Below are 72,089 nucleotides of genomic sequence, written 5' to 3' on the forward strand. Positions count from 1 at the left end.
TTCTCCCTTTGATCTCACATCTCTCAGAAGCCTCTTTTATAAGAGTATCAATTCCATTCATGAGAGCTCTACTCTCATGATCTAAGCACCTCCCAAAGGTCCCACCTTCCAATGCCATCACCTTGAACATTAGGGTTTCAAAATAAACATTTTGTTATGGACATCAGACCATAACAATGCATTATTGTATACTCACATATTTAATTACTGATATATTTGGGTTATAGATAACATTCTTTTTTTGTATTTGTCTCATGTTCTCTGTTGTGTTTTTTGTCCTTTTTTGACCTTCATGAATAAAATATTTAAAAATTTTTAATTTTCCCTCTTATAATCAGTTTCCCTCTCAATGCTATTCTTTTAATGATTATTCTTAAGATTACCACAGATATCCTTGACTAAATAGATACACTAAAAATTGATGCTTTTACCTCTGTTCAGTTAGTAAAACGTCTGTAGAATACTTTATCCTATTTAACCTCTTTCTCTTTTGTGCTATGGTTATCATTATTTCTCCATATATTTTAAGCCTACATTATTATTGTTTTATAAAGTCAACAAACATTTGAATATAACCACATATTTACCTTCTCTTGCTTTACATTCTGTCCTGTATTTCTGTGCTTACATCTGGAATCTTGTACTTTTGCCTAAAGAACTCACTGGAATGTTTAGTGTGGATCTTTTGGAATAAAGTTTCAGAGTTCTTATTTGCCTGAAAATATCTTTTGAAATTAAAAGAATTTGAAGGATATTTTGCCAGGTATGTAGTACCAAACTGGAATTTATTTTCTTTCTGCACTTTAATTTCTTGGCTTCTTTTTTTCTGTTGACAACTCTTACTTGTTCTTTAAAGGAGGTGTGTCTGTCTTCTCTGGTTGCTTTTAAGATGTTCTCTTTGACTTTAGCTTTAAATAGCTTTGCTCAAATTACTTGTGACTTTTTGTGGCGGGGGAATATTTACCTCCTTGGGTTTAAATAGTTTCTTTAATCTGTGGCTTGAGATCTTTTGTCAGTTTTTGAAACTTCTCATTCAGTTTTAGAATCATTGTTTCCTACCAGTTCTCTGAAACTTCAATTATAGAGATATTAGCCATTTTACCACATCCTACATATCTCTTGTGCTCCTCTTGTATATTTCTTTTCCCCCCTCCATGTTCTAGTCTTTATGTTTTCTATTAACCTATCTTTCAGTTTCCTAATTTCTTCTTCTGTATCTAATATGCCTTTAACTCTGTTTACTAAATTCTTATTTTCAGCTATTGTATTTTATAGATTCTATTACCATGATGAAAGTCTCTATCTTGTCATTTATCTTTTATTGAAATTTTTAATTAAAATTATTTTAAAGTCTATGTCTGATAGCTCCAATATTTGGATCACCTTCTGGTCTACTGTCTATTTTCTGTTTGTTTTCCCCACTTTGGTTTTGGTCATTTTTTCTATACCTGGTATGCTAAATAGTTTTTTTTTAAAAAGGATGTATACATTATATAAAAAAATTGTAAAGGCTCTGGATTATCCTATTCCAAATATGAGTTATTTTTTCCTTTTTTTAAATGGAAGGTAGAATGGCCATCTTCATTCAGTCAGTAAGGAAGATGATTCAAGGCTGAATTTAAGTTTCTGTGAGAGCTGGTCTATTTTTTTGTTTTGCTTTACCACAAAGCATAGACTGGGGAGTCTGAACTGAAGCCCGAGGTATTTGTCAAGTCATCTCTTCTTTGGTGGAGCTCAAATTAAAATGTGTGTTTTCTTTTATTTCTGGCTGTACTAGTGTTCATTTCAGTTTGTGGGCTTAGTTGCCCCAAGGATATGAGATGTTAGTTCCCAGACCAGGGATTGAACCCCCAGACTCTACATTGGAAGGCAGATTCTTAACCACTGGATCATCAGGGAAGTCCCCTCGAATTTTTTTTCTCTTCAGCACCAAAAGACAGCCAGCAACTTAGGTCACTTGTAATTTAGGAATTAGCAAATTGGCAGAAAATTTTTAACTCACTTCTCTGTGATTCCTTTTTCTCCTGGATCCTGCTCCTTCTAATTCCTGGCTATCATAAGTGTCAATTTTTATATTCAACCCTATGTAATTGACACAATCTCTGAACCACTGTTTTCTTCTTGACTGCCTAGCCCTGAGGCTTTTAGGAAAGAAATGGTAATAGGAGGTGTCATGGTCACTCTAGTGCATCTGCTTTCTCTCAAGGATTAGCTCTCAAGTTCTGGCAGTCTTGATTGCTCTCCAGTGCCTTAGAAAATGACTTTTTTGGGTAGCTTATTGAGATTTTCTAGTTATTACTAGCATATGAGTGTTTGTCTTATATAAGCTACTCTGGTAGAAGTTTCTGATATCCTTTTTCAATTGTTCTTTTCTGTTGTGGATGATTTAAAGCTGTTTTAAAATGACACTTTGATTCATTACAATAGGTGGCAGACCTCTAACTGATTCATTGATAATAGTATATACATTAGAAAGAGTAAAACATATCAAAATGAGTAATGCTGTTGAAATTTAGTATGGTTAGATAAATATACCTGATTCTTGTGGTTAGACATTTAAATCACACTAGAATTACTTGTATTACTCCATTTCCCTGAAAAAAGGATGAAACTATCAATGGAAAACACACTTGTAGATTTTGTAATGTCCTTAAAACTCAGCAGTGAGGAAGATAAACTTGTAAGACATTTCTCCATTGATTTAACTTTTTTGGTCAGAGAATTATTAAAAAAAAAATTCCCTAACTTTTATTGCTCTGCTGGCTAATAGTTTCTTTATGTCCTGAATTTACTGAATAAAGAAAACCTTATCTAGGAATCAGGTCAGACTTTACCTATACTAAATACTCTCTATCCAATAACTATAATCTCACCAGTGTGAATTTTAAAAAATTACTAGACAATGTGACTTAGTGGAAAAGAACATAGACTAGGAGTTCAGATATGCAGTTTCTAGTTTATTGACTATGCCAAAGCCTTTTACTGTATGGATCACAATAAACTGTGGAAAATTCTGAAAGAGATGGGAATACCAGACCACCTGACCTGCCTCTTGAGAAATCTGTATGCAGGTCAGGAAGCAACAGTTAGAACTGGACATGGAACAACAGACTGGTTCCAAATAGGAAAAGGAGTACATCAAGGCTATATATTGTCACCATGCTTATTTAACTTATATGCAGAGTACATCATGAAAAACGCTGGGCTGGAGGAAGCACAAGCTGGAATCGAGATTGCTGGGAGAAATATCAATAACCTCAGATATGCAGATGACACCACCCTCATGGCAGAAAGTGAAGAAGAACTAAAGAGCCTCTTGATGCAAGTGAAAGGGGAGAGTGAAAAAATTGACTTAAAGCTTAACATTCAGAAAACTAAGATCATGGCATCCAGTCCCATCACTCCATGGCAAATAGATGGGGAAACAGTGGAAACAGTGTCAGACTTTATTTTTTTGGACTCCAAAATCCCTGCAGATGGTGACTGCAGCCATGAAATTAAAAAACTTAATCCTTAGAAGGAAGGTTATGTCCAACCTAGACAGCATATTAAAAAGACTACTGTGCCAACAAAGGTTTGTCTAGTCAAGGCTATGGTTTTTCCAGTAGTCATGTATGGATGTGAGAGTTGGACTACAAATAAAGCTGAGTGCTGAAGAATTGATGCTTTTGAACTGTGGTGTTGGAGAAGACTTTGAGAGTCCCTTGGACTGCAAGGAGATTCAACCAGTCCATCCTAAAGGAAATCAGTCCTTTGGATATTCATTGGAAGGATTGATACTGAAGTTGAAACTCTAACACTTTGGCCACCTGATGTGAAGAACTGACTCATTTGAAAAGACCCTGATGCTGGGAAAGTTTGAAGGCAGGAGGAGAAGCGGACAACAGAGGATGAGATGGCTGGATGGCATCACGAACTCAATGGACATGAGTTTGAGTAAACTCCGGGAGTTGGTGATGGACAGGGAGGCCTGGCATGCTGCGGTCCATGGGTCCCAAACAGTCAGACATGACTGAGCAACTGAACTGAACTGAAGGGTCTTGTTCTGCTAGTGACTGTGATTTGACTCCTATAGACTTCTTTGGGCCTCTGTTTCCTTATCTGGTGGCTCAGATGGTAAAGCGTCTGCCTACAGTGCGGGAGACCTGGGTTCGATGCCTGGGTGGGGAAGATCCCCTGGAGAAGGAAATGGCAACCCACTCCAGTACTCTTGCCTGGAAAATCCCATGGGAGGAGCCTGGTAGGCTACAGTCCATGGGGTCACAAAGAGTCAGACATGACTGAGCGACTTCACTTCACTTCACTTCCTTATCTGTAAAATAATAGTTAAAGTAGTCAGTGGCTGTAGCAGATTGTATTTTCCAAAGATGGCTTCACACATCATTATGCCTGATCGCACATATTCTTACAAAGTAACTGAAATTCTGCTTGTTGAGAGGTGAGGTCTTTGTTGTCCTTTCCCTACTCCCTCGCTTTAATCTGGGCAGGCACTTGTAACTGTTCCAACCAATAGGCTGTGGTAGAACTGAGGCTATGTTACTTCTGAGGCAAGGTCGTAAGAAGAAAGCGCTTCCACTTGACCTTTCTTTCTTGGGAGGTACTTGCTGCAACTTGGAACTCAACAACCTTGCTGTGAGGAAGCCTGAATCAGCCCTTAGAGACCAGATGGAGAGACATCCAAGTGCAAAGAAACTGTTTTTCCTCTTTCAGTTTCATCCTTTGGCCCGCCTTCAGAGGTAACTGATATCTCCAGTTCCTGGGTCTTCTGTTGAACTGACAGGCTGCTCATTGCCTTTCCTTACGGTAGGCACTTAGTTTTACTTTCTCTGGTCCTCTGGATTCAGGGTCATCCATCCTTCTCCTTCCAGATTCCAAAATTTTGTTTTTATCTCTCACTTGCTATTGTCTTCTCTCCTGTGTTTTTTTATTCTTGGGGCTTCATGACCATTTCTCTTATTTTAATAGTGTTGAGAAAGAAGCAGAGGTGAATGCTTGTATTCTACCCTCCATGTTTAATTGAAGTGTCCTCTTTCTTTTTCTAAATTTTCTAGTAAAACTCCATTTTCTTTTTTGACCTTTTGCATAATCTTTGAAAGTTCTCCATCACTTCATGGCAAATAGATGGGGAAACAGTGACTGACTTTATTTTTCTGCTCCCAAATCACTACAGATGGTGATTGCAGCCATGAAATTAAAAGACACTTACTCCTTGGAAGGAAAGTTATGACCGACCTAGACAGCATATTAAAAAGCAGAGACATTACTTTGCCAACAAAGGTCTATCTAGTCAAAGCTATGGTTTTTTCAGTAGTCATGTATGAATGTGAGAGTTGGACTATAAAGAAAGCTGAGCACCAAAGAATTGATGCTTTTGAACTGTGGTATTGGAGAAGACTCTTAAGAGTCCCTTGGACTGCAAGTAGATCCAACCAGTCCATCCTAAAGGAGATCAGTCCTGGGTGTTCATTGCAAGGACTGATGTTGAAGCTGAAACTCCAGTAATTTGGCCACCTGATGCGAAGAGCTGACTCATTTGAAAAGACCCTGATGCTGGGAAAGATTGGGGGCAGGAGGAGAAGGGGGAGACAGAGAATGAGATGGTTGGATGGCATCACCGACTCTATGGACATGGGTTTGACTAGACTCTGAGAGTTGGTGATGGACAGGGAGGCCTGGTGTGCTGTGGTTCACGTGGTCGCAAAGAGTCGGACACGACTGAGCAACTGAACTAAAAGTTTTGACTATAACAACTACTAAAACTTCCTGCAGGGTCAGGTATTTGCTGTAATGTTGCTAGTGAAATACATTATTGGGTTCTTTGTTTTAGTAACCCATGGAGAAAAGAGTGAGAATTAAAAGATAATCTCCCATACATACAATATCTGTTGATTTACTTTTACTTTAAAATAATTGAATATTTTAAAAAGTAGTTTCAGATTTACAGAAAAATTGAATGGAAAGATCAGTTTTGTTTTTGTTTTTTTTAAACAAAGGTGCAAAGGTAATGCAGTGGAGAAAGGATATTCTTTTCAACAAACCACACTGAAATAACTGGATACTGGTATACAAATAAGCAAAAACCAAAAATCCCTTCTATCCATACCTTGTACCATAAACAAATATGAATTCAAAATGGATCATAAACCTGAATATAAAACCTAATCTATAAGATGTGTCGAAGAAAATAGGTATGATCTTGGGTTAAACAGATTTCTTAGATAAAACACCAGAAATTAAAATTGGTAAGTTGGTCCTCATCAAAATTAAGAACTTCTGCTCTTCGAGAGATACTTTGCAGAGAATGAAAAGACAAGCCACAGACTGGGCAAAAATATTTGCAAACCACATATCTGATGAAGGACTTGTATTCAGAATATTCTAAGAGGTCTCAAAACGCAACAGTAAAGAAACAAAGAACTCAGTTTTTAAAAGTGGGTAAAATACCTAAACACATTTCATGGAAGAAGATATATGATGACAAAGAAGTACATGAAAAAATCCTCACCATCTTCAGTTGTTAGGGAAATGCAAATAAAAACTACAAAGGAATACTCCCACATATTTATTAGAATGCAAAACATTAAAATGACTGACCATACCAAGTGTTGGTGAGGATATGGAGGAAATTTTCACACGTTGCTGGTGGGAATGTAAAATGATATAAACATATTGGAAGCAGGTAAACATACATATACCCTATGTCACAATCATTCCATTCCTAGGTATTTATTTAATAAAAAACAAAAGCACATGTTCATACAAAAACTTATACACAAGTGTTCAGAGCAGCCTTATTTGCAGCAATCTTAAGCTTTGGTAAACAGTCCAAGTGTCCACTGTGAGGTGAACAGATGAACTGTTCACTGTTGTATGTCAAAACAATGGAATACTACTTAGCAATAAGCAGAAGTTAACTACTGTTACATGACCAACATGTGGCAGCTAGTTTTTTGAGGAACCTCCATAATCTTCTCCATAGTGGCTGTACCTACATCCCTTCTCACCAATAGTATAGGAGGATCCCTTTTCTCCACCCTGTCCAGCATTTGTTATTTGTAGACTTTAATGATGGTCATTCTGACTGGTGTGAGGTGGTACCTCAGTGTAGTTTTGATTTGCATTTCTCTGATAATTAGCAATGTTTAGCATATTTTCATGTGCCTGTTGGCCATTGGGGTGGATGTATCTTTTTGAACTAGTGTTTTCCTCAAATATTTAATGAGGAATGGAATTGCTGGTTCATATGGTTGTTCTATTTTTAGTTTTTTTTTTTTTTTTTAAAGAAATCTCCATACTATTTTCCACAGCGGCTGCATCAATCTACATTCCCACTAACAGTGTACAAGCATTTCCTTTTAGGGCTTTAAGGGGAAAAAAGTATGCAAAGTTAAATGAAAAATTCTGTCTCTGAGGAGTTAAAAGTTGTCATTAGAAAATGCTCCACTAACTTGAAGTGATTCTTGCCTGTTCTCATTTGGAAATATAGAATGATGACTAAAAACTACTCAATATGCATGCCAAATTGAAGTTGATTAACCTCTGACCTTTACACATCATTTAATAAGGCAGCATGCACGCTGGCATGAAGAAGGCTCTGTCAAAATGCTGAGTTTCAGTTAATTCCTTTTCTGGAGCTCTTTGTTTTGCTCCCAGCCCACCTAATTTGACTCTTGTCATGCTCCATACGAGGCTGGGGGCTTTATATGAATCCCAATCAGTCACAGTTATTGGCAGAAGCAGCATGGTGGGAAATGATAGTGTTGTGGAGTCTCATGTATAAAAAGATGTATGTGATCAACAGAAAATAAAATTTCCTTTTGTCTCTGGTGAGTCCAATTTAGCAATTATTATGGCATTTGAAGAAAATGTCAGTGTAGTCATTTTGTTTAGATTATTTCATGTCTTGATGAGCTACGGAAAGAGAATGAATGCTGAGATGGGTGGTGTGTGATAGAGAGCTGGCTGAATTTTCTGTGCTGTACACAAAGACTGAAAACAAATTGCTCACAGATTGAAATAATTTCCACGGGGTCACAAATGTCAACATCTTTCAGAATTGGTTTTCTTTTTAAAACTAGAAATTTCTTTCATGATGTTGTCCAGCTATGAAAATGAGCTTCGCGTGAAACACATTTAGAGTCTTTGGAGGACAACTTGAAGCTCTTGGTGATGTCATCCTTTTATATTATTTATTTCATCACTCTTATCCTCGTGATCATCAGTGTCATCGTTAAATATTTATTGATTGTCATGTGTATGGATTTTTAAAAAACCACCGAAACTATACATTTAAAACAATGTGAAAATGAAAGACTTCCTTTATATAGTTTCATTTGAATCATGTGACAGGTCTATGTATGATGAAATATCTGTAACTCTCACATAAACAATGGGAACATTTTTTTTTAATATTATTTTATTAGTTGGAGGCCAATCACTTCACAACATTTCAGTGGGTTTTGTCATACATTGACATGAATCAGCCATATAGTTACACGTATTCCCCATCCCGATCCCCCCTCCCACCTCCCTCCCCACCCGACTCCTCAGGGTCCTCCCAGTGCACCAGGCCCGAGCACCTGACTCATGCATCCCACCTGGGCTGGTGATCTTTTTCACCATAGATAATATACATGCTGTTCTTTCAAAACATCCCACCCTCACGTTCTCCCCCAGAGTTCAAAAGTCTGTTCTGTACTTCTGTGTCTCTTTTTCTGTTTTGCATATAGGGTTATCGTTACCATCTTTCTAAATTCCATATATATGTGTTAGTATGCTGTAATGTTCTTTATCTTTCTGGCTTACTTCACTCTGTATAATGGGCTCCAGTTTCATCCATCTCGTTAGAACTGATTCAAATGAATTCTTTTTAACGGCTGAGTAATATTCCATGGTGTATATGTACCACAGCTTCCTTATCCATTCATCTGCTGATGGGCATCTAGGTTGCTTCCATGTCCTGGCTATTTTAAACAGTGCTGCAATGAACACATGTCTCTTTCAGTTCTAGTTTCCTCGGTGTGTATGCCCAGGAGCGGGATTTCTGGGTCATATGGCAGTTCTGTTTCCAGTTTTTTAAGGAGTCTCCACACTGTTCTCCATAGTGGCTGTACTAGTTTGCATTCCCACCAACAGTGTAAGAGGGTTCCCTTTTCTCCACACCCTCTCCAGCACTTATTGCTTGTAGACTTCGGATAGCAGCCATTCTGACTGGTGTGTAATGGTACCTCATTGTGGTTTTGATTTGCATTTCTCTGATGATGAGTGATGTTGAGCATCCTTTCATGTGTTTGTTAGCCATCTGTATGTCTTCTTTGGAGAAATGTCTGTTTAGTTCTTTGGCCCATTTTTTGATTGGGTAATGGGAACATTTTTAAAAATTAGCTTTTAAAAGCAACTTCATGCTACAGTTAGTGTCTTTTGACTATTAGCATGAGGTTAAAGTAAATACTTCTAGAATCTTCCTATCTTTATTAAGTTGCCTAAGGGACTAGAAAGACTCTTCGAATGGAGGCAATAATTTGGGCCTTAGTTTCATAGAATACTACTTATTGTCTGGGAGAGGCTGGGATATCAGGTGATTTCCTTATTCATTCATATGACTGACATAAAAATATAAACCCTTAGAGGGAAAACACCAGTCTAACATGTCCTTCACATCTTTTAGCCTAGGTGCATTCATTTTTGGCATTTTTTGTCTTGTGCTCCGTCATTACTGACTCTTTGTAACCCCATTGACTGTGGCCCGCCAGGCTTTTCTGTCCATGGGATTCTCCAGGCAAGAATACTGGAATGGGTTGCTATGCCCTCCTCCAGGGGATCTTCCCAACCCAGGGATTGAACCCGCATGTTCTCTGTCTCCTGTGTTGCAGGTGGATTCTTTACCTGCTGAGCTGTTGGGGAATACTTACTGAGCAGTTACTATCTAGGAAAAGATACAGATAATAAGCAGTTAGTTTGGTGAGAACATGACAGTACAGATGTGTGATCTAGGTATTGTAAGAGGCACAGGCCAGGCTCCTCAGCTTCATGTTGGGGGTCCTGGTGGTGCTCAGAAAAGGCTTTCTGGAGCAAGTGATAAGCTCAACTCAGATCTAAAAGTTAGCAAAACAGAAGAAGTAAGGAGGTAGAGAGGGGTTGTGGAGAGGCCAGTACCCATGAACGCTCAGAGAGAGGGTGAGCTTGGGACGTTCTTAGAGTTGAATATGGTTCAGTCTAGCAGGAGTACGGAATGAATGGAGGAGTGGTAAGGCATGTGGCTGGGGAAGTGAGCAAGGGCCAGAGCAAGGCCTAGTATATAAGCCAGGGGACTAGAATACAAAGTACTGGGTGGGCCAAAAAGTTCATTCCAGTTTGTCTATAAATATAACATCTTAAGGGAAAACCCAAACAAACTTTTTGGCCAACCCAATAGTTTAAGTGGGAAATCTCACTTGTTTATAATTTCACTTTAGAAAAGACTTAATATATTTGATGAGAAGGAAAATACTTGAATTTGAAAGCAGATTATTATAAACTGTTATAGTGAATATTTGTTAAATATATGAATGTGACTAAATAGGCTTGTAATTTAGCCCTTTCTAGAAATATGTTTTGGGTAGTTTTTATTTCATTGTAATATGCCATAGTCGTATATGAATATATTATTTAGAATTTAAAGCCACACGTAGTAGCCTACTTCCCTTGGAAGTAGGGAGACAGAAACCACTTCCATTTCATTCAGTTAAATTCAGTTGCTCAGTCGTTTCCAACTCTTTGCAACCCCATGGACTGCAGCTTGCCAGGCTTCCCTGTCCATCACCAAGTCCTGGATCTTGCTCAAGCTCATGCCTGTCATGTTGGTGATGCCATCCAACCATCTCATTCTCTGTCGTCCCCTTCTCCTGCCTTCAATCTTTCCCAGCATCAGGGTCTTTTCAAAAAAGTCAGTCCTTCTCATCAGGTGGCCAAAGTATTCGATTTTCAGCTTCAGCATCAGTCCTTCCAATGAATATTCAGGGCTGATTTCCTATAGAATTGACTAGTTGGATCTCCTTGCAGTTCAAGGGATTCTCAAGAGTCTTCGCCAACACCACAGTTCAAAAGCATCAATTCTTTTGTGCTCAGCTTTCTTTATAGTCCAACTCTCACATCTGTACATGACTACTAGAAAAACCATAGCTTTGACTAGATGGACCTTTGTTGGCAAAGTAATGTCTCTGTTTTTTAGTATGCTCTCTAGGTTGGTCATAACTTTTCTTCCAAGGAGCAAGTGTCTTTTAATTCATGGCTGAAGTCACCATCTCTAGTGATTTTGGAGCCCAGAAAAATAGTCTCTCACTATTTCCATTGTTACTCCATCTATTTGCCATGAAGTGATGGGACCAGATGCCATGGTCTTAGTTTTCTGAATGTTGAGTTTTAAGCCAACTTTTTCATGCTCCTCTTTCACTTTCATTAAGAGACTCTTTAGTTCTTCTTCGCTTTCTGCCATAAGAGTGGTGTCATCTGTGTATCTGAGGTTATTGATATTTCTTCTGGCAATCTTGATTCCAGCTTGTGCTTCATCCAGCCCAGCATTTTGCATAATATGCTCTGCATATAAGTTAAATAAGTAGGGTGACAGTATACAGCCTTGACGTACTCCTTTCTCAATTTGGAATCATTTTATTGTTCCATGTCCAGGTCTAATTGTTGTTTCTTGACCTGCATACAGATTTCTCCAGAGGCAGGTCAGGTGGTCTGGTATTTCCATCTCTTGCAGAATTTTCCAGTTTGTTGTGATCCACACAGTCAAAGACTTTGATGTAGTCAATATCGCAGAAGCAGATGTTTTTCTGGAACTCTCTCGCTTTTTCAATGATCCAGCTGATGTTGACAATTTGAAACTGGTTCCTCTGCCTTTTCAAAATCCAGCTTGAACATCTGGAAGTTCACAGTTCACATACTGTTGAAACCTGGCTTGGAGAATTTTGAGCATTACTTTGCTAGCATGTGAGGTTAGTGCAATTATGCAGTATTTCATTAAACTGAGGGAAAAGAATTTTCATGCATCAAACATTTATAGTGTTCTCATGAACATAGGTTCCATGAAAACCAACTACAATGGAAATAGAAATGAGGACAGAATCCTGTAATATTTACTTATTCTGTGAGTTGGGTTTGTATTAATTAGGAACTTAATTAGGAAAACTTGATGCATTTGGGAAATGGAAATTAGAGCAAGAAATAGCTGCATTTTTAGATCAAGTTTTCTACATAGTTCTGGAAAACAAAGCTGTAACCGATGCATGAAAGTAGCATCAGAAGGTTGAGTGAACTCCCTGCCCTCGTGAAGCAAATGGTCAGTCTGACCAACTAGAAAGTGAGGTGTAGAGGTGATGGAGTGTGAAACTTCTCAATGCCTGAGGCAGTAGTGTGCCTCAGTAAAGGAGGGTGGTTTGGATACCTCTTGTCTAGTTTCTGAAGAATCCCTGGAAATTCTTGGATCTATTCCTATAGTCAGTGAGCTTCTAACTCTTACTTGATCATCAGCACTTTATCCTTTTATGACTTGGTTTCTTATATCAATTCCAGATTTTGAATATATATATATACATATATATATATATATGTATATATATATATATATATATATATATTTAACCCCTTCTAGCTAGGCATTTTGCTATAGAACCTCTCCACTCAGGTGGTAGGAGGGCTGACCCTGAAGTCTTAGACCACTGTAGGATCAGGGAAGAGGCAAGTAGGTGGAATCTGCCTGTCATGTAGGAAACCTGGGTTCAATCCCTGGATCGGGAAGATTCCCTGGAGAAGGGAATGGCAGAAACTCCAGTATTCTTGTCTGGAGAATTCCATGGACAAAGGAGCTTGGCAGGCTCTAGTCCATAGGGTCACAGAGTCAGAAACACTCACTTTTTTCATCCGGACCTCCACTGGAGCCAAAACGAACCCATTGAGGGCAAAGCTGCTTTTGAATCTAGAGTGTGCTAGACTGTACCCTTTGTTTCTCTTAAGGACCTATTTGTCTTCCTAGGGACATCACTACAGTGATTGAAGCCAGCAGCCTCCCTGTCCTACTTCTCAAACAACTGCTTTCAGCTCCTGTTGAAATGAAACATCACCTTCCTCTGCCATTTAACTTCACTGTAGTGGATTGTCCATCCACATTCTAATAACTGTCTTGGTTTTGGGGAGAACTCCATACTCAAATATGTCTGCTCTCTGCTCTCAGTCCTCTTTAGAAAATACCATAATCAGTAAAATAATGCCTAGATCCCCACTTATATTAGCATCCAGGTATGGCCATATGACAAATGCTTGCCAGTGGAATGTGAGTAGGTGGGGGCCACTTCTGAGTATGAGTCTTGAGACATTGGGCATGCGCTCTTACCTGTCCTTTTTTCCTTTCTGAGAGTTGGTACTTGGCGGCGCCTGTGACCCAGCTTTGATCAAACAGGCATGGACAACATGCTAGAGTTTTCCTATTCAGGATGTGGTCCACAGCCTGTCAGCCTGGCATCCTCTGGGAGCTTGTTGGAAAGGCAGACTTTCAGGGCATATCCCAGACTTGAAACCAGAATCTGCATTTTTAACAAGAGCCCCAGTAGTTTCATTATACATATTAAAACCTGGTAAACCAAAAACATAGAAATATCTTGGCTCTCTGGGTGATCACATGGAGTGTGGCTGCCCTGATAACTGGCGAGAAAATAAGCATCTCTGGTAGCCCACCGGAGTTTGAAGTCTCTTTGTTGTAATGGCTTCCTCCTAAGTAATTCAGTGTTGTTCAGTCACTCAGCCATGTCTGACTCTTTGCGACCTCATGCATTGTAGCACGCCAGGCTTCCCTGTCCTTCACCATCTCCCAGAGCTTGCTCAAACTCTTGTCCATTGAGTCGGTGATGCCATCCAACCATCTCATCCTCTGTCATCCCCTTCTCCTCCTGCCTTCAATCTTTCCCAGCATGAGGGGTTTTGTAATGAGTCAATTCTTCGCATCAGGTGGCCAAAGTATTGGAGTCACTGAATAATGAATATTCAGGATTGATTTCCTTTAGGACTACATTGTTACTATAACTGATTTTAAGACGGAGGAAACTTGAGATTTGGAAACTGTATCCTGAAGGCCTCATAGGAGATAGGATCCAACTTGAATGTTTGGAATAAAGAGATTTTAATAATGGGAGGTGTGGGCAGGGTTAAGCATGCATGGCTACTGTGGGGTCCTCTTTTAAGAAGTTTGGGAGAAAAGTAAAGGAAACCAACTGGCAGCTAGAAGTTACAGTTTTGGAATCAAGCCTTGAATCTATTTGGGACTGTGAAGAAGGGGCTAGTGAAAGGGAGGAGATGGAGCTAAGAGGAGATGGAGCTAAATGGAGATGGCTCATGGGGTCCTAAAGGAGGCAGGGGGCTTCCCTCATAGCTCAGTTGGTAAAGAATCTGCCTGCATTGCAGGAGACCCTGGTTCAATTCCTGGGTCGGAAAGATTCGCTGGAGAAGGCACAGGCTACCCACTCCAGTACACTTGGGCTTCCCCTTTTGGCTCAGCTGGTAAGGAATCTGCCTGCAATGCGGGAGACCTGGGTTCAGTCCCTGGGTTGGGAAGATCCCCTGGAGAAGGGAAAGGCTACCCACTCCAGTATTCTGGCCTGGAGAATTCCACGGACTGTATAGTCCATGGGGTCGCAGAGAGTTGGACATGACTGAGTGACTTTCACTTTCAAAGGAGGCAGCAGGGCTGGGGGAAGAAGGATGGTTATTTCTCTGGGATAGGAGGGAAGGGTGGAGTGACGTGTGAGTGTGACTTTGCTGAGGGAACCCATGCCTTCTCTGAGACAGAAGGCATCATTTCCCACACAGGTTGTGGAGACCTTGTATGAATCAGGTGGAGGAAGGTGGCGAATATATGTGGAGAGGGCTGTGTCTAGTTTGAAAATCTCTCCTGTTGTAAGTCTTCTGCTTTGCTCCAGGGCGCCAAGTAGTCCATTGGAGAGCTACGCTGTCCCTGTAGAAAGTCATGCTTTTGATGAAGGGTCCCCTGTGTTAGAAGCAGTTAGGTAGAGAAGTGCCTCAGAGTGGAACCTGGACCATTGGTAGCACATCCTGAACCACCATGTAACTCTGGAGCAGTAACATTTCATTGTTCTTTCCTCGTCCTTTGGTGTATCCAGTGCTCTGGATCTGGGGCTTGACCCCAGGTGCTTACCTGGTTGCTTGAAGAGAATGGATTAATGCATAATAGAGCAGCTGCTTCAGTGTCATTCATTCAAGCCTCTGTTCAGAATTCATAGGTGGGAAAATTGCTTGGAAAATGCTACGACCAGAGTCGGCTGCCAGCAGTCTTGTGTATTATGAGCCAGAAAGCTTGGAAAGATGGATACCGGCCCAGTGGACTCAAGTTCCCACTACCTACTCTGTAGAATCTGGTTGGGGGTGCTTGGGCCACAGGGATGCTAGCATTGTGTAATATCTCTGTGTTAGCCAGCTTTACCGGCCAGACCATCAGGACAGCTGGTGGCTTCTATTTGGCCGCTGTTTAAGAAAAGGATTTCTTTTATAGAGACAATGGATTTTTTCATCCATGTTTGGGTGGATTTGGGCCTCTCTTCCACTGTTGAATTTTGTCCAGTTAAAAAAAAAAAACAGTGAACAAGAACATATAATTCTCCATCTCTCTGTAACTTCTGATTCTAAGTCTATAGGGTAAAAGTGATCCACTTTGTACCTGCTGGATATAACCATTTCTGAATAATTTTTTATGTTGAAAGGTCCTGTTGTAAATAGGGAGGGGATAGTTTAGAAGCATTGGTTAATGTTTTCACAAGATTCATGTCACAAAAGGTTTATACCAGTATAAAACACTATAATACAAAGTTTGAATTATAGGACACCTAGTCATACAATATTTTTTGACATGAATATAGTAAATAATTATAAATTCTTGGCCTTTTAAAAAATTCCAGGAACAAAATAACTGGACACTTTTGGGAGATTTTCTTCTGTTGCTAATGGGAGATTTTTTTTCCCCTAACACTGTCAAGGTAAACTTGATTATCTGATTGTTTATGAAACAGAAAAAAGCAAATTCAAACTTAGTTGACGGGATGATTCACTGCTTTATGTTTTCCTTGCATTTCTGGCTAAATAGTGCTTATGAAAAATTTATCTTCTAGTTGTAGGCAGACTTATCTAAAAATAACCATGCATGAAAAAGGTTCATAGATGTCGTTAAATGGAAAAAGCAAGTTATATTATGTGTAGTATGACTCCCAAACCTATAAAAAGAAAAATTAGCATAGGCATACACAAATACAGAGATTCATTTGTACATGTGTAACGTGTAAAAAATAATTGGAAGGCATTGAGTTTTAATTTCATTTTTTATTGACTTTTTTTTTCATTTACTGTTTTCCTAAATGGAGGTACTTCTTGTGTGTGGGCAGGTGACAGTAGACTCCTAAGAACATGCTGCTTCTCAAGTGAGGCTGGGGGCTGAAGCCTCCCAATGAAGTAAGTGCTGAGAGGTGTCATGTTATTTCCAGGGTGGGCACAATGCTGGAGAATTGGAAGCCTGAAGTAATTGAACCTGATTGTTTCTATAAAAATGTAAAATGCTGTACATTTATTTATTCCCAATTGTTTTACTGTCAGCATTCTGTATTTGAGGTTTGGACAAAAGTTTACTTAATCAGAAAAAATTGATTAAAAATGGAATTTTGAAGTGATAAACAGAAACAGCAGTTTGTTAACCTGTGGAAAATGTACTTGACTTTTAAAAATTTGTTTATTTCTTAATTGAAGGACAATTGCTTTACAAAATTCTGTTGGTTCGTGCCAAACATCAACATAGTGTACTAGATTCTGAGTCAAAGGAATCACACTCACTGTATTAACATGTATTCTACTAAGATGGGGAGAAGGCAATGGCACCTCACTCCAGTACTCTTGCCTGGAGAATCCCATGGACGGAGGAGCCTGGTAGGCTGCAGTCCATGGGGTTGTGAAGAGTCGGACATGACTGACGCGACTTAGCAGCAGCAGCTGCTAAGATGGTGGTTTAGGAAAGAAAAATGGAGAACGCCCAAGAAAGAACAACTACACGAGGCATACTGTCCCTGTGTATCCTGGCTCATCTTATACCCATCACAGACAGGCATGTTTTGGGGTTTGTTAAATTATTACAGAAGAGATGCCAAGTGCTGAACAGATTTATAAATATAATAATTGTTATAGCAAAGACATTTTATTGCAGCATAGAAGCCAATATTGTCTGATTGCTGAAGACTTAAAAGACACCTACAACTTAAAGTAGGCCTCAGGGAAGCTTGTGGTGAGCTATCCAGCCCAAGGCAATTTATTGGCAGAATTAAATTCTGGCTAATTTCCTTAGTGCCTGTGCGTCCATCGCTCTCATTAACTGCACTAGTTACCAGTGGAAAACACATCTTTTAGTGCAGGGCACTTTGCTGAAGTGGAGCCAGCCTCCTGCAAAGTGCCTGGAAGATTGGTTTGGAGTATTGTGAAGTGGCTTGGGGGTCCCCAGAGACCCCCAGGCACGGTGCAGTGACTCTGTTAGGGGCTCCTTCGGCCTCAGTGGAAGGTTCTAAAGTGAGACTGTACTGACAGCAGGCACTGTTGCTAAGACAACTTGTGAGTGTCGTTGTGTGGGGGAGGGGCTCAGCTCTGCAGCTCACCTCCCATCGCAATGAGAGGGATGTGAAGGGAGAGGAGGATGTGGAGTGAAGGGAGCGCAGAGGCTCAAGACAAGTTTGATAAAGACACCTGGGTACAGTCACTTACAGGGCAGAAGAGGTTGGAGTCAGGGGTAATGGCATCAGTGGAGTGAGTTCAGACATCTTAGGAGAGGATGTGGAAGTGAGGGAACCTGGAGATGAGGTAGAGATGTGAGGTTTGCTGCAGTGACCTCAGTGTAAGGGCAGACTGGGGTGAAATGAGTCAGGGTAACATCAAAATACCTGTGGATTTACAGAGGTGGGTAGGCCACACACTAGTTTCTGGAATTTTCTCTGTGATGACTTCTGAATTTTTACTCAACATAGTCCCATTATGCTCTGTGTGTTTTCTTTGCCAGTGCAATGCACAAGGTGGAGGAGTGTGCATGTCATGTGTTCATGAGTGTTCATGAGTGACAGTCAGGTAAAGGAATGATTATGTTTATCTGTGGTCTTTAAACTGGCCAACATCCCAATGCTATGGGATGGGGCAGAGAGCAGGAGTTGCAGGAAGATGACTTTGGTCAGACTGGAGAACATGGTGCTGCAGAGAGGTGGGTAATGTGCCCATGGCAAAGGACCTGGCAAGAATACTTGGGATTGACTCTGGAATAGTTTCTCTTCTCGTTTCAAGGAAGGGGAGACTAGTTTGTGGCATTGAGGTTTTGTCATCCTGGGATACGGGGAGCTCTGAGATGAAAGTACAGGGTGCATTGAGATCAGGCTTGTCTTTGGAGTCAACAAAAGAGAATGTGATTAGAATTCTAAGACTGCAACTGAAAGCCACAAGGATAAAAGGAAGAAAGGAAAAGTCAAAGATTCGCCTAAGGATTGTAGTGCACTCTATCAAATTGAACAAGTTGGAGTAGCCTTATTGACAGGTGTCTGGAAGAACCAACTAGAATAATTTACTTCATATGCGTAAGCTGCAGAAAATCAATAAAGGGACTCATGAGGAATCAGGATAGAATAGGGAGGCATTTTCAAAGGATCTTCCAAGTCCATGAGGTATCAGAGGAAGCTATTACTTCTGACAGATTTTGTATTTTACAGTGAGAAATTCCACCCTTAGTGAATATAGTGTATACTGAGCTAGGAACAGCAAGTCTGTAAAATTTCAGTGATTGTGTACTATTATTTCCATATGCTCTGTGGTTAAAGTGAAGGGGCTCATATTTTCACTCACTGTTTGTTTTATGATTATTTGGTATCAATAATACTGTATGTATTAGAATGAAATATGTTTAAGGTACCAGCATCCTTGTCCTCCTGGTGAGCCTCCATAGCATGTAGGAAAGAAAAGGAACTATTATGGCTATAGTTTAGTTTAAAGCCTTTGGAGAGCATAAATAACAGTTTAGGCAAAGGATTCTTAGAGAATTTTTTCAGTAGTTTCTACTTTATAGACTTAAAAATAATAAGTAATTTTCTAAATGAAGTTCCATTATATACTTCTGTATATAATTATATTCTACTCTACATATTTCTTTATCTACATTGCTATGAAAACAACTTTACTTTACCATAAGTTTAAAGTTATTAATAGCTCTTGCTTCCTAGTTTTTATGGCTATAGGGCAATACCAACATCTTAATTTTAGGGCATACTTTTTTTTTTTAACCTCACTTCTATTAATGGCTTAATAATATGTTTCACAATCATCTTCATTTATTTTATTTTTTTTAAATTTTTTTCCCCAATTATTTTTATTAGTTGGAGGTTAATTACTTGACAATATTGTAGTTGTTTTTAGGGCATACTTTTAAAGGTAAAATTTGAAAAACTTTAGATAGTGGAATGTCTAGGATTGTTTTTGTTTTTTGGTTTTTCTTTTTGGCTTCTAGTATCTGAATCCCTGTCCTATGTTATTGGGGTTTCTAAAATTTAAAAATGATTGATACTTAATTTCCCAGCTAATTGGGTATGCAGTTATCGTATAGACATGTGACTGAGACTTGGCCAGTCAGCTGCATCTACCAAGGACTTTAGCAGAGAAGCAGGACAAGTGGGGAGTCTTTCCTGGTATCAGGAAAGATACCAGGACAGCAACAGCCACTTCATGGGGGCAGCAGTGGCAGTGGGTAGGGCATTGCCTGCCTAGTTCTGTGTCACTGGTGAGTTCTGGGCGGCAAATTTGTTTAGCAGTAATTCTGGCTGTCTGATCTTTTTCATTCCTGCTCACTTTCTGATCTTGGTCTTTTAATCTTTCCTGTGACTTTGTAAGTGTAAGTGCTAGTTGCCCAGTTGTGCCCGACTCTTTGCGACCACATGGACTGCAGCCCACCAGGCTCTTCTGTCCATGAGATTTTCCAGGCAAGGATACTGGAGTGGGTTGCCATTTCCTTCTCCATTTATATGCAATATATGTATGCAAAAATGTGTGTGTGTGTATATATATATTTTAAAAGTGTACAGACATAGAATACTGTAGATCTGACCACTATTTAGTCTCCATTAACATATTTTGTGTCTTGGAAGGAAAAAACAAATACTGTAGTGTATGAACCTATATCACATAAGAAGCTGTAAAAATTTAGTTACATTGACTAAGTAGTCTTTGGGAACATCAATACTATTATCAAAAACAACTAGGAAAATAATTCAGATGTGATTGCACTTACCCTCATTTCTTTATTTTGATAAATTATTACTGGTAAAAAGAGCAAGACACTTTATGCTAAGACTAAAACTTATACAGCTATTTTAAATATAAAGTGTTTCTGAACTTATATTTCCATTTTGAAGTGAAAAGATTTTGTTTTTGGATGAAACCTATTAACTCAATATACAGAAAAAATACGATGCTACAATGAATCATCTAACCTTTAGTAAATGATCTTTTTACACAGTGGTAAGTTGATTAAAAGAAAAAGAAGTTAAAAAACATTAAAGGGAAGTTGCCATCAAAAGCCCAGCCCAACAGGTAAAGTCATACAATTCTTTAAAGGCTTTTAATCCATCACCTCAATGCTTAATTCTCTTGAGAGGAAAAGAAGGATGCAAAAATTCAAAACAAAAATGAAGCTTGCTGCAACATCTGTGTATGTGCCAAGGTATTGTTACAGAAATGATCTGAATATAACGAAATAGAGAAGATCACAGTGAGAAATTACAAGAGACGAGAAAAAAATTCAGTGACAAAAATACTGATACTGTGACCAGCAACACTTGAGTGCATATCTTCAATAAATATTGTAAAAATCCAACAGGATACATAAATTTGGCTCTAAAACTCCTTTGGTTACAGAGATATAATTATTTTGCATTTTAAATAAATATACTAAAACACAGCACATTTAGGGACTGTAAGATCACACCACTATAACATATATATATAACATATAACATATATATGAACTAACAGTAAAGAATGGTGCACAGATAAAATGGTTAACCGTGCCCTATGCTGGATTCTCTTGGGAACTGGTTCTTCATAAGTATTTTATATTTATCTTTATACTTGGTGTCAGCAAAACTAAAGTATTTCTGTTTTGGGCGCTACCCAAAGTCATCCTAGTAAATCTCACTTTTACCGAAATCAGCTAGTCATTTTCTGTTACTTGCTATTGCATTTTATATTTGTAGGTTTACCACACTGAATTGAGAGGAACCCGGGTTTTTCTTTCGTTCCTATCTGAGCCGCCAGGGAAGACTTCTGTGGTTGAATGCAACCATAGAATACCCCAGGACTTCCCTCATGGCTCAGACAGTAGAGAATCTGCCTGCAATGTTGGAGACCTGGGTTCGACCCCTGGGTTGGGAAGATCCCCTGGAGAAGGAAATGGTAACCCACTCCAGTATTCTTGCCTGGAGAATGCCATGGACGGAGGAACCTGCCGGGCTACAGTCCATGGGGTTGCAAAGAGTTGGACATGACGGAGCGCCTACCACTTTCACTTTTTCTTTCTAATCTGTGACTAGATTAAAGGGGGATCAACAGTCCCAGTTTGCCCAGGACTGAGGGGTTCCTGGGACACATAACTTATGGATGTGTATCTATGTTGAGTTGGTCAACCCTATTCAGTAGCCATGTGGCCTTAGACATATTTCAAACTTGCTGTAACTGTTTCTTCATCTGTAAAATAGAGGCTCACCTGTTGTTATGAAATTCAAATCAGACAGTTAATATGAAAGTGCTTCGTAACACATTGTCTACCGGGGCTCCCCTGGTAGCTCAGACAGTCAAGAATCTGCCTGCAATGCAGGAGACCCATACAAAGGGCTGCATGAAAGCACAGTGGCATTAATGTTGAGTGGTTCTAGACCAGAGTTCTCAGCATGACCCCTTAGTGCCAGAGCATGGTCCCAGGACCATCTGTATGAGAAGAACCTGTTACAATACATAATAAATATTCAAATGCATCTTAAAAATGAAAATTCCTGGGTTCCCCTCCAGACCTACTGATCAAGCATTCCTGGGAGTGAACTCCCAATAATCTGAGTTTTAAAAAATTTAAACTGAAAAAAGTTAAAGCAGAACTTTAAAAAGTTTTCAGATTATTGTAATTCACACTAGAATCAGAAGATCCTGTCTTAGGAGGAGAGAGAGGATTGTTGACCCTGCTTGCCCTTCTTACTGACTAGAGTCCTCTGTTCTGGAGACCCCGTTTTATATCGTTGTTGCTCAAAGTGTGGACTGTGGACCAGCAACGGTGGCATCACCCAGGCACTTGTTTGAACCATAGACTCTGAAGACCTGTCCCAGTCCTACTGAGTCAGAATCTGTAGTTTTAACAAAATTCAAGATCTCCAGGTGATTGGCATGTACTTTAAAGTCTATAAAGCACTGATACATGTTAAGTGAATGTCAAAGAGCAGGGGAAGTATTGACTTGTCAGGTATAAGGTGTTGGGCCCAGTAGATAACCCTCTCTTTCCCCCCAACTTCTCTACCAGCTGAGAGTCAGGCCAACGGATCAGATAGATGGGGATCAGAAAGCCAACATTTCTACTGAGAAAAGCTGTGTTGGGGCATGTGATTTTTGTGTGGAGTCAAGTTTGCCTATTACCTCATTCCTGAACTGAACAGCAGACAGAATCAAAGGAGAGAAAGGACTCAGCCAGGATGCTAAGTGTCCACTTCCCAGCCCTCCGGCCAGTTCCCATATCTCCTTGCTGGGAGGAAGGTCACCGTGCTCCACCTTGGTGCTCCTTCTAACATCGGGATGTAAAAAGCGGCCCAGAGAGCTTTTGTTGTCCTTTAGGAGACCATGAATCAATGTTGGGCAGTCAGCCCAGGTGCTTCTGAGTCACGGTGACACAGGGTCTTGATGCCACCCCGTGGAGTCTGGGTGTCCAGACCGTTTTCCCTCCTCAGCTGTCTCTTCTGTCTCCTCATTTTGCACTGGTTACACAGCTGCCAAGGCCAGGGAACCCATGGAAACCCAGGTGTTGGCTACATCTGCAGATGAACTTTGGAGGCGGGAGCTGGTTAGTGAGCTGTATGTACATTTTGGAGAAGAGAGGACTGCATTTTATCTCTTGCTGAGATCAGGTCACCTTGGATTCTTCCTTTAGTCTCCAAAGGACTTTTCTTCCACGTGTAGGTTTTTCACCTCCCTGACTCTGAAGTCAGGCTGATCGCCTTAATGCCTAACAGTGTGTTAGTGATATGCAAAACCAGCCATTGAACCCCAGCCTGTCTAGCATCGTCTAATCGTTTAATTGACCATAATGATTTTATTATCTGGGTTTAAAACAGGACAATCGGCAGTTTTTTCAGAGTGCTTCCAGGTTGATTACATATGGAAAAGGGAGGAGGTATGTAGTATCTCTATACCCAGTAACTGCTTTTTCAAATTACATTCATTCCTCTTTATTTTATTTGAAAGTGTAGGGAGTTCAATATAGTTCAAGGAAAGCATTGTGGTAAACAGCCAGCTTAAATGTGAGCAGTGTAAAGAGCAGCAGCTTGCAGAAATATTGCTATAGATACTAAGACCGTATCCTGCCTTGGTACAGACGGCACATAATTGAATCATGTTCAATAGAAAGCCATTACAAAACCGAACTTATTTGCAATGCTAATGTGGGGAAGACAGCTGTCACAGGGAATTAAATATGATCATTCAGAGCTTGAATAAATGAGGTGTCCATTATCTTCTGGCTGTGTTGCAGGCTGCTTGAAGAACACAAATAAATGGTACTGTTGCAGTAACCAGCCCATGGTTTTGTTTTTTAGTCATAGAAATATGAGAGTGTTGGAGGCGGGGGTGGGGAGATAGTGAGACAGAAAGGAAGCTTGGCAGATAAATACAGGTAAGTGGGCAAAGAGTTTATTTCCCTCTTCCCCTTCAGAAACCATGGATGCAAGGACATAATCAAAATTCTAATTTTTGATGCCTGAAACAGATTTTAATTCTATTAAAGATTTTTTTTTTCTTAATCAAGATTCATCCCTTCTTAAGACTCAAATCACAGCCAACTTACAAAGGAGGCTGAATGTGAAAGGGTAGAGTGGGGAGTAAACAAAGCTAATCCTTTTGTCCCTTTCCCAAGGCCTTCCTTCTCATCCAAATAGGATAATACAGATAACAGAACTTCTTCTTGGATAATCAATCTGCCAGTGAGCATAAAGGATAGTTGGATCAGTGTTAGTTTAAAAAAATGCCATTAATTATCCAATTAACAGAAAGGGAGGCTTCCTTTGATTGGATCTGACCAAGTTATCTACAAATGAGTTTTCTTATGTTAATCACGTGGAGATAGTAAACTATCATCTTTTTGACACATTAAAGGTTAGAAACAATTGTTAAAAAAGCACTTTTAAGACCATTTTCAGCTAGAATATCTTATGCAGGTAATTCTGGAACGTGGGTTATCAGTCTGAAATTACATGATACTGGTTGAGAGGGAAAAGCCAGCATCCAGGGAACTGTGACTGGTGAGACCAGTTGGGCTTTCCTTATGACAGCTACTGGTCCAAAATGACCCCTTGGAAGTAAACAAGGTTTAGGAAAAAGAGTCCAGTTCTTGGTTTCTGGTCTTTTCTATAAACTATCAGTGATGTTAACAGTCATTAAAAAAAAAAAAGGTAGTAAAAGAAGTTAAAATGATTGTGTGGGTTCATATTTGTTTTATATAGCTAAGAAACCTAGCATTGGCTCTTTCGTGTCTCATGGTATGTGGATTGTTTATGCAGCATATAAATTCAGTTCAAGAAAGGAGTGCTTTGCTCTGTTAATTCCGACAGGTTGGGAAATTTCAGGCATTGGAAAATATTTTAGAAATGGAATATGAATACTAACTGGACTGCTATGTAGCTTCCCTCATAGCTCAGTTGGTAAAGAATCCGCCTGCATTGCAGGAGACCCCGGTTCGATTCCTGGGTTGGGAAGATCCCCTAGAGAAGGGCTAGGCTACCCACTCCAGTATTCTTGGGCTTCCCTTGTGGCTCAGCTGGTAAAGAATCCGCCTGCGATGCGGAGACCTGGGTTTGATCCCTGGGTTGGGAAGATCCCCTGGAGAAGGGAAATGCTACCCACTCCAGTATTCTGGCCTGGAGAATTCCATGGGGTCCCAAAGAGTTGGACATGACTGAAGGAATTTCACTCACTCATGCATTTGAAGTGTGGCAGGGCTGTAAATAAGGATTATTTCCCCAAACTCACAATCTTAAGTCTTTTCTTACCAGGGCTTGTATATTTTGAGGTGGTTAAAAATCTATTCCTTTTGAGAGAAGACTGTCAGTGGAACATTTGTTTTGATGGGCAGAGGAAAAGAATGTGGCCTTGAGATTCGAAAAGAATTCTCTAGAACTTTGACTTGGTACGAACTTTATGGGCTCATGACATCTTAATGCCTATGCTGGAAGAGCGTCTTCTACTGAATACAGAATTCATCCTATGTTCAGCATTTCTTACTTATCAGGTGCCTGAATAACTTAGCATGGGACTAAGTAGGTGTTCCAGCTGGATCCTTCAACTTTTATTTCTGAAAAAAAATTTTCTGATTGCAAATATCACACATGTTTATAATAAAAAATTTCAAGCAGTAGAGAAATGTATGCTGTAGTAAATGAAAGTCCACCTAAGTCCAGCCTTCCAGAGATAACTATGGACAGTCTCATGCATATCGTTTCAGCATTTTTTTCCTGTGTATATACAAATCTTTATTCCTATGTTTCTGAAAGTTGTGTGTATAGTATAATTCCACATGTTTTATTCACTTGATTGTTATGTCATAGCTGTTTTTTCATATCTGCAATATGGATCTACTTAATTTAAAAAACTGAATAATTTTGTGTTATATTTAATCATATTTATTGTAATTTAATCCAGAGGTTGGCAAACTATGACCCACAGGCCAAATCTTTACCCCCTCCACTCTGTTCATGTTTAATTGGAACATCGCCATCCTCATTTGTTTGTGTATTATCTGTGGCTACTTTACCCCTAAAAAGGCAGAGTTGTGTGCCTGCATATGAGATTGTATTGCTAAAAATCTGGAAGTATTTCCTATGCAGACCTTCACAGAAAAGGTTTGCTAACGTGTGATTTAACCAATCATCTGTTAGTTGGATGTATAGATTGTTTCTCATTTTGTGCTGTAAAAAATAATGCTATAAAAAATATATTTGTAAAGCATGCATGAGTCAAGTGCTCGGGCCTGGTGCACTGGGAGGACCCTGAGGAGTCGGGTGGAGGGGGGATCGGGATGGGGAATACGTGTAACTATATGGCTGATTCATGTCAATGTATGACAAAACCCACTGAAATGTTGTGAAGTGATTGGCCTCCAACTAATAAAATAATATTAAAAAAAAAAAAAAAGAAAAGAAAAGATCTACAAAAAAAAAAAAATATATATATATATATATTTGTAAATCTATCTTCATGTATTCACTCTTTTCTTTAGGGTGAATTCTAATAAGAAGGACTGCAGAGTTATGCCTTAAATTTTATAAATTAATGATTGGGATCTAGTTAACAAGTTCTTATCCTAAGTGATGCCCTGTAAAAATGAATTAATTAATTTTTATTGCAGTATAGTTGCTTTACAATGTTGTGTTGGCTCCTGCTGCAGAGCAAAATGTACCAACTGTACTTATACATATATTCCCTGCCCCCCACCCCCACCCCTGTCATTTAGGACACCACAGTATAAAACCCAATATCAAAAAAAAAAAAAAAAACAAACCCAATTCTTAGAGACGTAGTTGTTACAATCTAGCAGACCCGAATATGCATTTGGGTTTTATAATTAGTAGTTGTGTGATTGCATAATTCTTGTTCTTTTTTTAGTATATATGTGGAACTTTAAAAAAAAGTATTTTTTTTAATTGAAGGATAATTGCTTTACAGAATTTTGTTGTTTTCTGTCAAACATCAACATGAGCACAAACAATAGAAATCAATTCTAGCTAATTGAAGCAAAGAGATTTATTGGCTGTTGTACAGTGCAAGGTTAGCTCAGTAGAGCCAGGATGCTGAAGTTTCGCTCCTTTCAATACAGATCTGTCTTCAGAAGGGCTGCCCTTGACTGGCTCCTGAAAGATAACTACTCTGAGTCCTTGGAAGATCCTGCCTGAAAAGAGTATTTTTGTATTTCTGAGGCCTTGGGTCACGCTGTATCAGTTCAACCGGATAGTTAATGCCAACAATGTGACTTAGTGAATACCATTTCTGTTTGCCTGAAGACTTGGGCTGCATTGTATTACTTTGACCCTCTGTGAGTAGCTCAGGTCAGGTGTTGCACGCCTATATGACTGACCCTTGTAAAAACTCTAGACACCAATGCCAATTTCCTTGGTGACCTTCCCTGGCTGGTACTGTCACCTGCACTGGTAGGAGAATTAAGCATTGTCCATGCAACTCAACTGTGAGAAATTAAGGAGAGCTTGCCACTGGTTTCCCCTGGACTCCGCTCTGTGGGCCTCTTTCCCTTGCTGATTTTATTTAATCGATATCCTTTGCTGTAATAAACCATAACCATGACTATAACAGGTTTTCTGAGTTCTGTGAGTGCTTCTGGCAAATCCTTAAAACTGGGGAGGGGGGTGGCCTTGGGGGCCCCTGACTTGGATACATGTAATGAGTAGCTCATGTGTGTATCATGTGTGTAATGAGAAGACTAGAGAGGGAGGCTTAGTGTTAAGACAGAACCTGCACAAAAAACATGGTTCACTATACTTGTCAGGCCAGGACCATTGGAATGATCAGTTCAGTTCAGTCGCTCATGGGGTCCGACTCTTTGTGACCCCATGAAACACAGCACGCCAGGCCTCACTGTCCATCACCAACTCTCAGAGTCTAGTCAAACCCATGTCCATTGAGTCGGTGATGCCATCCAACCATCTAATTCTCTGTCGTCCCCTGCTGCTCCTGCCCTCAATCTTTCCCAGCATCACAGTCTTTTCAAATGAATCAGCTCTTAGCATCAGGTTGCCAAAGTATTGGAGTTTCAGCTTCAGCATCAGTCCTTCCAATGAACACCCAGGACTGATCTCCTTTATGATGGACTGGTTGGATTTCCATGCAGTCCAAGGGACTCTCAAGAGTCTTCTCCAACACCACAGTTCAAAAGCATCAATTCTTCTGCGCTCAGCTTTCTTTATAGTCCAACTCTCACATCCATACATGACTACTGGAAAAACCATAGCCCTGACTAGATGGACCTTTGTTGGCAAAGTAATGTCTCTGCTTTTTACTTTTTTTTTCCATTTATTTTTATTAGTTGGAGGCTAATTACTTTACAATATTGTAGTGGTTTTTGCCATACATTGACATGAATCAGTCATGGATTTACATGTGTTCCCCATCCCGATCCCCCCTCCTGCCTCCCTCTCCATCCCATCCCTCTGGGTCTTCCCAGTGCACCAGCCCTGAGCACTTGTCTCATGCATCCAGCCTGGGCTGGTGATATGGTGTTAGAAAGTGCTCTAGTTTCATTCTTTTACAAGTGGTTGACCAGTTTTCCCAGCACCACTTGTTAAAGAGGTTGTCTTTTTCCATTGTATATTCTTGCCTCCTTTGTTGAAGATAAGGTGTCCGTAGGTACGTGGATTTATCTCTGGGCTTTCTATTTTGTTCCATTGATCTATATTTCTGTCTTTGTGCCAGTACCATACTGTCTTGATGACTGTGGCATTGTAGTAGAGCCTGAAGTCAGGTAGGTTGATTCCTCCAGTTCCATTCTTCTTTCTCAAGATTGCTTTGGCTAGTTGAGTGTCTCTGCTTTTTAATATACGGTCTAGGTTGGTCATAACTTTCCTTCCAAGGAGTAAGCATCTTTTAATTTCATGGCTGCAATCACCATCTGCAGTGATTTTGGAGCCCAGAAAAATAAAGTTAGCCACGGTTTCCCCATCTATTTGCCATGAAGTGATGGGACCAGATGCCATGATCTTAGTTTTCTGAATATTGAGCTCTAAGCCAACTTTTCCACTGTCCTCTTTCACTTTCATCAAGAGGCTGTTTAGTTCTTCTCTTTCTGCCATAAGGGTGGTCTGCATATCTGAGGTTATTGATATTTCTCCTGGAAATCTTGATTCCAGCTTGTGCTTCCTCCAGCCCAGCATTTCTCATGAGGTACCCTGCATATAAGTTAAATAAGCAGGTGACAATATACAGCCTTGACATACTCCTTTTCCTATTTGCAACCAGTCTGTTCCATGTCCAGTTCTAACTGTTGCTTCCTGACCTGCATACAGGTTTCTTAAGAGGCAGGTCAGGTGGTCTGGTATTCCCATCTCTTTCAGAATTTTCCACAGTTTATTGTGATCCACAATAATGGATCAGGGAATCCATTGGAATGGTCAGGGTCTACCATTTCTGTGTTTTTGGCACCCTACTAAAGAGTAATGTTCCAGGAGAATTCTAGCTTAGGGCATGTACTGCCCGTCCTGTCTTGCTGTACTGGTGATGTGAGGAAGGATCTGAGTTTGTAAAAGTCTTAAGACTTTGACTGCTGTTGTGGGAAAACAGTGTACACATCTAAGTCAGCAAACCCTTATTATTTATTATCTAATGTTCTAGGCACTGGGAATATGTTGAAGAACAAGAAAATGTCCTTGCCCTCAGGGTGCTTACATTCTGCAAAAGGTAAGTCTTCAAAACGGTATTGATGTGTATTTATGAAGCAGTCATGGATGCCGGATAGCCAAAAAAAATAGCAACTGTCCATGTCAGTGTTTAGATGACTCAACCTTTCTAAGTTTGTTTTCTGTAAAATGGGTATAAGAATGTTTAGACTGTTGTAGCAATCCTATGGGATGATCTTTATGCTTGGCACACAGAAAACACTCAATATGTGGTTTTAAAAAAATTATTAATTTTTGGTTGTGTTGGGCCTTCATTGCTGCACGTGGGCTTTCTCTGGTTGCAGAGAATAGGGGCTGCTCTCTAGATGTGGTGCGTGGGCTTCTTATTGAGGTGGCTTCTCATTGCAGAGCATAGGCTCTAGGGTACATGGGCTCAGTGGTTTTGGCACACAAGCTCAGTAGTTGTGGCTTGCGGACCCTACTAGATAGCGCTTGGGCTTAGTAGTTGTGGCACGCGGGCTTAATTGCTCCTTGGCATGTGTAATCTTCCCGGACCAGTGATAGAACCCATATCCCCTGCACTGGCAGATGGATTCTTATTCCCTGTACCACCAGGGATGTCCTGAATGGTGCTTATTGTTGTGTCTAAGAGTGGGAGTTTTGAATTTTGAAGTCAAGCTGCCAGGGTTCAAATTCCACCTGCTCATTAGTTCTTGATCTTACGCAAGTTACTGAATTTCTTTGAGTAGTAAGTCTTCATATATGTGCAATCTAGCAGATGCATGGGGCTTGCACTTGGTTTAGTACCCTACTCTGCTGCCTTGAAATTATTATTTTTGAACACAGGGTCCTGCGTTTTCATTTCGCACAGGGCCCTGCAATTATCTAGTTGGTCCTATTGGTGAACTTTGATGTCCTCATGCAAAATGGAGATAATAATACATACCATGTTATTTCTCAACAGTCTCATTTTAAACTCTTGGTTTCAAAGTTTTTATCCTTTACATTTGTCTCCTTTTCAGATATAATATTATCACATTGTGCTCATATGAGTCCATTTCATTTGTTTTATAGAAAGAAAGCCAACTCAATTTCCTACGGGAAAGTGAAATCTTAGTAAGTTCAAAGCATACACAGTCTCACGCTTTGCAATGACGACTCATGCACTGAATGTTTCAACATCTTTCATAGATGACCCAGCGTTTTTATATGAGGATATTGTTGCATTTAAAACTGAAGATATTAGAAAATGTAGAATGATTCACTAACTTGTATAATAGGAATATAGTCAGCCCTTGAAGATTGGTACTTTGATGTAGAGCGGGTATGAAAGCGCAAACTTCAGTCCTGTTAAATGCCCTCTTAGAACTAATTCTTGCAATTTAGGTGCCTGTGGTCTAGGACAGAGAGAAATGAATAACCTGTCCCACTGTACTGGAGAAAGTAAATTTGAATAAAAGATTGGAAAGGAATAAACCATTTCTGAGTGCTTCAAGCACAATAGCATAGTTGTCTTTTTAAACAGAGTACTTGTATTTAATTTTCACCCATCAACAAGTAGGAAGAGAAGTGAAGAAAAGTGAAAATAGCTTTATGGATCAACAGAGGCCTATTGAGGCAGTAAGAGGTTTGACGTAAGCGTATGTTCAAATTCTAGCAATTTAAAAATTTTCATATTTGGATTTCTATCCTCAACACTAGAAAATTAAGTGTTGGGTGTGAAATTCAATACCATTTGGAGTCTCAGCCAAATGACTCTAAAAGCTTAGAGGCATCTAATACGCCACTAAGGGCGGGGTTGTGTGTGATGTGTGTGTGCATCTGTGTGTGCATGTGGTGTGTGCGTTTAGGTAGTGCTTGAGAATGCCTCAGCATGAGGGAAAGCACACTTCGGATTTGCTTCTCTTGGTGTTTCTGTGAAGGCCTTTGTGCAAATGGACCAGGAGATCACAATTTGGCAAACAGGGTCTGTTTCACTTCAGAGAGAAACTGAATTTGAAACTTGGAAAAAAAAAAACTTCAAAAAAACTCATTTAAAAACTACCAGTGGAAGCATAGTCTGTAAATAAATAAATAAATGAAAACATTGAGTTAAAAAATGAAATGACTAAAATTCATTGGATGATAAAGTATTCCTCCTACCTTGATGACTGTGTGACTAGGGATGAAGACAGAGAACACACACGCCCAACATAGGCAGGCTCCCCGTGCCAGGGAGTGAGGGGGTAGTGAGTGTGAAAATGGTGAATCTTTCTTCAATGAAGGGCTTTTAATTTTGCAGTTAATAGAATGTCTGCTTTATTTTGCACCCAATTTAAGCTCAGAATGCTCCCCTTACTTGAACAAATAAGAGGAAACGAGCAGTTGGCATGGGGTTCAGGGATGGGAGTGTGAGAAGAACTTGAGGTTTTAAAATTCATTGTTCGTTAGTTCATGTTTGTGGGCTAAAAGCTTCTCTTTGGACCTCAAAGGTCAACGGTGTATTAATGCTCTATTATCATAATTATTATAAATAGTTATGTTTTGCCACTTTGACTATGCCACTTTGTAAAATTACTTCTGAAAATAGTTTTTCTTCTGTATCTCCACCCCCACTGTGACCCCCTGCCCCTTGCCAGAATGGCAGAAGGGAACTAATGGTGTTGAATCATGAAGGGAACCAGGAGGTTACAATGGAGGGTACAGTGGAGGGTGGGGACACAGGCCACACACACCGCATGTAGTGGGGAAGGGTTGAGCCAAGAGTTAGACAGTATCAGTGGTTTCATTTCCTGCCATGGGAAAGTTATTGAATTTCAATTTGGAAGGTTGAATCTGAGATTCAGTTGTTCTGCTATGGAATGTGAGTGGCAGAACTTTTTTGTGTGTTCATGTAAGGTACGTATATGTTAGATTTTTTTTTCAAGGGTTCCAGAGATAACGATGTAACTTGAATCTGTGCTTTGGAGTCGGTCAGTGTTAGAAAGAATTCCAGCTGGATTCTACAGCTTATAGAGGGACTCAGGCTGGTAGAATAGTGTTTGTTGTTCATTTACCAAGTCGTGTGCTTTTTAACTGTGGTGCTGGAGAAGACTCTTGAGAGTCCCTTGAACTGCAAGGAGATCCAACCAGTCCATCCTAAAGGAGAACAGTCCTGGGTGTTCCTTGGAAGGACTGATGTTGAAACTGAAACTCCAATACTTTGGCCGCCTGATGCGAAGAGTTGACTCATTGGAAAAGACCCTGATGCTGGGAGGGATTAGGGGCAGGAGGAGAAGAGGACGACAGAGGATGAGATGGCTGGATGGCATCACTGACTCAATGGAGATGAGTTTGAGTAGACTCTGGGAGTTGGTGATGGACAGGGAGGCATAGTGTGCTGTGGTCCATGGGGTCTCAAAGAGTCGGACATGACTGAGCAACTGAACTGAACTGTCTGACTCTTTGTGACCCCATCGACTGTAGCATGCCAGGCCAGGGAGAATAGTCTAGATTTTAGATTCAACAACTTTTGTATTTTTTTTATTAAGTTCAAGAGAGGGATGAAGGGCTGATGGTAAGAGTGAGAGACCTTGGCAAAACAACTTCTTTAGATGTTGCTAAAGAGGAAGATGTTAATGACCTTATAATTGGCAGATTTGGGGGAAAATCATAGACTTGAGGATGGAATCTAAAAATAAAATGCCTCCTACAGTACAGAAAGAGGGATTTTATATTTTTCATGTTAATGAAATATTCTTGCATAAGAATGTAACTTCTGTTGTAATTAGGCAAATAGGCTGCTTACTTCGCATATTTTATTCCAGGCATTTTTCTGGCCATGCCAGAATTTTTCCTATTTGGTTTGGCATTGGATGAGCAGAGATGTCTTTACACTCAATGTTTCAAACCTGATGGTGTCATCCAAGTGTGAACTAAGACATACTATCATAGTTGGCTAATTTATACTGTTACCCATAAGGACAGTCTCCCACCCATAGAGATTTAGGTGTTCGAAAGTCATGCAATGACATTTATGTGTATGCTGTATGCTTAGTTGCTCAGTCATGTCCAACTCTTTGCAACCTAATGGACTGTAGCTCACTAGACTCCTCTGTCCATGGAATTTCCCAGGCAAGAATACTGGAGTGGGTTGTCATTTCCTTCTCCAGGGGAATCTTCCTGACCCAGGGACTAAACCCATATGTCCTGGGTCTTCTGCATTGGCAAGCTGAATCACCTGATACCACTGAATCACCTAGGAAGCCCCCTTAATGACCTTGATCATCAAAATGAAATCATTTCAACCATCTTTTCCTTCTCACTGCTGGTCTTTGATTCTCACCAATACCGAAATTTTTCTTTTTATCTTGTCTCTATCCTTGATAGATTGGGTATTATTTTGACTTTTGAAGGAGGAAGACACAGCGCATTCCAAGCAGATGAAAAGCACCAGCAAAAGCACATAGGGAAGGAGATGTGGGGGCTGGGCGAGTTACCCAGGGTGTCTGGAGATGTGACATTTTAGTGGGGAATAAGGAGGTGAGAGGTGAGGTTAGAAAGAGAACATTGTAAGATGGAAGCACAAGATAGATTGAGGTCAGATTGCATGGACCATTAAAGGCCCGTGATCTGTGATTTCAAAAAGTGAGTCTGGTGGCAATGTGGAAGCAGCTTATTAAAGAGGATGAAGTACAGTAAGGTCAGAAAACCAATTATGGTGTTGCCTGATGAAAGAGGATGAGGCCAACTCGGCCCGTGTCAGTAGGAAGAGGAGGAGGTGAGAAAGTTATTTCCTTGATAGAGTTGAAAGGATTTGGTGTAAGATGGATGAGAAGGGGAAGGGGAAAGAATGAGTCAAAGGTGACCCCAACCCAGGTAGCTGGGAAGATGACCTCATGGTTTATTACTGAAATGGGGAACTTGCTGAGTCGGGGTGCTCAGGGTGGGTTGTTAGTTTCCTAGGACTGATATAACACTATGGAGTGGGTGGCCTAACCTACAGAAAATTATGTCTCACAGTGCTGGAGGTGAGACGTCCAGGATCAAAGTGTTCCAGTGTCCTTTTGAAGCCCTAGGCCTGTTCTAGACCTCTCTTTCAGCTTTTGGAAGTTCCTTGCGTGCATGTTAAGTCACTTCAGTCATATCTGACTCTTTGTGACCCTATGGGCTGCAGCCCACTAGGCTCTTCTGTCCATGGGATTCTCCAGGCAAGAATACTGGAGTGGGCTGCCGTGTCCTCCTCCGAGGGATACTCCTGACCCAGGGATCGAACCTGTGTCTTTCATGTCTCCTGCATTGGTGGGCATGTTCTTTACCACTGGTGCCACCTTTTGGAAGTTCCTTGGCTTGTGGCATCATTAGTCTAGTCTTCAGCTGGTGGTGTTCCTTTGTGCATATCTGTGTCTAGACTTCCACTTTTTATAAGGACACTGGTGATACTGGATTAGGGTCTTGTACCATGGCAGTATGACCTCACCTTAACTAATTCCATCTGTAGTGACCCTGTTTCTCAATAATGTCACATTAGAGGTACTGGGGGTTTGGACTTCAGAGGAATTTTCAGAGGAACACAAATCAATTCACAAAAGTAGAGTAGGGGAGGCAAGAATGACTAGCATTAGGTTCCTGTGGGTCCAATGTCAGCAGGTTGGTAGAAATTGGGATATGAGCTGACCTCATAGAGTTTAGTCATCACTCCCTATAGGGAGGGCTTCCCAGGTGGCTCAGTGGTAAAGAATCTGCCTGTCAATACAGGAGATGCAGGAGATGCCAGTTCTATCCCTGGTTGGGATGAAATGGCAACCCACTCCAGTATTCTTGCTTGGAAAACCTCACGGACAGAGGAGCCTGACTGGCTCCAGTCCATAGGACTGCAAAGAGTTGGATATGACTGAGCACATATGCATGCTACACTTATAGGGAATACTCATGTATTGGAGAATTTTCTACAGTGTTTTCTAGCTACAGGAGTGAAAGCATTTGCTTGGAGGAGAAGAAAAAGAGGAGGAATATAATTTCTCTGCATCCTTCCTTATGAGCCAGGCTTTCTGCCCAGTGTGTAGAGAGCTGCTCTCATTTAATCCTCAAGTGGACCCAGTGAGGGAAGAGTTGAGTGGAAACTGAAGCCACAGTCACACAAAAGGAGGATGGCAAGGCTAAGATCTGCACCCAGGTTTATTTGATGTTAGGGCTTCCCTGGTGGCTCAGATGGTAAAGAATCTACCTGCAGTGCAGGAGACCCGATTTCCATCCCTGAGTCAGGAAGATCCCCTGGAGAAGGGAATGGCTAGTCACTCCAGTATTCTTGCCTGGAGAATTCCATGGACAGAGGAGCCTGGAGGGCTACAGTCCATGGAGTTGCAAAGAGTCAGACACAACTGAGCAACTCACACTTTTGCTTACTTACTACTTTACTTTATTTGGTGTCACTAAAAGATGCTGAGTGCTCCTGGGGAGAGAGTCTTAGGTCAAGGAACTCAGAGGAACAAGTAAGGGCAGCAGTGGGAGCCAGTGAAGGGGAAGGAAGAGAGCTATCGAGAGTTAGGAAAGAAAACCACTGGGAATTCAAACTAGAGTGTGAAGGATCAAGGAGAGGCACTGTGTTGACTGTCTTTGGGCAGGCTAAGGACCTAGAAGTATCTCTCTGGTTTAGTGCCTCTCTGCTCTTTGAACGGCCATTTGATTAAGAAGTGAAATTAGAACAAATTTTCATCCACAATGATTACAGGCAACAAATTCACTGTAAAAAAAAGGAATTGCTGTCAGTTTCATTCTAAGTTCGCCAGTCAATGCGCTGTTGGGGGAGAAATACCAGTTCTGATAAATTGCTCTCGATGTGTATACATCTACCTCGTGATGGCTTTGGAGGCTAATTTTATTCTGAAGTTCTGAACCTTGGGATCTGGCACTAAGGTTGGGGGTGGCTACATGCTTTTCCTATGTCTGTGCCTCTGTTATGGCTGCTAAGAAATGCTTTTTGGTTATACCAACCTGTGGAGGGATCTAATGAGAACATTTTTAGAGGCTAGAAGGAGGCATTTTAGGACATGTGAGGCTATTAGGTGAAAAATAAGCACTTTCTGGCTTGTTGCCCATACCTGCTTTATATTCACTTCAAAGAAAAAAAATTTTCATTAAAAACAAAGCAGTTAAAATGTCAAGGTGCCCATTCTCTCTTTTCAGGCTCTCCGTTTTATATTACAAAACAAGTGGATTGAGTGAAGCAGAAACTGCTGCTAAATAAAGCCTTTTCTTGGCATTCCTTGGAGAAATCAAATCCAAGACCAGTGGTGAAAGGTGATTGTACTATATCCACTACACAGACTATTTCTTCTAATTATTAGCATGAATGTAATTACTTACAAGCATCTCAGGCTCCTATGATCATGTCCCTCAGAGCATTTCATCTTTAATGATTTTTCTTGATAGAAAGCCAGTTGGAAGCATTTGTTGCATAACATTGCTCAACCAGAAAGAAAAATACGTACTTCTCAGAAGAAAGATCTGTATGCTTTCTTCTCAATGGTACTTATATTCTGCCGGAATTTGATTAGGAGCTATCCTGGCACAAAGATTGCTAATGACCGAGTCAAATAACTTACACAGATTAAACAATTTCTTGGAAAAAAAAATACAATGTAGTATGACATTCCTTTTCCAAGAATCTTGAAGTTCAGAATGGTAAGCACTTAATGGTGAATTGTTAAATCCTTTAACTTCTGAGGATAGAGAATACAGCAGGGACAGGTTCCTTGAGGGAGTCTGTAAAGTCTTAAGTGAGATAGTTTTAAGGGAAGAAATTTCTGGTCTAGGGGTGAGACTAAAGTGTAAACTCATAAAATAGTTTAAGGTTTTTAAAGCTGTCAGTGACATTAGAGCTTACCTAATCCCCCTCCTTCTGTAAACGAGCGAACTACCCAGATAAATTACAGTCCAAGTGCTTGGCAACTTTCTCCCGGTCACAGCCTATTGGTATCACACTAGTTGCTGGGCCTCAAATTCCTTCCCAGTATTCTTTCCACTGTCCGTTCTTACTATAGGATTAGAAAGAAGTGACAAAAGATTTCATTTATCTGTCATTGCTGAAAATTTTTGTCTTATATTTTTCTGGGTATGTTTATTTCTTATGCATCACTTAAAAGCGTTTTATGGAAATGGTCATCTTAAGGGGCTTCCTTGGTGGCTCAGGCAGTAAAGAATCCACTTGCAGTGTGGGAGAACCAAGGGATGTGAGATTTTCCTGAGTCGGGAAGACTCCATGGAGAAGGGCATGGTAAGCCACTCCAGTATTCTTGCCTGGAGAATCCCATGGACAGAGCCTGGCGGGCTACAGTCCACAGGGTCGCAAAGAGTCGGACAGGTCAACTTAAAGAGCGTGCTGAATACAACTTAGCCTTTCCTTGAGGAAGTGGTGTCATCATCACAGGCATTAATTATTTTACCATGGCTGAGTCAAACCCATGGTTGCCCTCTAGAGTAGCGGTCCCCAACCTTTTTGGTACCAGGGACTGATCTCATAGAAGTCAATTTTTCCATGAACTGGGGTTACGGGGGGTGGTTTCAGGGTGATTCAAGGACATTACGTTTGTTGTGCACTTTATTTCTAATCAAATGCTGCTGCTGATCTGATGGGCCAGAGATCTGGACCAGTCTGTGGCCCAGAGATCAGGGACCCTTGCTCTAGAGGAAGTGGGAACGATCGATGTCATAATTGGATGGGCTAGTTGATAGTACTGATTGAAAGGACTACTATTCTGTGGCAGTGACTCAGTTGCCTCCACTGACCCTTACATCCATGTCTTTGTCCCCATGTTGCCATTTAGTACACATGTCCACTTGCCAACATGTTCTCCTAGGCTGCTGGTGCTCCTTGCACCTGAAGCCTCTCCTGCAGAACAAAATGCAACATTATGTGATCATTATATGGTTAAAGATTTTAGGTTTCATTTTTTGCCTAAAAACTGATCCAATAAAATTAAACACAGTTCATAACACCTATAATCTTGTACATTCTTTGGGGCTGTTGTCTGGTGATTTAAGAAAGTGATATTTGATGTTTTCACCAAACACAGTCTTAGTAGAAGGATTTAATTGTTGAAAACAATGTACTTACACAGGGGCCCATTGTTTCTGTAAGTAAATTCTGATTTCTGGTTCAGTATCTCTCCCTCTTTCTTGCCTCCAGATTGGAGGGAAGCTTTAGGCTTCGATGCCGTTTTTATTTTCCTCTCCAGTTTTATTGAGAAATAATTGACATACATCACAGTGTAAGTTTAAGGTGTACGGCACGATGGTTTGATTTGCATATATTGTGGAATGATTATAATCAGTGGTTCTTCAGCTTCAGCATATCCAGGTTCACCTGGAGGTCTCTATAGACCAGATCATTGAGGTTCCACTCCTAGAGTCAGATAAGGAAGACCTGGGGTGGACTCCGAGGCTCTGCAGTATCAACAAGGTATAGGGGATGCTCTGGCTTCCAGTCTGAGAACCACACTTTCACAGCCACTGAGGAAGTCATCATTCTCCAGAAAGATCTATTTTCTGATCAAGGGGATTGATCAAGAGTAACTCCATGGCTGATTCATGTCAGTATATGACAAAACCCAGTGCAATGTTGTGAAGTAATTAGCCTCCAACTAATGAAAATAAATTAAAAAGAAAAAGAGGATTTGAGGATTCTCTGATCAAGAGGATCTATTCTGTAATCAAGAGACTAGATCAAGAGGATTTGAGAGTCTCTGTGACATTGTCCAGAGCTGCCTTTGTGTTCCTGGGATCTGTCACGTTGACACTCTGGTCAATGACTTCCAATATCAGAGAATAGCATCAGCTTTCCTACCCGTTGGTTGTTGTTCAGTCACTCAGTTGGCTCTGAGACCCCAGGGACTGCAGCACACCAGGCTTCTCTGTCCTTCACCATCTCCCAGAGCTTGCTCAAACTCATGTCCGTTGAATTAGTGAATCATCTTGTGCTCTGTCATCCCCTTCTCCTACTGCCCTCAATCTTTCTCAGCATCAGGGTCTTTTCCAGTGAGTGAACTCTTTGCATCAGGTGGCCAAAATGTTGGAGCTTCAGCATCAGTACTTCCAATGAGTTTTTAGGGTTGATTTCCTTTAGGATTGACTGGTTTGATCTCTCTTGGCTTGAGAATATTTAAAATACACACTTTTGTTGATGTCTTCAGTAGCAAATGGGCTTTATTCTTGCTTACCTCTTCCACAATATGTATTATTTATTAATAGTTGGAGTTTTTATATATACCCCTCTGGAATTTCTTGAGTAACTTTCAAAACCGAAGCATAATACACCCCTGATATTCACTTTTCTATACTCAGTCATGGAGAACCTGAGTACCTAGCTCACAGATCCCATTTCAACTCTAGCAGTGCTAATATCTGTTTGTCTATGTGTCTCTCTTTTGCCTCACTTACACTTGTGTATAAATGTGTATATGTGTACACTTAGATGCAGACACACACACACACGGGCTCTGCATAGGAATTTAGGCTGATACTACCTAATGACATCATCCTTGGAAACTTCAGCATCTGCATTATCAACTCTGCCAACCCTTTGAGTTCAGCACACCTTATGGAAGCCCCGGCCCTCTTGACCACAGTGAGAGTTCTTAACTGTGGACAGTGGTACTTGTCTCTCCATCTCCCCACTCCCAACCTGCCCTCTGACTTCCCCTCACTCTTTTGTTTACTCGTGCTGAGCCTGTCCTAGCAGGATGTGTGGCAAAATAGAAAGGATGCTGGCTTTGGAGTGAGATGCACACAGGTTGAAATCCTTTCCAGCTGTGTAACCTTGGGTCTTTACATCTGTTGTGTGGGGCTGATACCTACATTACAGGGTTGTTGAGAGGGTTAAATTTGATGATGTGTGTAAACACTTAGCCCGTCTGCACATGGCTGATGATTAGCTCCGGAGAACTCATTACTGTAGATACTTCATATGCTAACAAGGTGAGTCACTCCTCAGTCTTACCTGTCACTCAGATTTGCACTGCCACTAAGGCTTCAATCTGAAGCTCTCTTCAGAAGAACCACCATGTATCGTGGGGAGGCAGGATGGTCTGGGGATGCTGGAATCACAATAGTGGGAAGAGAGAAGAGGATGGCAGAGTCCTAAGTCGCTGAGAGCTCATCCCTGCATCTCACCGCTTTGTAAAAATCAAAGAGTCAGTGCCCCTGCAGCCCCAGTGTCCTTAGAATTGTGCATTCTGTTCCTCTCTTGCTCTTCAATCCCAACCAAATCTTTTCATTGCTATCCTTGTGACCTTTGCTCCTCTGTATTTTCACAGTTCACTAGATCTCTTCTTGGCAAATTTGCATTCCTTCACTCTCTTCCTTCAATCTTATCTTCTCTATTTTTCTACGTTCCAGCCAAACTGAGCCATCCACCACTTCCTGGTTTGTTATCTTTTTTCATAGCGTACATTTCTTTCTCATCTAATATGTTATTTATTTTGTTTTTCTTGTGTATCCCTTACCAGGATATAAGCTCCTTGAAGTCAGAGATGTTTGTTCGTTGACCCACCCTTGCACTTAGGCTAGTGCCTGGCTGTAGAATGTGTTCAATAAATATTTGTTGAGTGAATTCCTGCCTTTCCTTCATGCTTCTTTACACAGTGGCTCCTTAGGGTCAACCCAATTTCCGATTAATTATGACAAGAGGTAGAGGTAAATCAGAAACTTGATAGCATTGTCTTCGGGTCTAAGCTTTGATCTCCTGGGATGAGGACCAAAGAATCACAGGGATCACTCTGCCGGCAAGAGTCTGGCTGACTAGGCAGCTCTCCCTTGGGTGTGACCTGCCTCATATGAGGGGGTGCTCTCAGCTGTTGGTGCTGGTCTGTGTGTGCCCCTGGGTGAGAGGTATTGGACTGCTGGCCACCTTACTGGGGCTTTGTCCCATTAAGACACTGTCTGTTTCTTCTCATTGGGCTTGTGGCTGCGATGCCTCAGGCCCTGGCACATTTCCTGTTCTAACAACATGAAGTTTTCTTCAGGGCAGACCAACTGGTTTCAGGATGGAAAGGCTGCTGCTACTGCTGAGTCACTTCAGTTGTGTCCGACTCTGTGTGACCCCATCCCTGGGATTCTCCAGGCAAGAACACTGGAGTGGGTTGCCATTTCCTTCTCCAATGCATAAAAGTGAAAAGTGAAAGTGAAGTCGCTCAGTCATGTCCGACTCTTCGCAAGCCCATGGACTGCAGCCTACCAGGCTCCTCTGTCCATGGGATTTTCCAGGCAAGAGTATTGGAGTGGGGTGCCGTTGCCTTCTCCGATGGAAAGGCTAGGGAGGTAGAAATCAGAAAGCGAGAGTCCCAGTTCCAGCTGCATGTCTGGCACTTCAGACAAATCAATTACTTCAAAAACTGTTTTCGAAGAGCTTATAATGTACAGATGGGGTATATAGAAACTCTAAAGATGGTTTCTGTTCTCTAAGAGGTTCTGATCTAGTTGGAAAGACAAGATGCACACACATTCATTTTACCTTCAAAATATTTCTCCAATGTGTTCACCTCTTCCTATCCTCACAATCTGCACCCTCATTCTCTCCATAACCACACTCTGCACCCGATTTTAGGTATCATCTGCTCTTGCCTGAATAACTACAACTTTCCACCTGTTCCCACCAACTCTAATCTTGTCCCTTCTGACTATTCTCTCGCAGAATAGTTACCCTTTAAAAATCTAATATCTCAATCAAACCATGACGCTCTCTTACTTAGAGATTTTTACCAGACACCTTACCTTGACTTATTTGGACTTGCTGGTCTTCTGCCCACCTCTCCTTCCTCATCTCATGATCCTCTCTTCTTACCAACCGTAAAATAACTTCTTCTGATCTCCTGGACCTGAGATATCTTTCCCACTTTGGGGCCTGTGCACGTGTCATTGGTCTTCCTGGAATTCTCTGTGTCCCCACCATCCACCAGGTTCTGGTCTTCACATGGCCAGCTCCTTCTCGTCTCTGAAGTTTCAGCTAAAAAGGGATCACCTTACAGGCCTTCTCTGAATCAAATTTCGCTCGTCATCCCATTGCAGGGCATTTTCTGTTTCCTTCAAAGACCTCATCTCAGACTGCAATGATTGCTTATTTATTCGTCTCTATCACTGGATTGTATGCTCCCTGAAGTCAGGGATGATGCCTTCTTCAATGTTCTTCTGTCCTTATAAACCTCAATACCTGCTCAGCACAGTTCCAGATATGCTGCAAGCCTTCAATAAACATTTTTACATGGAACAAGTAGTGGCTAATAGCTGAGCATGCTGCCCCATAGGATGGCACTATAACTATATGAACTGTTGAATCAGTGAAAGATTGTATTAATATGGTAATTGTGCTCTGTGCCAGTTATCTTCAGGATACTTTTATATAATTAAATACATTGAAAGATCATTAGAAAACTTAAAACTATGCACCATCCTAAAATCAGTTTAAGTTGTGTATTTGCCATGTTGGATATATTTAGGTTAGTCAGGCTGGTGGTATAGATCAAGAACTCATAAATAATGTCTTCGCACACTTGCTTCATTTAAAATCATTATTGAAACTGTGATCTCCTTGTCCTGAGAAACATCTTTGAAAAAGACAATTGCACTTGGAGGGAGATGACCCTCCTTTCCTAAGGGCCCTGCAGAGAGCTGTTCCGCTGCATCCTTTTCAGATAACCTGAGAGTTCTGTTATAAGTCCTTCTCTGTTAAGCATCAGATTGTAGCAGTCTTGGTGGGTGGCTGCAAGAGGCAGCTTTCTCTGTTGTGTCCACTCGCAAAAGGCAGTTATTCTAAAACAGATCCAGTGGACTGCTTAATAAAGTACCTGCCTTATGTGGCTGTAAGTCGTCTTACAAACATGCCATGTGTAGTACCGAGCAAAGTGTACATTTCTGAGAGCAGCTGTTTCTCGTTTCATCTGACCTGATATTGATTCACCATCCTTGCTGGATTCAGTGATTTGCTCAGTGGCATCGGAACATGGGCTCGATGCCTGTTGGCAGCTCCTGCCGTCTGGGTGCCTTTCAGTTTCATCCCTTTGATTGTAGAGCAGTTTTGCATTATTGATAAATTACAGGTATGGTACTCAGAGGGAGGAAAGGGGCAGCTCAGAGTGAATGGCGATGCCCTTGGGTATGACACTCACTTGGACTCATCCATTAGACAATCCTATGTAGTAAAAGGTGTGTTTATGGGATTAGTTATTAATCACAAAACAGGATAGGAGTTACTTGACTGCTAATTATAACACTGAATGAGCACATAAAATCATCATAATAAACAATATCATCCCTGTAGGACCCTTCACATGAAATCAGTCCAGCCAGACAAATAGTTATTTACATAACATGGAATCTTTAAAAAAAAACAAAAAAGATCCTAAAAAACTAGCAACAATCAAATAAGCAAAATGTGTGTATAGAGCTAATAAAAATTAGTACCTTAAAAAAAATCACTGCAAGCTATGTTTTCTGTAATTACACCAAACCCTAGAGTTTTAACCATGTAATAGTAATTTTTTCGTGTTTTTGCAGTTATTGTCCTTTTGATTTACTTAACTATGTCTAACTTGAACAAACAATGTTAAGTGGGGAAACAGATGCGATTAAATAGCCTGTAATTATGTTTTTAGTCAACTGCTACCATCACAGACTCCTCCTGCTACTCGGACCAGAAAAAAAGTGACCTAACTGATTTTACCAACTGCTTTGCCAGGCCCTGATGCAGAATAGATGGCCTTATTAAGCAATCAAAAAATCAGCCATTACAGAGGAATAGTAATCAACAGTGTTTATACAGCTCACACACTAGCCCCACAATACACAATCAGGACCATGAATTCTGCTAATTGGGTACCTTCTGCGTCCAGAGGTGCCTGCAAAGGGAAACAAAAGGGACTTGAAAATTAGTGTTTGTAGCAATTAGTTTCCGTCTAAAGGCTTAACCCAGTTCACGGAAACCATGATTCAAACAAGGATTATTATAGCAACTCTGGTATTTAAATGTCTTCTGCCATTATTTGAGGTAGGATTTAGCTTGGCAAAAGTAATGCAGACACATCCTCTTTTTTTAAAATTTACTTTAAATGATTTTTGTTTCAAACTTTTCAAAAATCAAAAACCATTAAGCCATCTGCTGCTTTAAATTTTCTGGCATTCAGTGGTTTTTTTTCTTTTTTTTTCTCTTTTTTAAAACCTATGATCTTGCTCAAGACCAGTTGAAAAGACTGTTAAATACATGTATTGTTGAGGAGCTTTGCTCAGAGGGATAATACAGTTGAGTTTGTTGTGCCATTATTTCTCTCAGAATGATTCATAGTTTAGTAGGAAAACATAGGGTATGATTCTTGGTGGAGGAAAAAAGGACAACAAGTGTTTTATTTATAAGTGTCTGTACAAGTTTACATTCTAAGTAATACTGCTAAAATAGTCCAGAAGGAGAATGTAAGGTCTCTGTGTATTTTATCTGAGTAGTGTAGCAAGGCATTTCCAAATGGGCTCCACTGAAAGCCAATGGGTTTTATAAAGTTCATTCCAAAAAGCCTTTTGCCCTCTTCTTCCCTTTTCGCCTTTAGCATTTCTGATGTAATAATCAGACAAATCTCTGTGCTTTGCTTCTGCCTTTATGACTCCCTGCTGTAGACACTCAAAGGGCAAATTAATAGTAGCACAATTTGAGGGACCTCTTAAAATCCCATGGAAAGCATCAGCTGCAGGTTCTTGCTTTCCTGAAGCTCTCCACATGGCGACAGAAGGATCCGAACAACAGCAACATCAGAAAGATTAGGAAGAGGAAAGGAAAACCTTATGATTCAGAAGGAAACAAAAGAAATAATCGATGTTTCATTTGCTGTGATTTAAAGGCTACATAACCAAATGACAGTTTGTCTTTTTAAATTTATTAATAACCCGCTCTCTTGAATTACTTAAATGGTTAATCAATGTGTCAATAAGTATGATAAAATTTTTTATTATTAACAGCAAATTTGACATTATTAAGACAGAAATTCTAGAAGGGATATTGGTACTTTGAAGACAATCAGAATGATAAGTGTGATGGTTTTAGAGACACTGTAACCACGTTTTACTCCTGACTGATTACATTACATATTGATATTAGTGAGCATTAGTATGGAGTGCAATCAGTCAGGAGAAAATGAGTGAAATGTGAACTAATGAGAGCTAATTGTATCATATAATAGCAAGGACACAGAATTCTATCAATTAAATTAGTTTGAGATGAAACAAATATGAATATAATAATGTTTATAATAATGAGGCAATTAGAGCTAATGAAATCAGAGTTAATAAAGACCAAGATCCCTGCTCCATTTCTGCCCTTCTCCTGATTCCTTCAAACTGGGTTGTGTTCTATTCACTGGATTATTTTCAGCCTCTGATGCTATGTCTGTGCATGTTGAAGATGTAGGAATGAAGAATGTAAATCTTCACAGTCTGTATGTTTCTTGATCTTACACTTTCAGAAGACTCCCCTTGGCCTGCCAAGCTAGTCATCTCTGATGAAGAAATCATGTCTTGTTCTGTAGACTACCTTCAGAGACTATATTTTCTTGATCCAGAGTAGAAATTAGCACTTCTTGGCATAAATGCTGGTCTTATATTGTCCATATACTGGAGCTGACTCTTCAGGTCCAGTGCCTCCCCATTGTGTAATTTGGTTGAATTCTGCTTATTAGCTGCTTCTTCAGTGTCCTTAAGTTGTTGGCATTCGTTCCATTTAATTTCCTGATTCAAAGAGTCACAAATGGGATGGCAAAGCCAGATTTGCAGATCCTTGGTTAGTAGTGTACTCTCCAGCAGAAATTATGTTCATTCTCTCTTAGAAGATGGTTTTGAAGACCCAATTTCAGGTTGGTAAATTATTAACATCAATGAAATGATTAGGACCCATATTCTATTTTGTAATTTATATAGAATCTAATAGTCCATATTGCTGAGCCCCCTATAAGGCAGTGGGTGTGGGTATTAAAGAAGACGAAGCAGTGGTATATTTCTGATCAGTTTAGAAACTCATCCATTTAACTGTACTAATAATGGATTAAGAAAGTATTTTCTGTGGTACATACCTATTACATCATAGCTATCATATTAGTAATTGACAGGAAAATTGAATTTTTAAAAATTTCTTCTCGATTATCTATTTGGATGTTCCTCTGGTTGTTGTACTTCTATTTGTCCTTGATTTAGGCTGGAGTTAGTGTTAGTGAATGATATTTGCCTGTTAAAGTAGGTGGAACTTTGTCCTGTGAAAGTTTCAACCAACTTTCTTATTTGACTACTTTTTTAAAAATTGTGTATATTATGGTTGTTTTTGCTTTTGTTGTTACATTAAAAAGACATCAGAACAGGCTGTGAGTTAATGTTTCACTTGCAAAAGGTTATGGATTATGCTCAGCTGGTTTCTCAGGCTGGCACAGGGTTCATGATTAGAAGAATGAAAACAAACATGAATTGAAAATGTCACTAACCTTTATTGGGCCCTGAGAATCCTGGAGCCTGCGTGACAGGAGGCTTTCCTGTTTTCAACAGGATAAAGAAGATTGAGACAAAACAGCACAGATCTTGGCTATTTACATCTTTTAATGAATGCTCTTCACGTTTGGGTTTCTTTGTCTGTCTCCCAGTTTTCAAGGGTTTGACTATAAAAAGTGCGGATGGTATCACATATTATTATAAACCATGGAGCAGACATCTGTCTAGGATGGTTTTTCCTCCAAATCATGCCCAATATAAAGGGCATATTTACAGCTGTGCATGTGTATATAGCCAGTAATTCATTCTCAGTGTTCACCAGCACTGAGTAGAGAAGTATTTTCAGATATACTATAAGTAAAGCTGTGTGTTTAAGTGGGGCACGTTGGAGGGATATTTAAGGTGAGGTCTAAAGTCTTACATGTGATGGGCCCGCTAGATTTGAATTTGGTTGTGCTATCTTTAAAAATCTTTTGTGATCAATAAACAAATATATTCACACTCTGGATCCCAGAACCTCATCAGGATAGAGGACAGTAAAACTAACACCCTATTTATATAAACTGTAGAGCATCTAGAGATTAAACTGTGGTCCAGTGCAGGTCAGAATAACACATCTAACCAGTGTTAATTTGTTTGAAATTTAAATTTCTATTAAAATCCACTGTCTTTGCTTCCTTACAGTGATTTGGACTTGGTTGTCCTGACCTAAATATGAATAACACTGTAGCACCTGAAACATATTAATCTGTTTCTTTCTCCCTTCATTTTTCTCCTGGCTACAGCCTGGTCTGGCACAAATTGTGACAAATTGTGTTGTACTTTTCACTGACTCCACAGGTAGTTTGAAAAAGTACTCTATGAATATTACTAGAGAAACCTCAAAACATATTCCTTTATTCTGGACTGTACATACGTGCTGGATGAGGAATTTTAGGCTTTTAACAATACATTTGCTTGTTCTTGAATTAAAATGATGTCTGTAGGCTTGTGCTTAGTTCAAAATTATTTTTTTGTTGTTTAGTCACTAAGAAATATTTCAGTGCCAATCTGACCTATATGGATTGAATGACATTTTTCTTGGGGCAGAGTTTAAATATTTGAGAAATATAAGCTTGTGCCTTTTAATTCTCATTTTACCTAATTATATATTATTCTTTTAACAGATTTTGTTTTGCATTTTGAAACATGATCAAAGCAATCTTTTGGCCAGAAAGTGTTTTCATTTAAAAATATGAAGCATTATATATATATATATATATATATTTGTTTTTCATTTTATATTTTTATTTGAAAATAGCCTTAGTAAAATCATATCTAAATTATATGATTAAGCAAAACTTATGCCCAAAGGTTAAGCATTTTATTGAGCAAATAATCAGCTTTATTTTCAAGCATAAAGTTAGGAAACTTACCTGGTAGAAAGGAAGTTGCTATTAGTGGCATTATTATTTACTCAAAAGTGAAAATTTTATAATTGTGGCAATTTAAGACTTATTCATGCATATAGCATTCTTTTATTTCACAACAGTAAGGTGAGCTTTTTAAACTTAAAATCATGTTTCCTATTTAGAAAAATATATGACTTTTTCATGTAAAGCCAGTCACTCAGGTTTCAATTTGAAGGATCGTAGGTCAGTAATGGAGCTCCAACTTTAACCTTGATGATTTATGTGATTTTGAAAGTCACATAAACTCTCTTTATTCAAAATTCCTTTGTACTGAATTACTTTTCCCTACATCAGTCAGAATAGGCTAGGTTATGCTGCAGTGACAAATAACCTCTACGTCTCAGTAGCTTAAAATAACCAAGGTTTAATTCTCATTCATGTATTCATCAAGAATGAGTTGGGAGCTGTGTTGTATCATTGTTGTTATTGTCTAATGCTAGAACCTATGTTGATGGAGTAGCCTCTATCTGGAGCATTGCCCATTGTGAAGGCAGAGAAAAAAGAGAATATGAGGAAACATACACTAACTCTTAAAGCTTCCATTAACCATTGGCTAAAGCCAATCTAGCTTCAGGCAGCAAAGAAGTAGAATTATACCATTTAACAGAAGAAAAAGAAAGACATTGCTACCTGTTAATAGCCTGAAGATTGCCATACACTCTCCTCACCCACTACCCCATGTTTATTTACTTACAAATGTTATTGTATGACAAAGCAATACACTGAAAGAAGCACTGAAATTAAAAGAAAAACCACTCGGAGTCCTATTACCCTAACATATCAAACCTTTTAATTTGTTTAAACAAGGTTTATTTAAGCACCTTGACAATATATATAATCTTTTATATAGTTGTATTGATTTTTTTCTGTTTGTATTAGTTGGACAAATTTACCAATGATTTTCTAAATGCTGGTGAGCTCATTAATGAGATTTGTTTTAAATCTTTACATTGTCATGGGTTTCTAGCCTGCCTGCGATTGTATTATCTTTGTTATGATTTTGACTTATAACTAAATATAAAAGAGAAGTTGGGGGTAAGTGTATAGGATAATAGCTTACATGTGGAGTATCTTAAACTATTTTATGGAAGTTTCCATTGTAGTTAAAAGTATTTTGCTTTATTGTGTATGTGGACTAACATAGGCCCAGATCTTTTTAAAAGGAATCTAATATGGATCTGTTTTTCTAAAATTTTAGTTAAATTATATTTCATTGTTGCATTGTTTTTATTTTTTTACATTGTTTTTAATATAAGAACCTTAGGTGCTTTTATTAGGATGGGAATTACAGAACTTGATTTACATAGGGGTGTGTAAAGCCTGGATTTTGTGAGGAGAGTCAATGAACAAAAGGACACATGAAGAGTTTCGTTGTGTAATAAATATATCCAATTTAAAGCTTTAATTTTCAAATGATCATGAGAGGGTACATTGGCTATTTTCTTTAGTATTAATGTTTGTAGGAATATTATGCTAAAACCCTTGTTTTGTTATGAATAAGACATTTGTGATAGGTAAAATAAAGTTCTTATCTTTTATTGGAGTCTAATTAGTAGCAATGCCATTTTTTTCTTTTAATCTCCTTCTGGAGAAGTGGTTTCAAGTAACATTAATCATGGGTAGGTTTGGATGGTGCAAGCAATATTATATCTCAATATATGGGATATATTTATGTCATGTATGTTTAATGACAGTTTTTTTCATTGTCCAGGTTGCCAATGACCTCTGTGTTGCCAGATCCAGTGATCAGTTCTTAATATTTCCCATTCTTAGTCCTGCAGCATCATTTGACACAGACAGTGTGCCCCCTCTCCTGAAACAGATTCTTCACTGGACTTCCAGTGCACCCACAGCTTCTTGGTTGTGTTTCTTTTTTTACCTGTCTCACCTGCTATGCCTTCCCAGTCTTTGCCGTATATATCCTCTTCGGATCTTACTGATTAAATGTTTGAGTGGGCCTCTTTTCTGTATATCTAAGCTTGCTCATTAGATGATCTCATCCAGTCTCATGACTTTAAATGTCATCCATATGCATGTGACCTAAATTTATATCCCCAGCCCTACCTTTCCCCTGACATCCAGACTCACGTAGATATTTTAAATGACATTTTTGTTTAGATGTCATTGGGCATGTCAAATTTAATGTCTAAACGAAGCTTGATTCTTTTTCCTCGTTATCTTGCTTTCTACCCATTGTTTACCACTGCACTAAGTGCAAAACTCTTTGCCAGATTTCGCATGACAAAAGCATTGGGGTGGATCATTCTTGACTCGCCTCCTCTTTTGCATCCTGTATGTAATCCTTTGACAAATCCTGTTGGCAGTTCTTCCTTCAGAGTAAATCCCCAGACTACTTGTGGTCGTTGCCTGGTACTCCTGTCTGAGCTGCCACCGCTTTTCTCCTGGACGATTGCAATAGTCTCTCCATCTCTCCACTGGTCTTACTCTTGCAACTGTAGATACCTCCAGCCTTTTGAAAGTTTATTTTATGTCACTTGGCTTTTACGAAAGACCTACATGAATATCTATTTTGGCTAACAGCAAGAAATCTGCAGAGGATTTTTGCTTTTACCAAAAAAGGTAAAAATTGAAAATAATCTTCAGCGTTTGTTTTGCAGTGAGTTGTTACTGAGGCAGTGCACACCCCAGCAGAGGCACCCCAAGCTTCTTCCTCAGGAACAACGCTCACTATCCAGCCACCATGGCTTTGAACTGTGTCTGTGAGCATCTGTGCTTTATTTTATTTTGTGCACCTGTTAGTAAGATGTGTTCTACGGTAATTACTTCTTTTTACACCATTTTGGCTTATGAAAGATTTCATAGAAACAGTCTGCTTTCAAATATCAGTGGGATCCTGTGACACTGTTCTTCAATATTGTTTATTCTCTAATGAGGCAGCTTATTTGTTCTTTAAAACTCTAAATCTGTTCATGGTAAATCTTCCTTTTCTTTTAATCTCACTTAGAGAAATCTTCAGGAATAAATATTTTTATTGGCAGAATGTAGACACTGTTTTGTCAGGCAGAGTTTGATCAAATTGTGTGACTCTTTTTTTGCCCTCTATTGTGATTCTCTGTGTTGGGGTATAATCCAGAATTTACGGAGCCTTTTACTGATAAACAATTTCTTACTCTCCTTTCCTTGGCTCACCCATTTCTCTTAAGTGGCTTAGTCATGTGGTGATGATGATAAAGCTGCTAAAAAAATTATACCCACTTCTCATTTCTTTCATTATTATCAACACAGTGCCAAGATTAGAATGGGAGCAAGGAGACATTTTATCAACTTTGGGCTTCATGATATCAAGTGAAGGAGTGGATTAATACACTTGTCTTTCTTTGCCAGTGAGTTTTTAAACTTTTATTATTGTTCTCTATTAGGTCCTTCCTTTTGAGTCTGCACTATTTTGATTAATACAGGTTTGTGTCATGTCCCATCATTTGTTTGCTTTTTTAATCCTGGTTACTGAGAGTCTGGATCATGATCTTTCATGTCACTTACTTTCTGAGGACTGTACACATCTAAGAGACAAGGTAGCAATGTCTGAACTATGGCCATTGAAAAATGAACTTCTTAATGTTATTTCCTGGGTTGTCATTTAAGGCTGCTCTCTGCAGCCTATTTTTTGGAATTTGATTGCAGTTTAAGAGTCCCATATAGTTGAACATCTATCCTATAGATAAAATAGTTCTTTCAGAGCATGCAGGTTGACAAGTCAGTTAACCACCCAGCCATGCATGCTACCTTAATAATGCGGGCAGAGAATGGATTTTCTGTGATTCCTCCTCTCAGGGATTTTCCCAACATAACCTAGTACCTTAGTTACATAATTGCTGTTCAGTTACTCAGTCGTGTCTGCCCAGTATATTAAACCTTGTACGAGAGGTAGAGACTGCACTTTTTCTGATACCTATCAGAGTAGCTTCAGAGCAAATCGAATGATATTTTCCCAAATTTGTGCTCACATTTCAGCGATATTTTTCTAAATTTGTGTTCACATTTCAGCTATTTGTTAAGAGGAGTAATGTCTCCTGATTTACCCAGGTTGTGTTCCAGAGAGAAGCCCGTTTTCTTCATATGGTGTAAGCTAGATTTCCTAAATCACAAAAAACGCTGACTGAGATTTTCTTTGAGCTCTTCCAACCTTGGGGATGAACTTTAGTGATTTGGGAACAAAATGTGACAGCATTTGCAGAAGGAAAGGCCAAACTGGCTGCTCTTAAACTGGCTTCTCGGTATCCCAATGTCCCCGTCTGACTCAAGAGCTGCCTGAGGCTGTTGCCAAGCTTTCAGCTTCTTTAAATGGTACTAATCATTTGGATGTTGCTTGACCCCTTTAAGTCTTGGAAAAAGGAAATGATTTTACTGGTGGTGAGGGTGGCTAGATACACACTACTGGAAAATGATGTTTTCTATTTTCTCAGTCTAGGCAAGCAATTAATGAGCAAGTTTTCCTGTATATTTTCCCCCAAATTTTACCTGGTGGGACCATGTCTGGCTCCAACTAAGTAGTTTGTGTTATGCCTGATATTCTGGGGAAAGGGAAAAAATATTCCACAAGGAATCCAAATATAGGACATAGTTGTACCTAAGATGGACAGGTCATGGTGGAGAGGTCTGATAGAATGTGGTCCGCTGGAGAAGGGAATGGCAAACCACTTCAGTATTCTTGCCTTGAGAATCTCATGAACAGTATGAAAAGACAAAATGATAGGACACTGAAAGAGGAGCTCCCCAGGTCGGTAGGTGCCCAATATGCTACTGGAGATCAGTGGAGAAATAACTCCAGAAAGAATGAAGGGATGGAGCCATAGCAAAACAACACCCAGTTGTGGATGTGACTGCTGATAGAGGCAAGGTCCGATGCTGTAAAGAGCAATATTGCATAGGAATCTGGAATGTTAGGTCCATGAATCAAGAAAGTATGGACGTGAGAGGTGGACTGTGAAGAAAGCTGAGTGCCGAAAAATTGATGCTTTTGAACTGTAGTGTTGGAGAAGACTCTTGAGAGTCCCTTGGACTGCAAGGAGATCCAACCAGTCCATCCTAAAGGAGATCAGTCCTGGGTGTTCATTGGAAGGACTGATGCTGAGGCTGAAACTCCAATACTTTGGCCACCTCATGCGAAGATTTGACTCATTGGAAAAGACCCTGATGCTGGGAGGGATTGGGGGCAAGAGAAGAAGGGGACGACAGAGGATGAGATGGCTGGATGGCATCACCGACTCGATGGACATGAGTTTGAGTAAACTCCGGGAGTTGGTGATGGACAGGGAGGCCTCGCGTGCTGCGATTCATGGGGTCACAAAGAGTTGGACACGATTGAACGACTGAACTGAACTGAGGGGTGTGCTGTCACTCTAAACTTAGACATATCTTCCAGTGATATGGTGCTTTGGTTTGTAATCTTGTGATGTGTGCAAAATTTTCTGCCTTTCTTGGCTTGTTGCCTAGGCCAATACATGCAAGGCTGAGTCCGGTTTATTGTGTTTCCATTATCTGTGATAATTGACTCACAGTTTTACTTTGAATATTATGAAGAATTTCCTTTCTTATTCTCCCTTAAAAAGACATGGCTAAACTTCAGAACTGACATAGAATGATTCTGTATTGTCATTAGAATGGTAAGCACTGACCTGTAAGCCTAGTAAAGACACCTTAGATCACCAGCCCAGGTTGGATGCATGAGACAAGTGCTCAGGGCTGGTGCACTGGGAAGACCCAGAGGGATGGGATGGGGAGGGATGGGGGAGGGGGGATCAGGATGGGGAACACATGTAAATCCATGGCTGATTCATGTCGATGAATGGCAAAAACCACTACAATATTGTAAAGTAATTAGCCTCCAACTAATAAAAATAAATGGAAAAAAAAAAAAGAAAGAAAAGACACCTTAGAATGGACTGCTTTCCCCTTCGTTACTAGTTGTAATTTGAACTTCAAAGGAGAGGGACCCTTTCCTTTTGTGACTTGTAAGAATGCAAGGGCCACTGGGGCACCCCACTGGTAGGGCTGTCCCAGGCTTCAAGTTGATTTCCTGTGCTAGTCAGTGGACAGTTCAGTACAGATAACTGGAATCACAGAACTGTTTAGAAAGAATGAACTGGTAAGAGAACTGATGGAATACCTTTTTTTTTTTTTTTTTAAATATTATTTTATTAGTTGAAGGCCAATCACTTCACAACATTTCAGTGGGTTTTGTCATACATTGACATGAATCAGCCATATAGTTACATGTATTCCCCATCCCGATCCCCCCTCCCACCTCCCTCTCCACCCGACTCCTCAGGGTCCTCCCAGTGCACCAGGCCCGAGCACTTGACTCATGCATCCCACCTGGGCTGGTGGTCTGTTTCACCACAGATAATATACATGCTGTTCTTTCAAAACATGCCACCTTCACGTTCTCCCCCAGAGTTCAAAAGTCTGTTCTGTACTTCTGTGTCTCTTTTTCTGTTTTGCATATAGGGTTATCGCTGCCATCTATCTAAATTCCGTATATATGTGTTAGTATGCTGTAATGTTCTTTATCTTTCTGGCTTATTTCACTCTGTATAATGGGCTCTCTGAAGCTCAATTCCAGAAAATAAACGACCCAATCAAAAAATGGGCCAAAGAACTACACAGACATTTCTCCAAAGAAGACATACAGATGGCTAACAAACACATGAAAAGATGCTCAACATCACTCATCATCAGAGAAATGCAAATCAAAACCACAATGAGGTACCATTACACGCCAGTCAGGATGGCTGCTATCCAAAAGTCTACAAGCAATAAATGCTGGAGAGGGTGTGGAGAAAAGGGAACCCTCTTACACTGTTGGTGGGAATGCAAACTAGTACAGCCACTATGGAAAACAGTGTGGAGATTTCTTAAAAAACTGGAAATAGAACTGCCATATGACCCAGCAATACCACTTCTGGGCATACACACTGTGGAATACCTCTTTTAACTCTAAAGAGCATTCATATATAACTCCAAGTTTAGGACGACAGGTTCAACCTCTAGACTCTAGTAATAGGAAATGAAACTTGGGCTCAATCAATCTAAATAAAAAGTTAAAGATATTGGCCTTAAATCCTGTTTTCTAGAATATTCTTTGGATAGATTTATTTTAATTTTTCCTGTTTTATTTTTAATTTTTAAAGCACCATGATTTTCTTTCAACATTTTGTTTATATTTACTTTTGCTTTATTTCTACCTTTAATGATTTATGCTTTTGCATTTTAATATCTGTAACTTTTTAATATATTATCAGTCTTATCATTATGTCTCAGTTTCTTGTTTTATATTCTTGATATTTTAAAATACTCTCTAATTTTAAATTAGTCCAAACCTTTATTCTTTTTATCCTCTCTTCCTCTCTCCCTCTCCTCCCTTCTCCCTCACCCCTCACCCCCAGCAATGCATTACCTCCACCACTCTCTTTTTAAGAGTTTTCCAGAAATTATATAGGCTTAAAGTACTGAGTTTCCTTTGTGGCTCAGCTAGTAAAGAATTCGCCTGCAATGTGGGAGACCTAGGTTTGATTCCTGGGTTGGGAAGATACCCTGGAGAAGGGAATGACTACCCACTCCAGTATTCTGGCCTGGAGAATTCCATGGACTGTGTAGTCCAGTGGGTCTCAGAAAGTCGGACATGACTGAGCAACTTTCACTTTCAGAATACTGGTGGCTCAGACAGTAAAGAATCTGCCTGCAGTGCAGAGACCCGGGTTTGATCCCTGGGTCAGGGTGATCCCCTGGAGAAGGGATTGGCAATCCACTCAAGTATTCTTGCCTGGGAAATGCCATGAACAGAGAAGCCTGGTGGTCTACAGTCCAAGGAGTCACAGAGAGTTGGACATGACTGAGCAACTAACACTTTCACTTTTCACTTCTTAAAAACCCTGCCAATCTTATTGTGCAGATAGTACATTTGATGTGCTGAACTTTGTAATTTCTTACACAAATGGTCTTTCTATGTTTTCTGAAATATGCAGCCCCGCTCCACCACCTTTGCAGCGTATGTCAGTGTACAGTAGTGGGTTGGTGTGTCTTGGTCTCATATCTGACCTGATACTAACTTTTGTGAAACCCACTTTGGAGTATTATTGCTATTCTGACTATTGATAGTCCTTAATTATTTTAATAATAGAAGTATAGAAATTATGAAATTATTATTATTGCACTTAGAAATACCTAGTATTTTCTTCAAGCCATTCTAGAAAACCTGCCTTAGGAGACCGAAAATTATTCTCTTGCATTTTTCACAGTTTGCTTCTTTCTGACTTGCTATTTCCATCCTGAAGGAGCAGCTCTATGCTCTTTCAGACCTCCTTTGAAGCAAAGATAACTTTTCTGTTTTCAAAATTTCCTTTAAAGTCATAGAAGACAAATAGTGTCTAAACTTTCCATAAAATAAGTGGGAATAAAACATATGTAAGGGAAATGAGATTTGCCTTGAACCTGCCTCCACAGGGGGCAAATTGGATTCTTAAAAAGTTGCTGAAGATCTATTTATCATGGGAGACTTTAAATAAAATTTTAAATCGGTCTCTTACAAAAAATGAATATCATGCATATGCACATGTGTGTAAGGGTTTGCTCTATTTATGGGTTTGATCTATTTATAGGACTTAGTTTACTAAGAGTGGTTGAGTTTCTCAGGCACAGAGTCATATTAACCAAACTCTTAATCTGCCCTAAACAATATAAAGGATGGCACAGTATCTCTGCAGAACTACCTCAAATGGTTTAGAGTCAGAAGGTGACTTGATGAATTTGGACTCCGATCAAGGAGAGTTAATTATAAACTCTGCATGTTTAAGGCATAAGGCTGTTAGCCTATGAGAGCCTGAGGACACTATGGCTGTAACAATGACATTCTTGTCCTAGGACTGGTCGGGTCCCTAAGTGAGGCCGTATTTTTCCTTCTGTGAAGGACATGGAGCCCCGAGTGAGGAGTTGCGCCATTCTTAAATCGTAAGGGGAAGTTCAGCGCCGCGGTGGCCGTTACTGCAGTCTATGCCTGGACAAGTGGGCCTCTCGTCTTCCCCGATTATCATCTGGAGAAAACCAGGAGGATAGAAAAAAATTCATTTTCCTAAATTCCAAACCAACCAGTCTTCCTCTAGCAAGTTCTTTCTTTAAGGATGTTATACCATTGCTTAGCTTAAACTTTTAATTTTTTCCTAATTCTGGTCCAGGAAATGTTTTGTCTCAATGAAATATATTAGGTTTATCTGGTTCTTAGGTACTGATTTTTAGCTAATTTTCAAGAATCTCAACTATCACCTTAGTATACCTACAATCACCGATCACTAACTCAGTGCACATAAATTTGAGCCAGCTCTGGGAGGCGGTGGAGAACAGAGGAGCCTGGGGTGCTACAGTTCCTGGCGTCACAAAGAGTTGGACACAATTTAGTAACTGAACAGCAATAGCCTGCAATGTAGGAAGATTATTACACTATGCTTTGCAATAATATGTAAAGCAGCATTATTTCATTTGATCCAAAATGCTAGATGGAAAATTATGTAAAAATGTCGGGAGCCGCCGGGATGCACCCAGTCTGTGACAAGGTCATGGGACGAGAAAGGAACCTGCAAAGCAGCTCTTCCCCTCAAGGTTGTCCCAGGGGCCTGGTATGTCCCTTTCTTCCTTCTGTCTTACTATTGTTGGGCTTTCTATTAATTTTTGGAAATGATAATATATAGTAATAAGGCCTCACTGGAAAAGTCCAAGCCTTTTTGGAAATGCTCAAGATTGCTCTGGCTCAGGACGCGACCATAAACATCAAGTCATAAAAGAAAAGACCACAGGTATAGTTTGGCTGCTTGCTTAAAAGATTATAATGTTCTAGAATAGAAAAGAGTAGAAGTGTTTAGATTTAGAAGTAGATATACTGCTTTAGTTTACTTGCTCCTTGGTTGAAAGGGTTTTCACTATTGCTATTTCCTTGCTGCTATTTGTTCATTGTTTCCCTTTCTTTAAACAGCATGGGATGTTATGGGTATTTTTGTAAAATTAGAAAATGGGACATATAGGATTTTAAAAGATTTATATTAACCAGCTTTACTGCCATTATCTTACTGTTAATAGAGGTGTTTTGTTGCTTTAGAGGTGTTTTTGCTGTTTAATAGTTAATCATTGTAAATTGAGATTTTGTGGTGTCAGGTAAAGAAAAATATCAGGTTTTTCTCATGGTACTATTTTCAGAAATGTCAAACATGTTACTGTGACCCTTCCCATGTATTGTTTTATTGTCCAAAGAAGTTACACTATACCTGAGATTTGTGGAACCTTGTTTTTGTTAGAGTGAGAATGTTAGGCCATGGGGCAAGAAGACCATGTACGGGACATTTAAGTATAAACCCTGTAATCAGAAACGTTCTAGATGAATGCTTAGGGGAAAAACATGGGGGAAAAAATATTGACGGAAGCACAAACCAATATCTGATGTAATATGTGGTGACTTAAGGGGAAGGTAACATTCATTCTATAAAAACTGAGCTATCCTAAAAATTAAAAAAAAAAAAAGCTGCCTCTTCTATGCAACCCTCTGTGTGTGTGTCTGTCTGTCTGTCTTCTTCCTCGCCGATGCCACTCCTCCCTTGGGTATTCCTGGTCCTTCCGGGGCTGGACCTCGGCATAAAAACTCACATATACACATATAAATTTTTTGCCTATTGAGATAAGTGCTTTTAGACTTGATTTGGGGTGTTTTAACGTCTGTCTTTGACATGTTTAGGTGAGAAAAAAGACCCCAGAAACCACTTGTTGCGAGCGTTAATAGGTAAATATACACTGGACTAAAGTTTAAATAAGACTTGATGTGTAAGACGTAACACTCTGCAAAATGATAAAGGCTCTAGCGTATGATGATAGCATTTAATGACCTTTGCTGATTATTTTACCACTTAAAATGGGAAGGTATTTCCCAAATAATGAGTGGATGCTTCCTATTATGTAATGATAAAAAGTACCATTTGTAATTTAGAAGTTGATGGTAAAAGGGCTTAAGGTTATAAAAATAGTATTTATTCCTACTAATTTAATAGTATTAAATTATTATACAACTCTGTTCACAGATTCATTTCACAAGGCAAAAGATACTGGGGCCTCCCTGTGGAGTGCTGTTCTCACACCCTCACAATACAAACAATAGCTGCAACTGAACTGCACTCAGTTCTGATGGCATAGTACCTGAAAATGTAAAAATCCTTCTAGTTCCAGTGATTTTAATTATTGGAAAAATTATTGTAGAGCTTAGCTCAAAAACCTATACATCTGAGATGGTCAATGAAAATTTGTTGATGGATTAGGTGGATCATTGCATTTCAGCTGTTCAGTGTCAAATGGCCCAGGAAATTTGATATATAGTATTAAATTATAGGAACAACTATTTTCACAGGAGGCAAAATATGTGTATCTGAACATTCCCTGTCTCTATGGGAAAAGCATTATGTAGAAAGATTAGCTTTTAGGTAATATCTTCCTTTGATGAAGAAAATATCTTGCCCCATGCTATTTTTTTTTACTGTATTTCATTCATATGTAATCAAAAAGTCACTGAGTGTTTACTCATTGAAATGTGTGGTTACTCTAAGCACTTTTGTATAAAAGATTTAAAAAATAATTATATTTATGAAAATTTAAGAACTACCAAATCACACACTTGAATCAAACTTTTAATTTTGGGGTATGTTCATCTCGCCTCTCTTTTTGGGCATTTCTTGTAACTAAAACTTACATTTAAGTTCTCCATCATTAATAGTCTGTCTCTAGATTAGAGTGGGCTTCCCTGGTGGCTCAGATGGTAAAGAATCTGCCTGCAATGCTGGAGACCTGGTCGATCCCTGGGTTGGGAAGATCTCCTGGGGAAGGCAATGGAAACCCACTCTAGTATCCTTACCTGGAGAATTCCATGGACAGAGGAGCCTGGCAAGGCAGTAGATTGATTAGAGCAGTGGATTGAGCCTTGCAAAAGGAGGCCTCAGTGTGTGCCCAAGGTTTGGAAACCTTTCTTATATTGTGTTCATTGTTGAGCACCAAATATGCGCCACTACTTGTCACTAGCATTTCTAGCTGGAAAAGTATTGGCTATTTCCTTGGTCCCTAAACTTTGGTTTTTGCTTTGGGAGTGTGATCCATGACCTCAAAATTCGGGGTTACATCTGTTTGGCTTGTGCCATGAGCTCGCACACCTGTGTAGCTTTCCTCACTAGCAGGTCCCGCTGACCGTTTCCTATTCTTTCCTGTAAGTGATGGATGGTTATATCATAAACATTTTCTAAATTACCACTGAATAATGATGATAAACATTATCACTGAATAATGATGATAAAGACATGGAGCTGATCCTAGGTCTCTATTTAAAAAGGGCAGCCCAGAAAGGAATTTCAAGTTGATAGACATCTCTCTCAAAACTGGGTGCATGTCCTTAGAAACCTGCGAATCTTGCTAAAGTCTTGTGTTTGCTCCCCTTTCCAAAAAAAGATTTTCCTTGTGATGAGATCTCTTAGAATTCACTCTCTTAACAACCCTCATTTATAATGTAAAGCGGTGTTAATGATCTTTTTCTTTTTCATGGTATACATTTTTATCCCTAGTACTTATTTATCTCTCTGAAAGTGTGTACCTTTTGCCTGCCTTTGTCTAAAACCACCCCAAACCCCCCCAACCTGCTGGCCACAAATGTGATCTACAACACTGCCTTAGCTCCTGGTACACAATATAGTGATTTGATACTTATATGCATTTTAAAATAATCACCATGATAAGTCTAGTTGTCTCAGATGAATTTTTTTTTTAAATCTTATTTCTTATCATGTCTACTCAGGCTTCAAAATGGTAGTTTTGTTTTTTCTTTTAACTTTAAACTTTTCATTTTGTATTGGGGTATAGCCGATTAACAATGTTGTGGGAGTTTCAGGTGAATAGCAAAGGGACTCAGCCATACATACACATGTATCCATTCTCCCCCAAACAGTTCTCCCATCCAGGCTGGCACATAACATTGAGTAGAGTTCCACGTGCTAATGGTGATGATTGTTTTTAAACAGATGAATGCTAGGTGAGAAGAGCATTCTTTTCTTAATGCTTTCTCCTGTGGTTGGCATTTAAAATGCTTTTACTTTTGTAGAAAGTATTGCAAGGAGTGTATTTATGCTTATGGGTTTTTTTCTTTTGTTGAAATAAACAAGATAATATAAGTAAATTATCAGGCACACATAGTCTTGCTAGAAGAAATTTCTAGGGCATTTACTATTACAATGAATGAACAATTTACTGGCTCTTTGTGGGGTCATAATGCTTTCCAAAAGGTGTATACAACAGCTTTAGCCACATTTAAGGATATTTTGGCTATCTAAGCTGCGTCAACACCTTGAGTTGTTATGAATACCAGCAAGAATGTGCTTGTTCCTTTATATGTATTTACTCTTTTTATAAATTGTCTGTTTATACATTTGACCTTGATATTTTTCTTGAAAATAGCAATGCTACTGTCACTTATATTAGCTTTCTTTTTTATTAAACAAGATAAAACAATTTTTCATATTTGAATGTCAGTTTTACCTTTGCAACTTCTGTCTCCATTGGTCTGACAATCATTCTATTCTGCTAATTTTTCAAGAATTTTATTTTCTATATTAATCTCTTTCATCTATCTGGAATTAATTTTCTTAAATGGTATATGGTGAAAACCCATATTTTAAACAGATTTTTGACCTATTCATCCCTAAACTATGTTAGATAATCCTTCCTACTCTCTACTTAGTAATATGTTATTTTGTAATATAATTCACATTTAATCTATATAGTTGGTATACTTTTGATCTCTCTGTTCTGTTATACTGATCAAAATGTGAACATTTACTCTTGTTTTAACTCTTTTTGCTTTCTAAATAGTTACTAAGAAGTTGGTTATATGTCTTTCTTGTTCTGTTTTCCATTCAAACAAAGGCTGGACAAATTGTTCGTGGTTAGTGCCATAATGCACTGCTGTGTTAAACTGTCATAATAAGAGTTGTTTGGATTTTGATTTGTAACCAGACTTAGCAATAAGGGTAATTATTGTGATATATTTTATTTCCAGAATCTTGCTTGACAGTTTTTTGAGGCAGTCTTAAATACCAAACTAACTCTAATCTTAAGAATTCTCAATTTCCCTAAAGCTTATGATTTGAACTATACAAAATTTCAGACGTGACTTGGATATCTGGTATCTGCAATCTAATGAATGGCCCTTTTAAAATTAAAGATAAAGATTAATATCTTTAAAGAATTCCAGATTGTCACTCCACCCTATATGGATATTTTAGAGATAATTCTGAGTGTGTGTGTGTGCATGTGTGTGTGCACACGTGTGCATGCATATGCATACGTGTGGTCGGGTGTCTGCATGTATGTTGAAAAATTGCTCAGAAAAAGGTTTACTTATTTTCTTTCCAGATTTAGATATTTAGTGGTGACTTTAGTAAAAGATAGAGAACTGAGCTCATACTTTACCTTTGCTCTTTTTCAAGGTGCCACTGAAATTATAAAAAATAAATCATAATTATACTGCGAAACAGGAAGGATAACATAGTGTCTAGTGATGAATGTAGGGAAATGTTTGCTTTCATGCACAAACCTAACTGCTTAGGTTTTGGAAGGCTAATTTGGCTGAAGGTACCAAAATAAAAATGTATGTATCCTTTGAGCTAGTAATTATGCCCCTAGGAATATATATCTCCCCCCACTGCCCAAATTTAAACATATGCCCAAAGATGTATGTGTTAAGATATTCAACAACTGGAATGTCAAAAGGAAAAATTGATGACGCATGCATGTGTGCATGCATTTGGATATTATTTGTATGATTATGTTTATAAATGTGTTTGTGTGCTAAGTTGCTTTAGTCATTTCCAACTCTTTGCAACCCTTTGGACTGTAGCCTACCAGACTCCTCCGTCCCCATGGGATTTAACAGGCAAGAATACTGGAGTGGGTTGCCATTCCCTCCTCCAGGGGATCTTCCCAACCCAGGGATTGAACTCTTGTCTCTTATGTTTCCTGCATTGGCAGGCAGGTTGTTTACCATTAGTGCCACCTGAGAAACCCTTATAAATGTTACATACACTTAGTTATTACAGTGTTAGAATACTTTGAAAACCTTTATATCCTATTTCTAAGCAGTGGCTACCGTGAGAGGACAGTGGAGATTTAGTTGAAGAGTTGTAAGGGAATAAAACAAACTTTTACTTTTTTACTGTACACTATAGCATTGTTTGAAAAATTATCAAGTGAATATCAAAATTGAATGATGTGCATGAGGTTTCCTCTAGCTAGATTTCATTTTGCCTGGCATTCATTTTCCTGGAATTATCTCTCACGTTTCTCTTCTTTCTTCTGATGTTGATTTTATCTCATGATTTTTCTGTCAGTTAAAAAATTAGTATAACTATAATTTTATGAGTAAGTGATTTGGATGACATTTCTCTCTTGATATTATGGTTTCTGAAAGAGAGAAGACCATTAAAAATGTAGTATGATTTATTCTATATTCTCAAGAAAAAATGTTGAGCTTGAAAATTAGGTTCAGTTTTTAAACAGCACAGTTGTTGTTTTAATATTTATTAATAAGTGTCTGCGGTCCTCTTGATGCATTATCATATGTAGAATAGACATGTTGTGCCTTCATTATTTCTACAGTACAAACCGAAAAAAAAAAAAAAAACCCACAGAATGAAGAACCAAAGGACGAGCAGGTGAATTTTATTTATTATGATAATCCCCCTCAAGTCCCCTTTTCCCGCTTTTGATCTAGGTAAAAGCAAGCTGGGAACCTAATTAAACCAGTGCTGAGTGAGATGAGATAGGATGCAAAAAAAATAAAAGATTCTGACCAACCAGATTTTGAAATAGAAGTTAATTAAGAGCAATGTACAAATAATCCCTGCAAATGGTGACATTTAAAAAAGCATTTTGATATTCTGAAGCAGTTATGTAAATCATTGAAAATGAAACTCTGGAGGAAATGTAAAACATAGAGGCTCACCTTTTAATACCTTTTGGTAATGTTTTTATTTGATTTAATGTTTGTCAGGGGTCTGGGTATTTGAGGGTAATCTGATGACAGAAATATTGTACCCTATGTAATGTGGAGCCATAGAGGAGGGGCTGCCAAGAGGAAGACCTGTAGGTAGGCTCAATGTAACAATACCAACAAGGAAACTGGGGACATTCTCTGGTTCTGTGGAGGTTCTGACCCTGTCTACAGTGTACGGAGCAGAAACTAACAAGATGCTAATAAATCAGGCTTAAAAAAGGGCATGACCTCAGTGTTCAAGAAGGCCCACACTGGGATGGCTCTTGGAACAAGGGTGACAAAAACTAGACGAGGAAGCTATGTCATTTACATTACAATCTGCATATGGCTTTCAAAGAATTTTAGCTCATGAATTTCAGTAGGACAAGTAGAGGGCATGTTTTAATAATTGCTGTTATTATATATCTGGAGAAACAAGGGCAGAATATTTAAAGATATTTCTAAGATCATACAGTTGGCCAGTGGTGGATTTAGGGAACTGACTCCAGGCACTCTCATTCTTACTTCCATACGGTATCTGCAGATTATGGGGGCAGCAACTTCTGACACAGCTGCTCTAGAAACCTTTCTGATGACACGTGATGTAATTCTCTCGTGAATATCTCCGAGCTCCCCTCCCCAAAAATGCTGGTCTTTCCATTCTTACCTATTCCATCTTTTTCCTCTTTCCCTTCTGTTTTTGGCTAACAGTTAGTCTCTCCTCCCCAATGTTTGCAAATTAAAAAAAAAAAAGTTTTTGTATGTATCTCCAGAGACCAGCCTAGAGATCATGAACTCTTTTGTGCTGCCAGTTCATTCCTTCTTGACTATTGCTTTTTTTGAGTAAGGGGAGGGGGAACTGTGATGAGCTATTTTATGTAGTTCAGAATTGGATTTCTAGAGTTACCAAGACTTAGAAAACTGAAAATTGTGCTCCACATTTTGCCTATCAACAAAGCCTAATCAAGAATTCATTCTTTGCCAGCAACATTCTAAAAAGACATGATTCCAAGCTGAGGCTTGGAAATAAACTCCTTTTATTGCACTTCAATTTATAGTGTTCTTTGCCTTCATTTTGCACAGGGAATTTACCCATTTAGAAGACCTGATGCACAAATTAAGATATTTTGAGTAATGCTATTCATGATATGTCCAGAGATTATTGTGAATTGGTATATGATACTATTCTGAATTTCTGACAATGATTTACTGAGAGTATGCTCCTACATACAAGTTCTCACCGGAAGATTAATTGTTTTTGAATTACAACATTAATGAAACTGGTTTATTATTCAAACCTCAGTTTGCAAACCTGTTTTTTTTTTTTTTTTTTTTAATTTGTCTTGATTTTTCTCCTCACAAATTGCTCTCTTGAGCCATACAGGATATGGCTAGTAGAATTGCTCAAAATTAATTTTGGACCCTAAGAGAACCACCTGACTGATTTGAAGTAGCAGAATTCAGTAATGTTTAACAGCAGGATAAACAATTAAAAAAATACTCATAGGCATGGAACTCATACTCTGTTTAAACAACTCAAAAGTTTGGAAACTGGTATTTGCAAATTTATACTGTGGATCTGCTTGCTGGAATAATGTTTCTAACTAAAACAGGTAAAAAATTAAGTGGCAGCAATGTTTAAACTCACAGAGCCAGAAGAAATAAAATAAATCTCAAATACTCACATTAAATTAACCTTGGATTTATCTTGTTAACATGGCAAGTCATTATATACTTAACACAATTGAGATACATGGTTTTGATGAGGCAGACCATTTCTTGAAACAATATTTTCACAGTACATGAAATATAAGAGCTTGGGATAACACCAAATTAACCCTGAGGGAGATACTCATTGAAATGCTCATGGTTTTATATGGGAAACTGAGCAGAGTAAAGCTGAAGAATCTAACATATAGATAAACAAGGTCCCAAGCTGTGAACAGATGTTCTGAAAGTCTGTTTTTACAAGTCAGTAGTTTCTAATTCAGAAGATTTTCCCATAACACTGACAGTGAATTCTCAACAATGTTAGCTATGTGCTAAGCTCTGAGTGCTCAATGTGAGTTATTTCATTCTTTCAAAAATCCTATGACTTAGGTTAAAATTAGCCTAATTCTGTAGAATCTGAGGTGCAGAGAGATTAAATTGTCTGGGGTCACACAGCTGGATTCAGGAGTTTGATCCAGAACCTGTACTCCTAACTGTGTCACACATGAAGGTGATAGTATTAATTCTGTTAATTCTGATCTTAAATCATTAAGTTCTGTTCTAATGATCTATTACTACATAACCACTGACCCCTGTCAAAACCTGATTTTATCTGACTCATAGTCTTGGGGCTTCCCTGTGGCTCAGATGGTAAAGAATCTGCCTGCAATGGAGGAGATCTGGGTTCAGTCCCTAGGTCATGAAGATCCCCTGGAGAAGGAAATGGCTGCTACTCCAGAGTTCTTGCCTGGAGAATTCCATGTACAGAGGAGCCTGGTGGGCTATAGTCCATGGGTTTGCAAAAAGTTGGACATGCCTGAAGGAGTAATACAGTCTTGTGGGTCAGTAATTCAGGATATTTCCTCTGGGCAGTTCCCATTTGCTCTGTGTAGTGGCATCAGAGGTAGAGAGTGAGGCCAGGGGATTCACTTTCAACATGAATGGCTCACTTAGGTGGCTGGAAACTTGTCATTATCACTTGGGAGCTTGACTGGGACTACTGGTTAGGATTCTTGGTTCTTCTCCTCCATAAGGGCCTTTCCACGAGGGGTTTCCTTGGTTTCCTTTCAGGATAGTGGGCTGTATTACAAGAGTGAGTGTTCTAGGGGAAAGTGGAAGCCTTCCAATCCCTTTTGGTCTGGGCTTGGTTAACTGGCACATCATCACTTCTGCTGTATTCTCTTGGTCAAAAATCGTGACCACCCAGATTCAAGGAGAAGGGGTCTATCTCTTGATGGAAAAAGTGGCAAAGAATTTGCAGCCATTTGTCATCTATTGTAGGCATCAAGAATAAGCCATGGAAGCCTATTTAACATGTGACCTAGATTAATCTTTCTCACATTTAGCTTTAACCTCTCTTCTTCTAACAGGTTAGTTTTAATGTAAATCTTGCTTTTTATTTATTTATTTATTTAATTAATTAATTAATTTATTTTAAATCTTGCTTTTTAAAAATATAAATTTTCTTTTAACTCTTAAGGTTTATGATTCTTTGAGAGAAGGGTGTATTATTTTTAAATGTAAAATACTTGGAAAATAGTTGGGATTCTGTATATGCTTATCTATCAATTTTCTTTTTACTTGAAGGCAAGTATAAGATTTAACAAACAACTGAGTTAACAACCCAGAGGAACAAGATGGATTGTTTGAAAGTGCAATATTCTACTTTACCTTTTACAACATAAATGCTTGATTTCCCAAGTTGCATAATAATATTTTTCTGGTCTTTCATCAAACTCATTGCCTGTGAGTGCTTTTGGAGAAGGGGCTATGTCTTATACTCTATATAGTATAAGAGGTGAATATATTCATAAGAGATATCCATCTTTTTTACTGTTTCCCCAGAATAAATACAATATGCTGGGAAACAGTGGGTACTCAGTAAATATTTGGGGGGATGAAACTTAACAGACAAAACAATTTGAATGTAAGATAAGATATTCCAAACATAAGACATCAAAAGCTAATTTGTCTTATCGAGAATCTAATGTGTTGACTCCTAATGAGACAAAAGTGCATCTGGTGGTATGACAGTTTAGTGGTATTTATTTGTTGTTTTAAATGTTTTAATACACTTTTAAGCCAGGAACACATATCATTCTATTTCTGATAAAGAAATTCAACCTGTGTAACTAATTTTAATGCACAGTTGTGTGCATTACCAAGGGCCCTTCTTTATTTCTACCTCAGAAGGTAAGACCCTTTTGTATTTCTAGTGAAAATATATTTTAATCTAGTTGTGTGCCATTAGGTATTTTCTATTTAGTTAAAATTAATGCTAACACCAGGCATTTGGCTTGGGATGGTTAGATAGCATAACTGACTCAATGGATATGAATTTGAGCAAAATAGTGAAGGACAGGGGAGCATGGTGTGCTGCCATCCATGGATGGGGTCCCGAAGAGTTGGACACGACTTAGCAACTGAGCAACAATAGAAACAATCATCTACTTAACCACAATCAACTAGTTTACCTGGTTTTTTTTCTTTTTTTCTTCTCAGAAATGATAAAGGATAAACAAGGCTGAACATGCAGAGTATGACTTAGTATTGCATTGGCTTTCTCAGTACTAAGCATAAGTTTGGGTTTCTTTCTGCAACCCAGGGCCAGTAGAACCCCTATTGTTAAGCCACCCCCTATTACAGCCGGGATCTCCAGAACTCCAGTCTAAGAGTTTCTTAGATTATTCACTTTTGCTCTAAGTTTCGAATGCAGTTTATTCACATGTGGAGAAGAAGGGTTATGGAAGCTATTTTCTTTGGGGAGCAGACAGTCTGAGTCTGAAGGCCTGAGCACTTGAGGTGGGGGTGCTGAAGGTGTACAGTCCTGGCTCAAGGTCAAAGGTCTGAGACCCAGGAGTGTCGATGCTGGAGGGCAGGAGAAGCTGGCTGTTCCAACTCAAGCAGAGAGCAAATTCGAGCTTCCTGCCTTTTTGTTCTGTTCAGTCCCTCAGTGGATTGGATGATGCCCACCTACAACGGCAAGGGCAGTCTTCTTTATGCAGTCAAACGATTCAAATGCTAATCTCTTTCAGAAACACACTCAGACGCTTCCAGAAATTATGTTTTACCAGCTATCTGGGCATCCCTTAGCCCAGTCAAGTTGACACATAAAATTAACCATCATAATCTTCAATTAAAACATTCTTATCTGAATAGCTAATCTTCAGGACAGTGACTCTCACATTTCTTGATTGTGAATCATCCAGATTCATTACTTCTCTTCCTTTTAAAAAAATTTCCATGTAAATTATGTGCTCCAATACCTGTCTTACCTTGGGTAGCAATTATGATTTAGCAAAGCGGTGAGTATAAAGGGCATGCAAAAGGAGAATCTCACATAAACTCACTTGGCTACTTATTCTGTGTTCTAGTAACAGCTCCATGGACTATAAAATTAGAATTGTTAGGTAAAATTAATCATGGGTTTTTATTGTCTGCAGATGATAGTCATGCTTGGGGTCTTTTCAATAACTATCATGAGCAATAAAGAATTAACTGTTGATAAGTATGAAGACCTATGTTTAAGAGGGGCTAACATTGAGAGACCTAGGATGATAAGCTAGAAAAGATTTAAACAATAGGAGTTATTCAATCTCATAGAAATTTCTGGATTATTTCTACAGTATTAGAGACAGCAGAAATTTATACATCTTCAAAATAGTATTTGTTATCAAGTATCTTTCAAATCAGTAAAGACCAGGTACTTGATAATGATGATTATACATAAAGGCAATAATAATAAAAACCAAAACCCATATTATGGCACACAGATTTAGAAATGAGAATAAAATCAGGTGGAGGATTTCAGTTTGAGTCAACTTCTCTTTTATATAATTTTCCATTTCTAATCAAAACACTCTAGTACTGAAATGGGAACTGATGAATGAGGGCATTAAAAAAAATTTTCACTTTCAACTTCATCAAGGCCAAGTGCAAATAACTTATCTCAGAGAAGTGAACAGCACCTTCATCCCCATGGTTTCTATTGGTGGGGGGGATTGTGTTTCATAAGCACACACATGAAATTATGAAAATGAGCATGTGTGAGGTTTAATAGCTAATCTTCCAAGTTGATTATCTTGGCCAGTTCATTGGGATGCTCTTGCTTCTTAGCTAATTTAATTTGTTTCATCCTTTTTATTGTCTCACTTAAATAGCAATTAGGGGAGATAGCACTCCATTTTGCCTCCTACTTGCCCCTTTACTAAATCATGATTTCGCCCGGTGCCAGATAGTTACGGGTGTATGAAGAGATGGCCCCAGTGAAAGGCAGAGTGGGTGAATACTTGACTCAAACCTGAGTAATCGAGGGAAAAGTTGCCAATGATCAAAATGTGTGTGTGTGTGTGTTTAGCGAATACCTTACAACAACTCATTTATTCATATATTCAGAAATGTGAAACATTCCTACTTGGAAATTCAGATTCATCTATATGATGCCAGCTAACATGCTGTAACTATGAAGCCAGTTTTCAACTTGTGTAAAATAAGCGAACCCTTGTATTTTGTACTTCTGTTTTAAAACTATGTATTGTATATACAATAAAGCAGCTGTTAAATGCTGTAATATTTTTTAGTATATGGTCATTAAAAGGCGTTTATGAAGTGCTTGTTTATGTAGTCTCTCTTAGGGGAGTCCCAAAGAGGGCTTCCTGCGTCTGGAGCCCTCCACTAAGAGATTTTGTGATCTGCTCTTGAAACACTATATATTCTGATGAAAACTGTATGCGAGGTCTCACTCAACATGTATTGATTTTGTGCCTTTTTTTTTTTTTCCAGACAGCTTTACTTTTCATGAAAAGGCAAACAAATGAGATTGAATGTGATAAGTAAATTGCACAGCTGTACCGGATACTTTTTAGTGCAGGTTGGTCAGTGAGGTTAGGTTATAAGATTCCGTAAAGTGGCAAAATGTAGGTGAGAGAAAATGATTGACACGGCCTGGGTGTCAGCGGGGTTCTTAGCAGCCAGGTGGCTCTTGCAGTTTTGTGTGTGTGTGTGTGTGAGTGCTCAGTTGCTTTAGTCATGTCCGACTCTCTGAGATCCCATGGACTGTAGTTTACCAGGCTCCTCTGTCCATGGGATTTCCCAGGCAAGAATAGTGGGATGAATTGCCGTTTCTTTCTCCAGGGAATCTTCCTGACACAAGGATCAAACCCATGTCTCTTGTGTCTCCTACAGGTGGCAGGCAGTTTCTTTACCACTAGAGACACCTGGGAAACAGTTTTGCACAATCCACAAAAGGCCACCCTAATAATTGTCCATGTTTCTATCCTGTCCATTAGTCCTTAGGTTCATAAAGTCCAAAGCAATAAGGGAAAAATGTGTAAACACCAGCTTCATTGGGACTTACATTATTAGAGACAGCAGAAATTTATACATCTTCAAAATAGTATTTGCTATCAAGTATCTTTCAAAATCATGCTAGAACTCTACAAGGCTTTAGCATTACTAATTATATTTGCTTATCTTTCATTCTCTTGAATTTGTGAAAGTAGAATGTTTCCCTCCAAATTGTAACATGATGATGAAACTGTAGAAGTCTCCCTCCCCTAGGAAGACAAATGAAACTTAGAAATGCAACTGAAAAATCTCTCTTCAACTCAGCAGTTTTTGTCTCAGTCTAACAGTTGTCCGGAAAGAACAAACTGTCCTAATAGCAGAGAGAGACTGTTATGTCTTCCTAGTTATTTCTGTGACTAGATCTTACTA

The sequence above is a fragment of the Muntiacus reevesi genome, chromosome 15 (assembly GCF_963930625.1).
Source record: "Muntiacus reevesi chromosome 15, mMunRee1.1, whole genome shotgun sequence".
Classification (NCBI taxonomy): Eukaryota; Metazoa; Chordata; class Mammalia; order Artiodactyla; family Cervidae; genus Muntiacus; species Muntiacus reevesi.